At 44.8% G+C, this 72,089-nt stretch overlaps 1 protein-coding gene across 1 annotated transcript; it reads left to right on the forward strand.

Moving 5' to 3' along the window:
• The first annotated feature begins 25,150 nt into the window (after window positions 1-25,150).
• SLC10A2 (solute carrier family 10 member 2) lies at window positions 25,151-49,030 on the forward strand. Its single transcript, XM_069205188.1, has 6 exons — window positions 25,151-25,655; window positions 29,565-29,683; window positions 34,336-34,424; window positions 37,974-38,149; window positions 43,428-43,585; window positions 46,088-49,030. Exons 1-6 carry the CDS (start codon window positions 25,282-25,284, stop codon window positions 46,258-46,260), a joined length of 1,089 nt encoding a protein of 362 aa, XP_069061289.1. The 5' UTR covers window positions 25,151-25,281; the 3' UTR covers window positions 46,261-49,030.
• Window positions 49,031-72,089: the final 23,059 nt, after the last annotated feature.

Raw genomic sequence — 72,089 nt, forward strand, 5'->3', positions numbered from 1 at the left:
AGAGTGGGTGCATGAGTGTCTGAGTGGGTCTGTGAGTGGGTCCGTGAAGGTCTGAGTGGGGCTGTGAGTGGGTGCTCGAGGGTCTGAGTCGGTCTGTGAGTGGGAAAAAGGGATTGAAAAAGAGAAATTGAGAGAAAGAAAGAGTGCGAGGGAGAGAGATAGAGAGTTTTTTAGACTTTAATTAATGATATACTTAGAATGAGATATTTCTGGAAAAATTTAACAGAAAAATGTATTTGTCAGTTAAAAAGAGTGAGATCACATTTCGGTATGAACCTTAAGCTTTTGAAGTTCAAAAGGAATGAAAGAAGGAAAATTACCACAGACACACTTGGATTAGAACCCTCAACTTTCAGTGTAAGGGTCTGTGACCTTAACCTTTTGGCCAGAGGTCACTCCTTAGGGTGATTATTCCAGCCATACATATGACAATCAACCCACACATGTGATTTTAAAGAAACGTGAATGTTCCATCACTAGGAAGGTTTAACTGTCAAAACACTAGTAAATAAAGAAACACACTGCCAAGCCATAGTAAGATTTGAACCTCAAGCCTACTGAGTGACAGTACAAGACCTAGACCATTAGGCCAGAAGTGACTAAGTTCCACTCTACATCCAAACATAACTTCACAGTCGTACGAAACATCTTGCTAGTCTTACTATGAAGTCATTGCATGGATTGACCATTACAATGATAATCTCTCTCTCTCTCTTCTATTCCTTTGTGGGATGGAAAAGAGAGAGAGTGACAGGACCGCAGGGGGGCCTCAAGGCCCCACAGTCCTAACCGGATCCCCAAGACCTATGGAACCGGCATTGCGGAAGCAACCTTTCATCTGTTTCCCTGCACACGTTTGCGTGCAGGGAAACAGATGAAAACTCTGCCTTCTGCCAACGGGAGCTGTTTGACAGCTCCCACTGGCAGAAAGCAGACTTTGGCCCTCATTACAACCCTGGCGGTTGATGTTAAAGTGGCGGTAATACTGCCAACAGGCTGGTGTCAATTACCGCCAAATTATGACCATGCGGAAAGATCTCTAATAGATAGCCAATGTACCACACCGACCGCCAGGGTGGAAACAACAGTCACCACAGTGGTAGCCACCTGCAGCCAGGCGGAAGTCAATGTTCCGCCCACCGTATTAAGACACAGCAAAATGCCACCTTTTTCGGGGCAGTACCAACGACATCAAAAGCCTGGCGGAAAAACTGCACAGAAGTGAAAAGACTCACCATTGGAGACACAGGGAACCACCACACTGCCATGGAGCCTGAGCTGCATGTCTTCCCATGAACTTCTACGTGCTGCTCCACCACGAACATCAACGCTGGCGAAGACGACAACAGTGAGTGCAGCCGCCTAGCACACAAGGGAGGGAGGGAGGAAAATGACAGTGACCTACACACGCACCACACCCCCTCCTCAACACCATACACACAATCAGCTGCATCACAAACATTTTTTACCCCGTAACTGGGATGAATAATGCAAGGACAATACGATTTTGAAAAAATTTATGTAATGAGAGCAACACATAAAGAAAAATAAGTTAGGCAAGATAATAGATATATACATATGTACACAAAAAGGGGCACATCCCAGTCCACAATGTTCGCAGGCCAAATGGCCACAGGCCAAAGTCCAAGACCACACATGTCACCTGCATCAACAAGGAGAAAACACTGCAGGGGCATCAGTTGGTAAATTATCAGGCACCTCAGGGGGATGGGAGCACCAAAGCTGGGAGATGGAACAAGGCCACAGTCTCTTGAGTGGGTGACTTGTCTACTTCCTCTGGAGGGGACAACATGCCCTGTGCTTGATCCTGGGGAGTGCAAGGCCACAGTCTCTTGAGTGGGCGACTTGCCCACTTGCTCTGGAGGGGGCAACATGCCCTTTGCTTGATCCTGGGGAGTGCAAGGTCACAGTCTCTTGAGTGGGTGACTTGCCCACTTGCTCTGGAGGGGGCAACATGCCCTGTGTTGATCCTGGGGAGTGTAAGGCCATAGTCTCTTGAATGGGTGAGTTGATCACTGGTTCTGGAGGGGGCCTTGTGCCCTGTGCTTTTGATCCTGGGGAGCCTTGGCTATGTGGGTGTCTTACCTACTGGTTCTGGAGGGGGCCTTGTGCCCTGTGCTCTTGATCCTGGGGAGTGCAAGGTCACAGTCCCTTATGTGGGTATCATACCCACTGGATTTGCTGGGGGCAGGCTGCACAGCAGCCCGCAGAGGCAGGTTTACATACATCCGCCGGCGATGACGTTTGCTCAGTGGTGATGCTGCTGCTGGTGGGGGGAGGCTCCTGCCCATCCCCTGCAACCTCAGATGGCTGCTCAGTGGAGGTGGTGGTGCTGCTGGGGGTGCCCATCCCCTGCAACCTTGGAAGGCTGCCCACTGGAGGTGGTGGTGCTGCTGGGGGGAGGCTCCTGCTTATCCCCTGCAACCTCGGATGGCTGCCCACTAGAGTGGGTGGTGCTGTTGGAGGGGGAGGCTCCTGCCTATCCTCTGCAACCTCGGACGGCTGCACAACCATGGTTGGTGGTGGGGGCTCAGTCACAGTTCCTGCCCCAGGTGCCTTGCTCCTCCTGCCTGCTAGTGCAAGCTCCTTGCTCTTCCTGGAAGCTGGGGCAGGCTCCTTGCTCTTTCTTTCAGCTGGGGCAGGCTCCTTTACCTTCTTAGCAGCTGCTGGTGCCATCTCCTTGCTCTTTCTGGCAGCTGGGGCAGGCTCCTTTCGCTTGAGGGGGGGAAGAGGTCAATGGTGGATCGGAACAGTTTTTTAGGGACATTGGGGCGGGAAGAGGTAGAAGGAATGGGAGTGGAGGAAGAGGGAATGGTTGTTGGAGGTGTCTGTCTGCTTATTTGGGGTGCAAGTCCATGGGCTGTATGCTGTTGTCAGGTGGATGGCTGTTGGGTGTCGGGGTGCTTGCGTTTGTGTACCTGGGGGGGGGGGACAGACACAGTGAGAGAGGACACAGGGGACGTGTGCATGGCTGTTGTTGAGGTGTCTGCCAGTGAGGTGTGTTCTCTGTTTGGTGTGGTGATGATGCTGGTAGTGGATAATGATGACCTTTATTGCAGGAATGGTACCCCACGCACAACATTGTCTGGAGTAAACCCAAATGTACACCATATATGTTTCCATGGCACCTGCCACCTAATTCTTCAGGTCACAGTATCAATGACTACAGACCTCACATCCCCAAAAACATAGGTCAGACAGACATGATGCAGTGCAGACCACATCAGTGAACAGTGCCCCATCGTCACTGGAAGTATAGTTGGATAAGCTGGTTCCTGGAGTGGACATCTTCCCCCTCTTCATCCTCACCATCACTCTCATCCACTCTCAGAGGTAGCAGGTGTGGTTGTACAGCACCCTCCTCCTCTAGTAGGGGAATAGTTCTCCTCACAGCCACGTTGTGCAGCATGCAGTAGGCCACCTCTATTCTACACACCTTCTCAAGGCCATAGCGCAGGGAACTCCCAGTGAGCCAGAGGCAACGGAATCTAGCCTTCAGGAGACCTATAGTGCGCTTAATCACTCTCCTAGTACGTCCATGGGCCTCATTATTATTATTATTTTTAACATCTTTTTATTTGTATTTATTGAACATTACACACAGATATAAGCAAATAGCGAAATTAGAAATTAGAAACAATCTCCATACGCAGTATTAGTACCTTTGGAGTAATACACTTGTGCATAGCACCGATATTACAGTTACACTTTGCGGTCTGTTTTCTTGCATTAATGGCTAGTTTGGTGTTTTTTGCTAGTATTTACAGAGATCTTTGGATAAGAGAAGAGGGATAGGAACTGAAGAAAAAAGGTAAGTGTAATAGTGATAAAGAGCGAGGAAAGGGGCAGAAATAGGGAGCCAGGAGGGTCGGCTTATTTGTTGTAGCGGTATTCTTCAGCAGCTTCTTTCGGTTAGTGGGTGTTCGGGGTGTATTTAGTGTTGTTATTTAGGTTCTGTACTGTTTACTGTCACTCCTATTGTTTGCTGTTCATTTGCATGTTTGTGTTTCTGTGGTCAAGGGGGGTGCTCATCGTCCTTGCTTTCGAGTGTTGTGACAAAGGAGTTCCAGGTTGTGAGGCCCTTCACTTTAATCCCTCTATCTTGTAGCGATTGCAATGTGTATGTCTCTGCTTTTGCCCAGCGCAATAGTTCTGTGTGCCATAGTGTCTGTTCTGGTGCGTTGGGAGCTTTCCAGTGCATAGCTATTAATCGTCTGTATAAGACTAACGCTAAGTCTATACATTTGTGTATTTGCTTTTTGCCTTTAGGTCTTTCTCTTATTCCCAGTAAACATAGCGCTGGGCTGAGGGCCAATGGAACTTCGAGCCATGCAGTTATTTGAGTTATTATGTTGCTCCAAGCATTCAGGATCGGGGGACATTCCCATGTCATGTGAAAGAAAGTAGCGTCGATGGTGCCGCATCTTGGGCATTTCTGAGTTGATTGAGGAAACATTCGTGCGAGTCGGTGTGGTGATAAGTATGTCTGATGGAAGTAGTTAAACTGTGTGAATCTTAGCCTGGGGTTACGTGATACTATGTGTGTCGCTGTTATGGACTGGTTCCACTCGTGTTGTGATAGAGTGTAATTGAGGGTCTGGTCCCATCTACTTTTAGCTTGTTCTTGGCCTTGTGTGAATTGTGTGGTCAGGGTTCTGTATATTCCCGAGATATTCGTTAGGTTTTGCGGGTTGTTTAACAATTCATGTAGGATTGGGGCTACAGTAGGTTCTTTGTTCCCACATTTCCATGTAGCGCGTATTAATTGTCGCACCGCTCCGTATGTGATGAAGTCACCTCGTCCTAGGTTGTGAGCGGCATCTAGTGCCTCATATGTGCTTAGTTGCCCGTCTATGAATAAGTCGCCCACTGTTTGTATGCCTTTCTCTGGCCAGGTTGATAAATCAAGTTTTGCAGCTATTATTTCAATTTTGGGTATGTCTAATAAGGATATCTTGGGGGAGTATTGTGGTGTCTTATCACCACACAGCACATATTTGTGCCATATACATTGTGCATTATACAGTAGTATATTTTGCGTACGCCATGTGTCCTCCCTATCTGATAGGTGGCGTATTATGCTGGTATGTCCTAATTCGTTGTATACACTTTGTGCTTCTGTGTTTGCAGGGTCGCGTATCCATTTAAGCACCCACTGCAACTGGGCGGATGCATAGTATAGTTCTAGTCGGGGTACCCCCAACCCGCCCTATGCCAGTGGGTAGTGTATTTTGTTTTGGGCCACTCTACGACGGCCGTTACCCCAAGTTAGGTCTGATAATATGCTGGATAGGGATTTAAAGAAGGAGGCAGGAAGTGTCAGTGGTAGCGCAGAGAAAAAGTATAGCAGACGCGGTAGGACCACCATCTTTGCAATGGCCACTCTGCCCTGAGGGGAGAGTGGAAGCGAGCACCAGAAGGGTAACGATCCGCGAAGGGCTCTGATCGCACGACCTAGATTACCCTCCTTTAAATCCTGGGGGTCGTGGTAAATATTTATGCCCAAGTACTTAAATGTAGCTCAGTTGGAGAGTGGACTATGCGGTATGAGTCTGGAATCGCACGCATTGGGAATAGACAGGATTTCGACCAATTGACCTTAAGCCCGGATATAGTTCCGAATTGATCTAGTAGCTCGAGTATACCAGGAAGGGAGATGGCATAGTCATGCAAAAACACTAATGCGTCGTCTGCGTACAGAGAAACTATACGGTGCTGTGGGCCATCTGGAATGCCCCAGTCGATCGCATATGTGCGAAGTCGGGCGGCCAGGGGCTCAATGGCAAGAGCAAACAGCAGTGGAGATAATGGGCATCCCTGCCTTGTGCCTCTTTCCACCCTGAACCTCTCAGATATAGTTTACCCTGTTTTAACTCTAGCTGTCGGTTCAGAGTATAACATGGGCCTCATTATAATTCCTCTCTGCATCTGTCCTGGGATTTCTCACAGGTGTCAGGAGCCATTGCATGTTGGAGTAGCCAGAATCACCTCCAAAAGTGTTTGAAACCGTACTGTAACAAACTGCCATTACTTGCAGACAGCCTGGCTGTCAGCTATGTATTGATTCAGTGTCATACACACCCAACTATGACCCATCCTCTGTCCCCTTGTAGTTGTTCCATCATGTGTGGCACACTGCTGTTCCTCAGGACAAAGGAATCATGAACTGATCATGGAAACATGGCATTCACATGTGAAATGTACTGGTCAGCAGAACACACCAATTGCATGTTCATTGAGTGGAAGTTCTTCCTGTTCCTGTACACCTGTTCATTCAGTCTTGGGGGGATGAGGGCTATGTGGGTGCCATCAATGGCACCTATCACATGGGTAATGTTAGCAAAGGCTTAAAAGTCAGACTTGATGGCAGGGAGTTCAGCACTTTGGGGAAACTTTATATATGAATGCAGGTGTTGCACAAATGCATCCAGGAATTTGGACATAATGAGGCTAAACATTGGCTGTGAGAACCCTGCTCCCACGCCCACGGTTACCTGAAATGAGCCCGTAGCCAAAAAATGGATTACAGAGAGCACTTGCACTTCAGTAGGGATGGCATGCTGATTCCGATTAGCTGCTCTTAATACAGGATCCAGTAATTCACATAAGTCATGGATTGCTGTACGATTGAGTCTGTAGGTGACAATGATGTGACATTCCATCATGGTATCCAAATCAACAAGAGGTCTGTACACAGATGGGGCCCTCCCTTGCCACATGGGTCTGTACCTATGGGGAGGAGAGAACACATATGAGGGACCTACATACACATGCAAAACATGTTGTGTAAGAATAACTGCTGCACAAAATGTAGGTTACAAACACAAGCAATGTGTGATGTACTACATTAGGGACATGTATGTAGTGACATCTCCAGACTGATGTGAGGAACAGACACTCATGTGGGCATGCGACTAAGGGCTGGGATTCATAGGGCCTGAATGGGGCCCCTCACCATGAAATATTTACGTGGTGCTAGCAAAATGTCAGCCTCCTGCCGTCCAGGTATGTAGGAGTGGAAGTGACCTCATTCCACTGGAAGTTGTTGTCATTGCGTAAGGCGGTGTTCACCACCGTGCACACATGCATTGGTTAACATGGTTGTCAATGGGGAACCTGGGCCTATCATGATCGCCGCCGGCGGTGACGGTGCACACTGCTGCGGAGCGTACGCCATGTCGTCACCATGATTTCACTTGACTCCCGGATCCCGTGCATGGAAGTACTCCACTGAGTGTGCTACTGTGTCCTGACTCTGGTTACTCAAATGGCAGGAGTCACAGGGGAAAGGGCCTTGGCCTTCACCACAGAGCAGCTAGAAACACTGGTGGATGGGGTCCTACCCCTGTATGCCAAGTTATATGGGCGACCAGAGGAGCAGGTGAGTAGGTGGTTGCCTTGCATGGATGTGTGTGATGGTGGCGGATGCCTGTATGCTTGTGTGGTCGATATGAAACTGCACAGGCGTAGAATGTGGGGCAAATACTGTGAGTGAGGTGGTGAAATTATGTTGTGAAGTGTCCGTCCCATAGGGGACGTATAGTCAGCTGTATCATATGGACGTATCCTGAACTCTGTTTTTCTTTTCTGTGTGTCCCATACAGGTCAGCACCCATCAGAAGAGTGCACTCCGGCAGGCCATCGCCAGGGAGGTGCGGACCCTGGGGGTCTACAACCGGCGGAGCACCCACTGCAGAAAGCGCTGGGCCAGGAAGACCTGCGAGGCCAAGCTGGGGAAGGGCTCCCAACGAGGAAGGGGTGCCCGTTGGACCCTGACCACCCTAATGTGCCGCATTCTGGTGGTAGCATATCCAGATATGGATGGGCGCTTGAAGGCTGCACAGCAGCCACAAGGGGGTGAGTACCAACACCGTCTCATGCCTCTTTGATGGATGTCTGGGGTGCTGTTGTATGTATGTTGTCTGGTGCCAGGAACTCTGACAGGTGTTTACAGCAGTCCTGCCCTCCATGAGCACGGAGATGATTTGGGCAGGTCTAACAGTTCCTCAGGTCCTTGTGTCATGTGGGAAATTAGTTGAATGCTGAGGTATTGGCCACTAGTCAGGGGCATAGTCATGACATTAGTTGTAGGTGCTGCGTGTAGGTGTGTAAGCTGGGTGGGAGTGTGTGTGCACCAAGTATGTACATCCATTCAGGTATTTACAGATTTCTCTCATGTTTTGTCTCCCCACCCCTGTGCTCTTGTGCTCTTTGTGTACATCAGTATTATCTGGTGAGGGAGCAGTGGCACCGGTGAGTGGGAATGCAGCGACCCACGGTTCCAAGGAGGCAGAGTCGACCGACGCCAAGGGGACCAGTGGGTTGGAGGGCAAGGGGAGTACCACAGGGGAGACAACTACCACTGGCGGTAGTGACTCTGATACCTCCTCCGATGGGAGCTCCCTGATGGTGGTGGCCCTAGTGGGCCCACCCATTCTGTGTCATCTTCCGCCACCCCCATATCATCACCGCCCTCCCAGTTGCTCCCCACCCAATTGATGTCTCACCCAGAAGGGTGGACGTCTTCTTCGCCCCAGGCACCTCACCTCCTGCCGCAGTCAGCCCTGCTGCCCTCACGGAGGAGGCTATTGACCTCCTGAGGACCATCTCTGTAGGGCAGACAACCATCATGAATGCCATTCACGGGCTAGCATCCCAGATGCAACAATGCAATGCCTACCTGGAAGACATTCATGGTGCCGTGTCTGGCCTACAGAGATCTTTTCAGGCTCTGGTCTCCTCTTTGACAGCAGCCAGTGTCCTTGGTCTTTCCGTTCCCCCTCCAACCATCTCTAGCCCTTCGAGCACCCCACTCCCTTCACCTATTCCAAGCACACGTTCAGACAGCCATGCACACACCTCCACACACAAGAAGCACACACAGAAGCACAAGCACTACACTTCCCACCACAAGCATACACACAGCCAACATACAAAGGCACACACAACAACATCCACTTCCCCCAGTGTGTCCACCTCTCCCGCCTCCCTCTCTGTCACCTCAACACGCACACCTACACACACTGCACCCTCAAGCACTGTTGCTGGCCCCATTCTTGCAGTCACCACAACATCAGACATCCAGTCATGCACCCCAGACACCGCACCTGCACTCACCACAACAACATTGACTGTCACATGCAGCACACTCACCAGACCTGCAGACACACAGACAACATCCATTTACACTGGCAGCCTGTCTTGTCCCACTGTGTCCACCTCCCCTCCTCCCAAAACACTCAAATGTTCCCAGACACCCTCCCAACACGCATCCATCACACCTCAGCATACTGTACAGGCACCTGCATCCACGTCCAGCACACCTACACAAGTTAGAAGAACTCCCTCTACCTCCACTCCCACACCTTCCTCCATGTCCATCCCAACTGCCCCTAAAAAACATTTCCTGTCCTGTGTTGACCTGTTCAAACCCACTGGCCCACCCCGTCTCGTCCCTAAACGTGCCCACCTCTTTGCCCTGTACACTCCTTTCACGTCAAAGTCTGCCCCAGTCCACCCTTCCCATTCCCGTGCCCCTTTCCCAGAGATGAAGAAGCCCCGTGCTGGCCCAGGTCCATCTGCCAACCCCCAGTCCAAGCCAACTCCACCACCTTCCAAGGGCAATCCCAAACCCTCTCCACCTCCCAAACGTAAGCCCAAGCCCCCCTCCCAATACGTAAGTCCCCACCCCATCACCCCCTGCCCCTGAGGTGTCTGGCTGCCCCATTGATGTCCCTTTATGGTGGAGTACCATGTGCACATGTGGGAGTCAAGTTCGGGCCATGTGGGCCCTTCAGCCTGTTACACATGGACATTGCAGTTTTCTTTATTTATTAAAATATGTGTGCCCAGTGTTGCTGTTGGCACAATCTGGAGATGTGGTTCATCGTTTCATTTTGGGGGGTGTGGTGTGCACATATGTGTACTTTGGCCTGGTTTTATTGGCCTTATGTTGGGTAAGTACTTCTTGTCCTGGTGTGTATGGCTTGTGATGGTGTGAGGGGTTGGGAGTGCGTTGCAGGGCCTGTGTAACTGTGCCCTTTCTTCCCATGTTTACTAGGTTGCAGTACATAGCGTCTTCGTCGGTGGTCACGGTCGTGGAGGTATATTGTAAGGAGCAGGACTGGCATTATTTGCAACTCTCTCTCCATGTCTGCTTTGGCGTGTTATGTGTGTGTACGGTGAGTGTTTCCTTTTATTTGGTTCGTTTCCACCACGCTTTGCGTGGTGTTGGTTCCCACCCTGGAACTGACAGCATTCTTGAGCTTCATTATTTGTTGGGCGGGTGGGGCCTTTCCGTCGGCCTGTGGGCGGCCTCTTCCGTCTCTGTCGACACTACACTGGTGGGGGGTGGATTTCACACTGGCTTTTTCTCATGTGCCTCATTATTTGGCGGTCCGGACTGCCAACCTGTTTGCGGTGGTTATTGCCACCACCAGCGGTGCGGTGTTTCCCGCCATGTTCATAATGACTATCTAAGTCAAACAGTCCTGCCTGTTACACTCATGGCCCACCATACACCTTCCCATCACCATTTACACACACATGGCCCAGCACACAACCAATACGTCGTCCAGAGGACATCCACTCATCCCCCTTACACAAGTCCTTGACATACACCACTCCATGCATTCATGCCACATGCATTGTTCCCACAGTGAACTCACCTGTTGGTCTGGAGGCCCATACAGCAGTCCGTACTGGGGTAGGACCCCATCCACCAGTCACTCAAACTCCTCCGAAGTGTAGACTGTGGCCCTTTCCCCAGTCACATTGTTTCCTGACCAAGTGAGGAATGATTGAGAAAATGGCAGTCACGTCCACGGTGGTGTACACTGTCACCGCCTGCGTACATCCCCATTGGCCACTGTACCCCATAAGGGCCAATATTATCCAATGAGGAATTGCACAGCAGTTCACGACCGCCAACTGCCACAATGCACAACATCGGCCGAATTACCTCACTTCCACCTGTTCCTCCACACAGGACAGGCGGTCGCCATTTTTGAGGGGGGGTGAACAGGCCTATCGATAATGGCTGCCTCACAGGACAAATAGGCACATACTTTGAAAATTACACTGTCCCAATACATGATTGCACGATGTAGACTGCTGTTGTGGTATAGTTGTTCAAATTGTTCCAGCCTATTCACTCTTGTGCCCCTCAGATACCTACCGCTGCGGATGAATCGGAGATGGAGACATACCCCGTGTACAGACCCCTGGTGGACCTAGCTACACTGGAGAGCAGGCACATAACACTCACCTAAAGACTGGAGAGGCCACAATCACAGAGCTGTGTGCCCAGTTGGAGCCTGACCTGATCTCATCTATCCGTCATCCGACTGGGATCCCCCCTCTTGTGCAGGTTCTATCAGTACACCATTTCCTGGCAACAGGTTCTTTCCAAGTGACAGTGGGCTTGGCAGCAGGAATGTCACAGCCAATTTCTCAATCGTGCTGGCAAGAGTGTTGTCTGCCCTTGTAAAACACATGTGCAGCTACATTGCTTTCCCCCAGATGGAAGATTTGGCCACAGTGAAGGCCTTATTCTATGGAATGGGACATATCCCCAATATTATTGGTGTGATTGACGAAACACATATTGCATTTGTCCCTTCCACAGCAGAATAAACAGGTGTACAGGAATCGTAAGAGTTTCCACTCCATGAATGTGCAGATGGTGTGGCTGGCGGAACAGTACATTTCCCACGTCAATGCTAAATATCCTGGGTCAATGCATGATGCCTTTGTCCTGAGGAATAGCAGCATCCCAAATGTGATCTGCCAACTACAGAGGCACAGGGTGTGGCTTATAGGTGAGCCTTAGTCCCCACCCAGTGTATGTTAGTGTATGTCTCTGATTTTAGCCAAATAGGATAGTGTGTGGCTAAATGTTGTACCTCAATACTTGCAGGTGACTCTGGATACCCAAGCCTATTGTGGCTGCTGACCGCTGTGAGGAATGCCAGGACAAGGGCTGAAGAATGTTATAATGAGGCACATGGGTGAGCCAGAAGGATCATTGAGAGGGTCTTTGGCCTCCTGAAGGCCAAGTTCAGGTGCCTCCATCTGACAAGTGGATCCCTGTGCTATTCACACGAGATGGTCTACAAGATAGTAGTGGCATGCTGCATATTGCACAACCTGGCCCTCAGACGCCAAGTACCTTTTCTGCAGGAGAAGGAGACTGAAGATGCCCCTGTGGCAGCAGTAGACCCTGAGGACAGTGAGGATGAGGAGGCAGAGGATAAGGATGTATACAACAGAACATTAGTGATCCATCAGTACTTCAAATGACACACAGGTGAGACAGTGCAACTTCACATTTCTATGACTATTGTTGTATTCTGTGTGGCAGTGGTATGCTGGCATTTCTCACTTGTTACCTCTACTTACTGTCACCTATGGATTATCATTTTACAGATGTTGGTGATATGACAACAATGTCCTGATGTGATCACTACAGCCAGCAACAGGTCATTCATTCTATGCTCTCACTATGCACAGTTAATTTGCAATGGATGTAATTGTTTCAAACAATGCAAATTTGCAATACGTGAAATACTAGTAGTCGAGTTTTATCCGAGGGTGTTTATTGCAGTGCTAAGAAATTAAGGGGAAAGTGCAATGGAATGGGATGATGATAGAGGAAGGTCCAGGGTATTGTTCCAATCTGTTTGTAGCACAGGTGCAGTGTCCAAGGGGACATAGGAAGGGGAGCAATGGCAGTTCATGGTGGACAAGGTGACTGAGTGGGACACCAGGGGGACAAACAGGAGAGTCTTATTTCCTGGCAGTGGTCTCAGCAAGTGTCTCTGGCTTCTGTCTGGGTCGCAGGGAATGTTTGTTGTGGGGTGGTTCACCTTCTGCAGGGGGAGATATGCTGGTGGCCTGTAGGTCCTGTGGCGGGGCCTCCTGGCCACTTACGGCAGTGGAAGTGGAGGGCTATTCAGTTGTCTGACTAGTGGTAGGGGCACGCTGGTGTGCTGTTGCCTCCCTCATGGTGTTGGCCATGTCTACCAGCACCCCTGCTATGGAGATCAAGGTGTTGTTAATGGCCTGCAAGTCCTCCCTGATCCCATGATACAGTCCCTCCTGCAGCCGTCTGTTCTCCTGCACGCTTTCTAGGATCTGGCCCATTGTATCCTGGGAATGTTGGTAGGCTCCCAGGATCTCGGAGAGTGCCTCTTGGAGAGTCTGTTCCCTGGTCCTGTCCTCCCCTTGGCGCACAGCAGTCCTCACAGTGTCCCTGTTGGCCTGTGCCTCTGTCCCCTGAACAGTGTGCCCACTAGCACTTACCCCAGGTCCCTGATTGTCTTGGAGGTGAGGTTTGGGCTGGGGTCCCTGTATAGATGGGAACACTGCTGGGGACAGAGGTCTGGGTATGCTGAGTGGGCGCTGTGGTGTTGGTTCCTGATGGAGGAGGCTCTGTGGTTGTCTGTGAGTGGACTTGGGTGACCGGCTATCCAGTGGTCCCTAATGGGCCATGTAGGTCCTCCAGATCCAGGGATCCAGACTTACTGTCATCACTGGGGGCCTCTTCTGTTGGGGGACTGGATAGTGGTGGCACCTCCTCTCCACTGACATTGGCTGGGGTACCTGTGGGGATGTAAATGATGTATTATGCTTCAAGCGTATGACATTTGTATTCCCTAGCTTCCCCTCTATGGTTGTTGTTGCCCTGCCACCTTTGTTTGTGTATGGTGATGTATTGTGGGATTGTTAGTTCCCCTATGCTGTGCATGCTTTAGTTATGGGTGTCCATGCAGGGCTGGGAGGGGTGTCAATGCATTTGTATGGCATTCAGGGCTTGGCATTGGGATTAATGAGATGTGTAGGTGTAGTGTGTGGGATGGAGTGGAGTGATGGGGGTGAGGGTGTGGGTGTGAGATAGCATGCAGGTATTAGGGGGAGGGTGATAGGTAGTAAATATTGACTTACCAGTGTCCAGTCCTCTGGGAACTCCAGCGAGTCCCTCAGGATGCAGTATTGCCAGTACCTGCTCCTCCCATGCTATGAGTTGTGAGGGAGGAGGTGTGGGTCCACCACCAGTCCTCTGTATGGCGAGCTGGTGCCTTGCTGCTATGGAAATACCTTCCACCTCTTCCTGATGTCGTCCCTTGTTCTTGGGTGCTGTCCCACGGCGTTGACCCTGTCCACGATTCTCTGCCATAGCTCCATCTTCCTTGCTATAGAAATCTGCTGTACCTGTGCTGCAAACAGCTGTGGCTCTACCCTGACAATTTCCTCCACCATGACCCTTAACTCCTCCTCAGTGAAACGGGGTGCCTTTGTGGTGCCATGGGTGTTGCGTGATGTGTGTTGGTGAGGGTGTGTTGGGTGATGTGGTGGGGTTCGTGATGTGGAGTGCATGAGGGGTGTATGGGTGTAAGTGGTGTGTGTTTCTAGTTGTCTCTGTGCTCTTCATCTCAGTCTCCTGGTGGCAATTGTTGTTCGTAAGGGGTTGTGGGTAATGTGGGTGGGTGTTTTATAGTGGTGTGGGTGTGTAGGTGTGGTGTGTGTATGGATGTCAGGTGTGTGTTTTTGGTATTGGTCAATGTAGTGTTGTTTTGTATTTGAGTGTCCATTCTGAGCACAGTGGTATGTACCGCCAATAGTTTAACGTGGTTGAATGTCCTCCCTGGGATGCGTGAGTCATAAAGAAATGGGTGTTGTTTTGTTGGTGTAACGGTATGGGTTTTGGTACCGCCACTTTATCACTGACCTTTGGTCTGGCACATTTGTGTATGTGGCTGTGTTCTGTCGGATTGGTGTGTGTGTGCCATAACATGGTGAACAGATATCCCCCACTGCGGCGGTATGTTGGAAGCCGTCAGCGTGGCGGTAAGTGGGATTTACCACCAGTGTCATAATGAGGGCCGTAATGCACTTTACTAGGGACTTAACAGTAAATCAAATATGCCAATCATGGATAAACCATTCACCAATACAATTTAGACAGACAGCATATGCACTTTAGCACTGGGTACCAGTGGTAAAGTGCCCAGAGCCGTAAAGCCAACAAAAACGTGTCAGAAAAAATAGGAGGAAGAAGGCAAAATGTTTGGGGATAACCCTGCAAAAGGGCCAGGTTCACACAACTCCCTTCCAGCCGAAAGCCATGTGACTGGCAAGCCAGGACTTCCAGGGGAGTACGTCTATCCCCCATGGAGAACACATTCTGTATGTGTTGTGCGACAGTCTGCCTGGTGCAGATCTCCCATCCCATGTCGATCTGGAAGAGCATCAAGCCCTCCCAAGCCACAAGTGGCATCACCAGGTTCATTCCTGAGGTGCTCTGGCCTCAGAGCCAGCAACCCCTGGCCCACTGGCCCTCTAACCCTGGGACTGACTCCCCCTCTCACCATTCCATCTGGGCTCCTGCACCCTCTTTCCGGAGTGGTGCTACCAGACACAAGAACTGGTGGGATGCTTGTGACAGTCGCACCACCTCCCCAAGTCCTCCTGACTCTATGTAACTCCCATCAGTGGATGGTCTCATGGGACAGACCAGGTCTCCCTGCCTGTCCCCCTCTGAGAGCAATCCAAACACTGGGGCTGAAGGTGGGGCACCCTGGGCCTCTGCCCACTCCCACCCCTTGTCCTACTCTGGGACGAAATGACATGGGACTCTTCTCCTCCCCCCCACTACAGTTACACCTGTCTGGGTCACTACAACACTCCCCTTTTCTGATGGGGAAAATGTAAGTCATCCTCCTTGGGATCACTCCCCAATGCCATCCCAGACACTCTGTCCCCAGTGCAAGCTCCCTGGGGTCAGAGAACTCACACTCTACCAGGTGTTGGCATAGCTCTGGAAAACTATGTGTTAACCATCCTACCGCTCACCCAACCATTCACTGCCTTGAAAAAGTACCCCACATCTTCTCCCGTCTGGTGAGACTGTATCTGACTGCACTTCAAACGCAACCTACCCTCCTAGGGGGTGACTCCATACTCCCTTCCTCCATGGGGGTACACTTCTCCCTGTCACTCCCTTCTAGAGGCAGTAGAATGTCCCTCCCACCACCTTGAATATGACTCCCTGTGCCAGTCCCCCAACCCACCTCACGGACCCTGCGCACCTCTGGAGCTCCCTCTTATCCCTGAGACCACTGGTGTGTGTCACCCCCCACTTAGAAACCAAGTCTCTGGGCATGTGGACCTTTTCTTCAGTACTGAACATGGTACTTTTGCTGCCACTATCTGAGCTGAACTGAGACCTCCTGGCTTTCAAGTTCAGCTCCTTCAGACTGAGCTCATAAGCTAAAAGAACTTTCTCCTCCTCAAGGGCCAGTCTCATTTCACCCAAAGCTTTTTCAACCTGAGTTTTACCAGCTCCAACTCAAGCTTCCTGGATCTCTGCCTATTCACCAGCTCCTCTGGAGACAGGCCTAGAAAGAAAACACTGCTGCCAGCTTTGGAGCTTCCTACATGCAGGCTGCACCCCCACCCCACAGGAAGCTAGTTCTGTTGGGAGCCACTCACCTGAGCTCCTGCTGGTTCCGTTAGGGTGACAAAAATCCCCGAATCCCAATGAGAACTGACCGGGCAGCAATGAAGGACACACTGCAACCTTAGGAGTTTCCAAGGGGAAGGGGGGTTGTGATGAGAGAGAAAGAGAGAAATACCAGGACATCTCCATATGGGGATTTCTCTGCTCCGGGCACTGCTGGGCTCAAGGATATCTAGATTCTGGTTCTGGATTCAGAATACTGGCACTCAGGATTATTCAGATACAAGAGTCTGGACTCGGATTTCCCTGTAATTAAATGACACTTTAAAACAGGAAAAACTATAAAGATCAACATACCAATAATTCACACTAGAAACATTCCCCAGTGTGATTCAAGAATTATCCAGGAATTATCAGGAACTAGAATTATCATGTACAAGGATTTCACTGAGAGACCATAACGGGTTAATCACAACAAACCTACTTCAAATTCTTCAGTAGTTTCAAGAGTTCAAGGTTCATATACAAATACGCAATGACAATCAAATTTTAGTTCTCAGTTGTCCCAAAAGTCTTTAGAACACCAACATCAGATTCTGATTGAGAAATCACGGACTGAAAAACCAACTCCAAGCACAAGATCCAGGCACGTGCAGCTATTACAAGAAATACAGCTTTTCTCTAATGTCTTTTCAGTCACAAGATTGATCTGAATATTATTGCTTGCTTTAAATAAGTTTGATTAATCAGCACTGATTCCAAATTAAACAGAAATACATGTCAGTGCAAGAAAGCCCAATACGAGAGATCATTTGCAAGCTGGCCCCTTTTTACAGGTACTGTGGTAACTGCAGAGAAGAACAGAAATAATAGGTCAGAACTCAGGAAGCTTGTCGATGCGAGGAGTAGCCTGTCACTGTGAAGGGATGGATGCCGCTCCGAAGAGAGGACTGCCACTGGAAGGCTGCCGAAGACTGGCAACAGGTAAGTGTTGCTTCCAATTTAAAAGAGGCTAAGCAGGATTTAGTCTGAAATGCTGGCTTTTATAGCCGGCCCAAACCAGGTGCAAGGAAACACATGGGGGAAACAAAGGAACCCGTTAGTCACCAATACAATTTAGACAGAGAGCATATGCACTTTAGCACTGGTAAAGTGGTAAAGTGCCCAAAGTCCTAAAGCCAACAAAACCAGGTCAGAACAAATAGGTGGAAGAAGGCAACATTTTGGGGATAACCCTGCAAAAAGAGCCAGGTCCAACAGTGAGCTCATAATGATCTCTGCAGCAAGCACCATGTAGATCTTTTAAATCCAGTCTGTTTGTAACAAATTAAGCATACAATAACAGGTTTACTATCGCAATTTACCCCACCACCCAGTTTATGGGATCCCAAATTATTTTCATTTTCAGCACTGCTGGTTGGAAAATACTGCGTTAAACAGCTTATTGTGCAGCTTTACTGGTTGGTTAGACTGTAGCCTCACTTTACTCCTGGTTTTAATGTCAAATCCACCACAAAAAAAGCCCAGAATAATTTTTATCCAACATACTTGAGCTTGCTTCAAGGGGCAATGTGCCACCACACTTCAGCCAATGGCTGACTTTACTATGAGTTACGCCATCTTTAGAATAAATGCCAACCTTCCTGATTCAGGCAGGCAACTACTTATTTAAAAGCTAGACTCCAGCCTCTCAATTCCTGCATGCAGAAACCTGATTCGGATTGTCAAATCTGCCAACCTGCACAAAACACTCACCGTGTGAGGAGCGGGCAGGGCCGAGTAGGGTGCGGGTCCTCATGCTAACAAGAGGCACTTTTGCCCCCATCCCGTTCCAAAAAACAAAAAAACACTTTTTGAGGCTGGGTCCGATGTCCTGGTTTTTTTTCACACCCCTTAATGAATGTTTGCAGTCCAAATCTGGGGAAATGGGCAGGAAATCCACTATTTACATTGGTTTTCAGCTTGTTTTCCATGCCACAGTGTGATATTGGCTCCTCCGGGTGATCATGTGATATGAGCCGACATGGTGTGTCACAAGGTGGCACCATGTGAGTTGGCAGATCTGATAGCTCATACAAAAACAGAGTTTAGAACTCTGTTTTTATTTGTGTTATGTTATTAAACTGCCCAAAATTAATTTCAATAGGCACGAGTCAGGCAAATTGCCTTCTATTTCACTTACATTGACAAACTCCCAGCTGTTTCCCAAACAATAAACTTTTGCAAACGCCATGACAAAACAAGAATTATCAAAAGGCTGGCCGATGACTCAATACCTATTGGCTTTACCATTGCTTGTTTCTTTATTAGTTTTATGTATCGCAAACTCGACCACAAGATATTAAAGTGCTTTAGATTAGTATGATCATGAGACTTGAATCTAATTTGCCGTAACGTTACATCCTCTTTATGACAAAGCATACTGAGGGCCTCATTTACGTGGCCCTTGCACCCCAGGAGCATCACTTTTAGCGACAATGCGGCGGTGCAATGCCTTGCACCTTATTTACAAGTCAGGGTTAAGCCATTTTTTGTGGATTAACGCTGCCTTGTAAATACGATGCCTTTACCTGCATCACTCAGGGTGAAAGGGGCCTACAATGGGTGTTGCTGTGAGTGTTCCACTGCAACACCCATTGCTTTTGACGCTGCACCAGATTTACAAGAATTTGTAAATCTGAGGCAGCGTCAAAAAGTAACGCCACACCAGGGGTGGCATTAGCATGGCACAACGAGGAGAAATACTTTTATTTCTCCTTGTTTTTGCTTTTTCCATGTGTGCTGCATTCTGGTACCAAAACGTCAGTAGACTAACTGGTAAAGCATGAAATGTCAAAGTGACAGATCACCATGAGAATCAGAAGTGATGTCTCTGGGAACCAGGAAACAATGAGTGATGAACAAAGACCCAAATGGCAATGCCCCAAATTCTCAGTGAACAGATAATTAAATTAAAGTTCACACACGTTTGCTATAGGTCAGAAACATCAGGCAAAGAAAGAACATCCAAATTAGATATCAGCAATGCATTAGAAGAGATACAATAAGAATTGGCAGAGTATCGATTTGTTCTTCACCATTTACATAACTCCAAACTATACTAAATGTATAATCTCGCTCTACCTTCTGACGGCCATCAGTAGGCCCTTTTGTTCAGCACATTCCAAATATGCTGCTTGACAGTGGTTACAAAGGATACAGGATTTACGTCATCCTCAGAAGAAAAACATGAGTTAGAAACATAACTTCAGACAAATATACAATTCGATCAATGGAACCTGTTATACAGCGGACATGAGAACACTTGAATGTTTCTTTTACTAAAGCATTTGTAGTTAGATAACTTCTCGCTGTGGCCTTGTCTGCTTGAGTCCCAGCACAAGAAAAACTCATATTATTTCAGCTATTAATTTTGAAATTTTAAAGAGATAGAATTCTAAAACAACGTTAGTACATTATTTTCAAAGTGCATGTGCAGGTTTTGCACTCGATGGTGGCCAATAAGAAAAGTACATTTTATGAGACTAGTAAATTTCAAAGTTAATACATCTTACATATTCAAAACAAATGTTAAATAATTATTAGTGTTAATTTCAGCACTCACATCTGTTATCAGGCATTATAAACAAGCTGCAACCGGGAGTTTTTAATGCGCACTAACCCCTTCGCTGCCAGGCCTTTTCCCCCTCAGGTGCCACGCCTTTTTCTGGCTATTTGGGGCAGTTCACGTTTATACCCTCATAACTTTTTGTCCACGTAAGCTACCCACGCCAAATGTGCGTCCTTTTTTTCCAACATTTTAGGGATTCTAGAGGTACCCAGAGTTTGTGGGTTCCCCTGGAGGAGACCAAGAAATTAGCCAAAATACAGCAAAAAATTTGTTTTTTTTTAAATGGGGGAAAAGGGCTGCAGAAGGCGGCTTGTGTTTTTTTCCCTGAAAATGGCATCAAGAAAGGGTTTGCGGTGCTAAAATAACCATCTTCCCAGCTTTTAGGAACAGGCCGACTTCAATCAGAAAACCACATTTTTCAACACAATTTTGGCATTTTACTGGGTCATATCCCATTTTTACTATATTTTGTGCTTTTAGTCTCCTTCCAGTTAGTGACAGACATGGGTGTGAAACCAATGCTGGATTCTGGAAAGCGAAACATTTCTGAAAAGTAGACAACATTCTGAATTCAGCAAGGGGTCATTTGTGTAGATCCTACAATGTTTTCCTATAGAAAATAACAGCTGAAATAAAAAAGAATTGATGTGAAAAAAAACAGCAAATTTTTCTCCACGTTTTACTCTGTAAATTTTTCCTGCAATGTTAGATTTTCAAAAGCAATATACCGTTAAGTCTGCTGACTCTTCTGGTTGCGGGGATATATTGGGCTTGTAGGTTCATCAAGAACCCTAGGTACCCAGAGCCAATAAATTAACTGCAGCTTGCAATGGGTTTTCAAAGTATACCTGGTTTACAGCAATTTATTTGCTGAAATATAAAGTGTGAAAAATAGATATCAAGGAAAGCTTTGTATTTCCAAAATGGGCACAAGATAAGGTGTTAAGAAGCAGTGGTTATTTGCACATCTCTGAATTCCGGGGTCCCCATATTAGCATGTGAATTACAGGGCATTTCTCAAATAGACTTATTTTTACACACTGTCTTACATTTGGAAGGTAAAAAATCAGAGAAAGACAAGGGACAATAACACTTGTTCTTCTATTCTGTGTTTCCCCATGTCTCCCGCTAAAAATGGTACCTCACTGTGTGGGTAGGCTTAGTGCCCACAACAGGAAATGCCCCAAAACACTATGTGGACACATCAAAATTATCGAATTGCATGAAATTGGTGCAAAAAAATAAAAAATAAAAAATAAAAATCCCTGGTGCCTAGTGGTTTCTACCCCCCTTGGGGGCAGATCGGCCTAATAAGTGTAGGCCGATCTGCCCCCACAGGGGCAGAAATGGCCTAAAATAAATTCCTGCCCCCCCCCCCCCCAGGGGAGCGACCCTTGCCTAAGGGGTCGCTCCACTTGCGTGAAATTGACGCTAAAAAATAAAAGTCCCTGGTGTCTAGTGGTTTGGCTTAATAAAAATAGGCCGATCTGCCCCTGGGGGGGCAGAAATGGCCTAATGTAAAAAAAAATGCCTCCCAGAGGAGCAAACCTTGCCTAAAAGGTCACTCCCCATCTGTAAAAAAAAAAAACCTGGTGCCTAGTGGTTTCTGCTCCCCAAGGGGGCAGAAATGGTCTAAAATAAATTTGCTCCCCCCAGGGGAGCAACCCTCGCCTAAGGGGTCGCTCCCCTTACCTGAAACTGACGTAAAAAAAAAAAAATCCCTGGTGCCTAGTGGTTTCTGCTCCCCGTGGGGGCAGAGCGGCCTAGTCAAAATAGGCTGATCTGCCCCCAAGGGGGCAGAAATGGCCTAAAATAAATTTGCTCCCCCCAGGGGAGCAACCCTCGCCTAAGGTGTCGCTCCCCTTACCTGAAACTGACGTAAAAAAATAATCCCTGGTGCCTAGTTGTTTCTGTCCCTCTTGGGGGCAGATTGGCCAAAATAAAATAGGCCGATCTGCCCCCAAGGGGGGCAGAAATAGCCAGAAGATAATTTCACCCCAAAGAGAGCGACCCTTACCTAAGAGGTCGCTCCCCACGTGTAAAGACATTTTAAAAAAAACAATGGTCCCTGGTGTCTAGTGGTTTCTGCCCTCCCCCCGGGGGCAGATCGGCCTAATAGAAATAGGCTGACAATGGCCTAAAATAAATCCCCCCCCCCCAGGGGTGCGACCCTTGCCTAGGAGGTCACTCCCGATCTGTAAAAAGACAAAATCCCTGGTGCCTGTGGTTTTTGCTCCCCGTGGGGGCAGATCGGCCTCATCAAAATAGGCCGATCTGCCCCCAAGGGGGGCAGAAATGGCATAAAATAAATCCTCCCCCCCCAGGGGTCGCTCCCCTTGCCTGAAACTGACCTAAAAAAATATTCCTGGTGTCTAGTGGTTTCTGTTCCCCTTGGGGGCAGATTGGCCTAATAAAAATAGGCCTGAAGATGATTTTGCCACCAAAGGAGTGAACCTTGCCTAAGGGGTCGCTCCACAGGTGTAAAGAAATAAAAAAATACGAAAACAAATTATCCCTAGTGTCTAGTGGTTTCTGCATCCCCCGGGGGCAGATCCGCCTAATAGAAATACTCTGATCTGCCCCCAGAGGGGGCAGTAATGGTCTAAAATAAATTTGCCTCCGCAGGGGAACGACCCTTGCCTAAGGGCTTGCACCCCTTGCGTGAAATTGGTGCAAAAAAATAAAAATCCCTGGTGCCTAGTGGTTTCTACTCCCCTTGGGGGAAGATCGGCCTAATAAGCATAGGCAGGGGCAGAAATGGCCTAAAATAAATTTGACCCCCAGGGGAATGACCCTTGCCTAAGGGGTCACTCTCCTTGCGTGAAATTAACACAAAAAAATTAAAATCCCTGGTGTCTACTGGTTTCTGTCCCTCTTGGGGGCAGATTGGCTTGCAGGAATGGCCTAAAATAAAAGAATTGCCTCCTAGAGGAGCGGATCTTGCCTAAGGGGTCGCGCCGCAGTCTGTGAATAATAAAAAAAAAACTGTGCCTAGTGGTTTCTGCTCCCCGTGGGGGCAGATCGGCCTCATCAAAATAGGTCGATCTGCCCCCAAGGGGGGCAGAAATGGCCTTAAATAAATTCCCCCCCACCCGCAGGGGAGTGACCCTTGCCTAAGAGGTCGCTCCCCATCTATAAAAAAAACAACAACAAAAATGGTGCCTAGTGGTTTCTGCTCCCCGTGGGGGCAGATCGGCCTCGGAAAAATAGGCTGATATGCCCCGAAGGGGGGCAGAAATGGCCTAAAATAAATTTGCCCCGCCCCGCAGGGGAGCGACCCCTGCCTAAGGGGTCACTCCCCTTACCTGACACTGACCTAAAAAAAAATCCCTGGTGTCTAGTGGTTTCTGTTCCCATTGGGGGCAGATAGGCCTAATAAAAATAGGCTGATCTGCTCCCAGAGGGGGCAAAAATGGCCTGAAGATAATTTTGCCCCCAGGGGAGCGGACCTTGCCTAAGGAGTCACTCCTCACGTGTAAAGAAATAAAAAAAAAAAAAAAAAAAAAAAGGTCCCTAGTGTCTAGTGGTTTCTGCCCCCCCCACCCCCCCCGGGGGGCAGATCAGCCTAATAGAAATAGCCTGATCCGCCCACAAAGGAGGAAGAAATGGCCTAAAATAAATGTGCCCCCCTCCCAAGGGAGCGACCCTTGCCTAAGGGGTCGCTCCCCTTGCTTGAAATTGGTGCAAAAAAATTAAAATCCCTTGTGCCTAGTGGTTTCTACCTCCCTTGGGGACTGATCAGCCTAATAGACATGCCGATCTGCCCCCAAGGGGGGCAGAAATGGTCTAAAACAAATTTGTCCCCGAGGGGAACGACCCTTGCCTAAGGGGTCGCTCCCCTTACCTGACACTGACCTAAAAAAAAATCCCTGGTGTCTAGTGGTTTCTGTTCCCCTTGGGGGCAGATAGGCCTAATAAAAATAGGCTGATCTGCTCCCAAGGAAGGCAGAAATGGCCTGCAGATAATTTTGCCCCCAGGGGAGCGGACCTTGCCTAAGGTGTCACTCCTCACATGTAAAGAAATAAAAAAAAATAATAATAATGATCCCTAGTGTCTAGTGGTTTCTAATCCCCCTCAACCGCCTCCCCCCCCGCCCCCGGGGGGCAGATCCGCCTAATAGACATGCCGATCTGCCCCCAAGGAGGGCAGAAATGACCTAAAATAAATTTGTCCCCGAAGGCAACGACCCTTGCCTAAGGGGTTGATCCCCTTGCGTGAAATTGACTCAACAAAAAAAAAATCCCTGCTGTTTAGTAGGGCTGATCAGCCCCCAAGGTGGGCAGAAATGGTCTAAAATAAAAAAAACATGGTGCCTAGTGGTTTCTGCTCCCCATGATGGCAGATCGGCTTCATCAAAATAGGCCGATCTGCCCCCAAGGGAGGTAAAAATGGCATAAAATAAATTTGTCCCCCCCCAGGGGAGCGACCCTTGCCTAAGGGGACGCTCCCCTTGCATGAAATTAACACAAAAAAATAAAAATCCCTGGTGTCTAGTATTTTCTACTCCCCTTGAGGGCAGATTGGCTTGCAGAAATGGCCTAAAATAAAAAAAAATGCCTCCCAGAGGAGAAAACCTTGCCTAAGGGGTCGCGCCCCATCTGTTAAAAAAAAAAAAAAAAAAAAAAAGGGGTGGGCTCAATTGGTGTTCTTTTGTCCTAAACGCAGAATTTAACTCCAGACTACCCACAAGATTTTGGTTATATGGCGCCATCTGGCGGAGTGAAAATTGCGCACGAACGTTGGTACTCCATATTTTTCTCTCTCCGGTGACCACTTCTGACACTTCGAGCTTCGAGTACAAGCCCGGCCCTGGAGGTACGCGTTGACTCATAACAGTCCTCTACCCCAGTGTCTCTCTTGGTTAATGAAGGCCGCGCTAACAGCTGTAATAAGCTGTGTTTACTTTGCAAATCATCTCTCTCTGGAGCAGGAATGCATAACCAAAATATACGTCTGACGTCTGAACTCATAAAAAACCTTCACTAATGATTACTTTTTATTGTCTCTGTACGTTTTAAAAGGAGAGATGTGAAAACAGGTCTTTCTCTGGGAATGTGAATCTTCCTCCGAACGTCCGTCTCTTTTTTTGATTTTTGCCAAAACACTCAAAAGGTGGTCAACACATTTCCCGTTAGAAAAAAAAGCGTTTTGATCTTCTGCATCCCAAAAATCAAGAAGTTTGCAGCAAGAATGGACTCTCCAAACTGCTCGTCCAACGCTACAATTTGCGAGGGCACCTCCTGCCTGCTGCCACCTAACAATTTTAACCTAATTTTGAACACAGTTCTGAGCGCCGTGCTCACGGTCATGCTGGCCCTGGTTATGTTTTCCATGGGCTGCACTGTGAATGCCAAGAAGTTTTGGGGGCACATCAAACGCCCCTGGGGTATCATTGTGGGCTTCCTCTGCCAGTTTGGAATAATGCCCCTGACTGGCTTTGTGCTCTCGTTCATCTTCAACATTCACCCCATCCAAGCTGTTGTCGTGCTGATCATGGGGTGCTGCCCGGGAGGAACCGGCTCTAACATCCTGGCGTACTGGGTAGACGGAGACATGGACCTAAGGTGAGACAGTCTACAAACTTACAGATTTACTTTACTTTTAATGTACGTATTGACAGCGCACACGGACTACAGAATACAAAATACCTTTACTTGGCCTTATGTTGCCATAACAGCAACTTTATATTAGCGCAAACATAATCCATTGTATTTGTAGCACACTGTGCCCAGTGCAAGAGTTCGATGACATTTTAAACTAATCATAACATGCATAGGAGGCAGGAGCAATCGCCCCTGCACATGCTTACCTGCTCAAATGAGATGTATTCTTACTACAAATGTATGTCACTACATCAAGCTGCACTATTTTCACTCAGTTGCGTCAGCTTGACCACTACTTTCTACTGGTCTTTGCCTGTTCACTATTTAAAGCTGATCATTACTTGTATCTGACCATTACTTCATATTGACCTTTTAGTTTATCTATGCATTACTTCTCCCTAGACATTATTTCAACTTGACCATTACTTCTTGTGATTATTACTACATGGCCACTACTTCACTCTGACCATTGCTTTGACTAACCCTTACTTCAACCTAAACAATGCTTCAAATAACTATTACTTCTGCCTAATCATTACTCCTTCACCTTGATTGAGCAATCCTTTGACCTAACCATTACATCAACTTGAACATTATTCCCACCTGACCTTTACTTCAAATGATCACCATCTCACAATGTATATTTATTAATCTAACTCCAGTGCTAACCTATAAAATGAAAGGTCTATGCAGATGTAATGAGAAATTGAATCCATATATAATGGTCATCAAAGTTGTGGGGGGTCAGCGCAATAAGGGTGCACCTCATAAATACATGTGTTTCCTAGTAGCTGAAGTAGTGCATTTTCTTTGCATACAGCACTTATGTCATAAAGTCCTCATCTTATTTACTAACAGTTATTAGCCAATAATTGCTACTCAGTCCATAAACCAAGACATGATCCAACTCTCTTAAAGTCAGAACTCTAACATTTGTGTCCAAACTCAGTTTCCATTGTTTCTCTCAGATTGGAGTGGTTTGTTAGGCGCATGTATATTTTCTGCAAAGCAAAGGGGTTATTCCTTAAAGACTAGAAATGACTTAAAGTTCATCCCTTCAAGAAATAGGGATGAAAAACCTATCAAACTCAAATTAGTTTTTATAAAATTGTCTTTAATTCTTCTGCATATCATATGAGAGGAATTAAAACAAATTTGAGTATAATGAAAAGACAACTTGGAGGTAAACTCCGAGCACGTGGGTAATTAATACATCCTCCAATTTTCCTCTGGCAAATTGTTGCAGGAACAAAATGGCGACATTTGCTATACATTGTGATACATGTGCAACCCAGAAAACAGGAGTCCATGTGCAATTCACTTTTTCCAGATGAACCCTCAGAGTATGAGGAAATTACCACACCAGGCTCAGTAACTATCTCATTCTTTAATCCTGGCCTTTTAGCAGGACGTTTGTCATGCTATCCAAAGCATTTAACTGCAATTATCTTAAAAAACGTTAACAGTAAATATGTGTAATAAAAGCTATCATGTAAGGAGGACAGTGAGCCTTGCATTGCTTAAATGCAAGTCTTTATATGTCGAGAGATGCAGGTTTTTCAAAGTCACAACTCAAATAAATAATCTTCATTCACCAACAATAGAGGTTCCAGAATAAAGCTTTGTTGTTTGGTGTGTGTTTATGGTCTTGGAAAACCTACTGTGACATCATTCACTAGATGACCCCTTTACAGTTTGGTAGCATGGTAACACGGCCACCTAAACAACCTTACCTTAAAGGATTTGCCTCCAACATGCTAGCAGCAGCCAGATTGGCAATGTAAAAGTGTCTGTGATTATGGCAGACAGATATTTTCACCTGAAAAGGCGGCTTCTATCTACAGGCTGGAGCTGGTTAAGAGGTAAAAAATGTGGCCACTAGTTTGCTATGCCACGTCTGCGTGCTGGAACTGTCATCACTTCTAGGCTTCTAGAAGATCACTGTGAAAGTGGTGGGCCATTTCCATGGATCACATACCATGTGCCCCCCTCGGAGCTGAGAGTTTTCTTTCTTTGCATGTGGAAGACATTGAAGAGAGTTTCTGTCTGGGATTGCTATGGTTTCAGTGGTGGATGCAGACAGGAGGAGTGCCATCGAGAATTGCGTCAAACATGCCACCCTTGAATGGGAGGCCCTCCAACTCAGGACTCTGCTCGGACTCCCAAAAGTGTTTTTCTGATGGCAGTAGCAGACCTGCTTTTTGCAATAGTGCTCTATATATACCCCCTAAACGTGGCAACAGTTCAGGCAGGGGTGGACACGACATCTACGTGTTTGTTTGTTTTTTTGGTGACTTCCCAGTTACCACACACCTCCAAAGCAGACCCTTTAGTACTGAGATCCTGTAATTGCCTTTTTGTGTACATTTCTATATTTTATAATCACAATTCATTTTAAAGATTAGCTGTCTACCTTCTGATCCTCAGTAGTAGAAGAAGTGAAGGCAACAAGGAAAATGACAAAATCTATGGCAGCACTATCATTTGGTTTCTAAACCCCAACTTCATTACCCTACAATTATGCGAGAACAGTCTCAAGATGACAGCAAATACATCCTGAAGCTAAGCCTATGTAAAATAAATGACACACAAGCATGTCTATGTGTTGTAAAAAGTTGGCAGTACTTTGACACACATATAGGGCCTTATTACGTACTTGGCAGAGGGGATTCTCCGTCACAAGTGTGACAGATATCCCGCCCGCCATTTTAGAAGTTCCATAGGATTTAGGGCCGTATTTATACTCTGGTTGCGCCGAATTTGCGTCGTTTTTTTCGACGCAAATTCGTCGCTAAACTAACGCCAACTAACGCCATATTTATACTATGGCGTTAGAGGCGTCTAGCGCCAAAGTTCCCGGAATGTGCGTCATTTTTTAGCGTGAACCCCTTCCTTGCGTTAATGATATGCAAGGGAGGCGTTCCCGTCTTAAAAAATGACTCCCAGGCCTTTACGTGGTATTTATACTCCCGGGCAAAAGAGACGCCCGGGAGTGGGCGTGGCTAAAAACGGCGCATTTGCGCCGCTTTTTAACGCCTGGGTCAGGCATGGCGCTAAGGGACAAGTGGGCTCAAAATGAGCCCAGAGTGCCCTCCCCTGCCCCCAGGGACCCCCCCTGCCACCCTTGCCCACCCCAGGAGGACACCCAAGGCTGGAGGGACCCACCCCAGGGACATTCAGGTAAGTTCAGGTAAGTATTATTTTTTTTTTTTTTTAATAATTTTTTTTGGCATAGGGGGGCCTGATTTGTGCCCCCCTACATGCCACTATGCCCAATGACCATGCCCAGGGGACAGAAGTCCCCTGGGCATGGCCATTGGGCAAGGGGGCATGACTCCTATCTTTACAATGATAGGAGTCATGTTGATGGGGGATGGGCGTCGTTAAAAAATGGCGCAAGTCGGGTTAAGACGATTTTTTTGCCTCAACCTGACTTGCCCCATTTTAAGACGCCCTAACGTCATTTTTGCCCAACGCCGGCGCTGCCTGGTCTACGTGGTTTTTTGCCACGCACACCAGGCAGCGCCGGTCTGCTTGCGCCGGCTAACGCCATTCCATAAATAGGGCGCCCGCATGGCGCTTCAGAATGGCGTTAGACGGTGCAAAATTTTTTGACGCAAAACTGCGTTAGCGCAGTTTAGCGTGAAAAAGTATAAATATGGGCCTTAATCTGTCACATTTGTGACGGAATATCCCATCTGCCAAGGTCGTAGTCAGTCTGGCCCATAGTGTTTATTTACAATGAGAAAATCATGGAAAATAATTCATCACCACTGCGGTTAAGTTCTGTACCTAAATTTTTACCTTGTTGTGATAAAAAAATCAGGGATTCTGAAATCTAACTTGGAAAACATTAATTTTTATTTGCAGCATAAGTATGACAACGTGCTCCACACTGCTTGCGTTGGGAATGATGCCTCTGTGCCTGTTCATTTACACGAAGATATGGGTAGATTCTAACTCTATCGTGATTCCCTATGACAGCATCGGTGAGTACAGTAACAACATGATGAATATGTGTCTTCATCCGATCTCTTTGTATCAGTGTTGTCTTAAAACTATTTTTAGTCACCTTTGTAGGTATGACACACAGTTCAGATGCACATTTGATTCAAGTGAGTTAAGTTCCCATTATGGCACATAAACCAGTAAATAAAAATGTGGCCCAGGCGAAACTTTTCATTCTGCCTGTGTAATTTCAGGACTTTCTCGTTTGACTTCTTACGTGAAATTCCCAAAATGTCGCCATTATGCCTGGTCACGTAATTAAAGACAGTTTGAGGGAAAATTCTATAGCTGGAGCACAGGTACAATGCGTAAAACCGTCAGTGTAGCCAGATGAGAGGAAGGGTTTTTAGGGAGGGTACGGCGGGAAGGGGGACCTGTGGAGGGAAGAGGTTAACACATACACTACCTTTGTGATGTCTAGAATACACTTGAATACAGGTGTCTTTGGTTTACTTATGGATTCTTTACTTCTTGCACCTCAGATGTTCCAACAGATACCTTGGCAATTCCTTCACTGCGTGAGTCTACTTGATGCTAGCACCACAACTTTGGTTCCCTTAGGTTCCTCAAGATGCTACAATTCGGACACTCTTATTGGCAGAGTGTCCCTATATAAATATAGATACCTATTATGAAATACCCCTCCATATGAGGTTGGCAAAGTCCCTCTAATAGTCATACCTTCCTTCATTGGCAGAGTAATAACAAGTACCAATTTGTTCTTGGTTACAAGTCTTAGAGACAGAATAACAATATGGCCTTTGTATTAAATTCAGTGACAGAGTAACAAAATGTTCTTTATAGCAAATATTAGAGACCGAATAACAATGTGTACCAATATCTTCTTGGCAACGGTGGTTTTAAATACCAGAGCGATCCCACACTTTTCCAGATGAAAACGGTACCCCCTCATGTGTGCCTAGGCCTATCGCCAATGGAAGGAACAGATAAAAACAGTGGTCCCTGGTTTGGTCTGTTTCAGAGAGGGGGCATAATCCAATGCCAGGATCGTCAGCTCCACCCCTTTCTTTTTTCTAAAAAATGTTTTCCCTAGTAAGCTTTCTATCCCCCCGCCTCCAAAAAGGAGGGGGACAGAAAGAGAGTTCAATTTTTAGGGTGAGCGTGCAAAGTGCTCTGTCTCTATCTCTCTATGGGGTTTTAACCACGCCCATCAGTTTGGTTGGTTTGTGGGCTTGCCTTTTGAAATTCACTTGATTTCATTAGTGAAAGGCATGCACATGTCATACCTTTTCCGGTGTTTAGCCCTCATTGAGCGCACCGGCCAACTACTGAAAACATACAAGACTCAATGTTTTCCATATGGTTTCTGTACTACTTTTTATTTTTACTTCGTAGGCAGCGTGATCTCGCTGGGCAGTAATCGAGCACTTTGATGACATCGACCCTGTCACATGGATAATTGCACTTTTGCCGGTTAGATGGATAATTGCACTTTTGTCAGTTACATGGATAATTGCACTTTTGCCGATACGTTTCACTGCAAGCAAACTTCTGTTTCCTTTTGTGTGTCTGCTTCGTGCTCATGGTGGCCGTCGGCTCGCTTACGTGAAACTGTTTTACTTTTCAGTTGATGGCAAGAAAAGTCCAGTTAGGAGTTTAAAATGCTAATAGCTCTAACTCGAGCAAATGCAAGACCCATTGCATTGCAAATGCTCCTTTTGAATGGGGGGAGAGGCACATGTCTGAAGGGCCCTCTCTCCTCCCTGGTGTCTAGTGGGTGAATCCCTGCTTTACAATTGTAATCCTGGGGTGATCCCAAAGCAGGGATCAACTTGGGAGAGGTACTGCAGAAAGAAGACATTATCATCTTTTCCCTGGTACCTATACTACACAAATCAATGCACGGGGGCCAATTAATGCCGACTGAGCACCGATCACATTGAAATCAGACTGTGTTCAATGGAATAGTCTACTTTCAGTTTTCTTACTGTCACACCAGCGCAAACAGAAAGAAATTGGGAGGTGAAGTCTCGACTTTGCTTTCAAAAGAGAAAATCCTTCTGATGTAAAAAGCAGAAGACGTTCAGATTCACAATGGATGATGACCGTGAACATCCACCGTACTACGGAACCATTTTGGGGGACTTCAACCGGGCACCCACCTCACTCAAAAGGTTAACTTCTGCAAAGGCGATCACATTAACCCAACCTTTAAATCACTTCACTGGTTTCTGTCTGACTCTATGATTAAAATGTAAGGCCCCTTTGTAGGATTCATAAAGCATACTGGGATACATGCCCAGAATACCTGAGAAACTGTAACCACAGCTCAACCAGAAACTTCTGATTAGCATTCATCAACCTGATCAACCAACGATCCTTCAAGAGAATGAAACAGAGTTCAGGCAGGGAAGGTGGAAGGAGCACTGTTCAAGTAGCAGGAAGCTGGAAGTAAGCCCAAACCTCATACAATGGAGTTTGGAGACTGCAGAGGAGATCATTATGATAGCAGCTGCTAGATGACTTGAGAAAACTGATGTTTTCTGCTCCCTAATGAAAGAACAACACAGTACCACCAAGAAAGTGGAAAGTGGGCATTGTAAAGCAGGACCATGGCTTGATATTGCTTGGAGTGCACCTTTTCTACACCAACAGATCAGGACATTAAGTTTTGAACAACATTCTGATGCAACCTGAGTACCTTGAACGCTGATTGCTAAGGACACAGACCTGCCTCTCATTAAAAAAAGGGGGCTGGTAATTACCCTCCTGGGGAACATAAACTGACAGAAATTAAATGAAAAGAAATTAAATGACCACCAAAATAGTTCAGTGCATACTGATACACAGGTACACAGAAATCACACGCCAGTGCCACGCCCACATGTTTAATAAATTAAACTCCTACCACTATCTGTGTTTCTGTTGAGTCTGATGTTACCAATATGCAGTCAACGTTTGCCATGTTAGATCCCACTAAGCCAAACCACTTCTGTAAAAAGCATTAGGCTGTTTTTTCTTCAAACAGAGACTCATGTCTGATGTCTTTTTGTGCTATGAATTTGCATGATCAGATCTGTGTTCTGCTTAGGAAAGGATTGATTATTGCAGGTACCAACAGACCTTTTTTAGGGGCGAGCGCAAAATGCTCCGTCTCTCTTCTAATCTCTCTTTAGGGGGATTTTAACCACGCTCATGTTACATCAGTCACTTTCATTGGTTCGTGGGCTTGCCTTTTAAAATCCGCTTGTTTTCATTTGTGAAAGGCATGCATACGTCATGCCTTTTCTGGTGTTGAGCCCTCCTCTAGAGCACCAGTAAACTACTGGAAACATACCAGGCTGCATGTTTTCCATATGGTTTCTGGACTACTTTTTCTATTTATTTCGCAGGGCTCGTTTTATTTATTTTTCGGGGCAAGAAAAGTCCGGTTAGGAGTTTACAACGCTAATAGCTCTAAATTGACGTAATGCGTGACCCGTTGCATTGCAAATGCTTGTTTCTTTTACTAATCGCTTCTTTCTGATACTAGAAAGCGGTTATTGCTAGTAAGGCACTCATATGTGATTTGCTTGTGGTTAGCAAGAGTTTACTGGTTGAGCTAATCACTTTTTTCCATGTAGGAATTTTGGGCCAGATGTAGCAAATATTGAATTTGCGATTCGGAAATTGCGAGTCAGTGCGACTCGCAATTTCTGAATCGCAAATTCGGATGCAGAACGGTGTCTCAGACACCGTCTGCGAATCGCAATGGGGTCGCAAAGACCCACCTCATTAATATTAATGAGGTGGGTCGCATTTTGCGACCCCATTGCGATTCCCTGCACTCACAGGGATGGTGGCCTGCTGGAGACAGCAGACCTCCATGTCTGTGAGTGCTTTTTAAATAAAGCATTTTTTTTTGTATTGCAGCCCGTTTTCCTTAAAGGAAAACGAGTTGCAATACAAAAAAAATAACAAAACCATTTTGTTTCGTTTTTTCAGAGTAGGCAGTGGTCGATTGGACCACTGCCTGCTCTGAAAAAACATTTTTGTCAACATTCACAAAGGGGAAGGTGTCCCCTGGGGACCCCTTCCCTTTTGCGAATGGGTTACCACCAGTGTGACACTGGTGGTAACTGTGAATTGCTTTGCGACCGCGTTCCCGGTCACAAAGCAATTCTGCATCGCGGTGCGAGTCACAAATAGGAAGGGAACACCCCTTCCTATTTGCGAGCTGCATTCCCATTTTGCGAGTCGGAACCGACTCGCAAAATGGGAATGAGCATCGCGATGCGCATTTTGCATGGCGCAAACTGCGATTTTCGCAGTTTGCGCCATGCAAAACGCTTGCTACATCTGGCCCTTTATTTCAGTGCCACAAATCACAACTGAGTTGATGACAGTTACTTGTTCTTTTAGACCTTTGTGATTCACTTGAAAAAGTGACTTGAACATGCAGCTAAAATAGAGATTACAACCATTAGTAACGCATCTGTTAAAGGGGAGCCTGGACCCCTCTTCAGTTATTATTTATTTATGTCAGTATACATAGATGTAAAACTAGCTAAACCACACCTCTATCCCTATATAATATATAGCATTTCAATTGACTTAAATGTTTGCTTTGTATTTGTTTTACCTAAATATTTCCAATAACAATCATTCTTTTTTTTTTTTTTTTTTTAATAAGGTATCTCCTTGGCAACTCTTGTAATCCCTGTTGGATTTGGAATGCTTGTTAATCATAAATGGCCGAAGGCGGCTAAAATAATACTCAAAGTAAGTTTTAAATTTACTTTTTCAATTTGTCTTCCATTTCCCTTGCTTGAGTAACAACACATTAGGCTCAAGGGTATACGATGATATTAAAATCAGGTTTGCTATCTTGTGCAAAATCTATTTTTTTATTTTTATTTAGGGAACCGAATCTTGTATAATTAACATATCATTAGGAGAAAAACATTCCTTTTTAAAGGAAAAAGGCGGAAAAGATTATTTTCCGGCAAATTTGATCAGTTAGCTAACGGTTCATAGTCAGCTTCTGAGCCATTCCTTAGACTGCCCCCATCGCTTATTAAATCTCATTTGTAGTCTGTTCCTTTTATGATATGTTTCTTCTAGTGCTAAAGTAGTTCTCAATTTCAGATCCATTCTTCAAATGTAGAACTGTCTGAGAACCTCCATTTCTATGCTTTTAAAGAGCTACCCTCTGATGCACCAACAAACAATGTCATAACCATTGTATTTATTGCTCACTTATTAAATATATCTGTTGTCTGCTCACCATTGCAATGCAGTGGTCTAGACCTAATACCAATCCTGACTCTCCCCGCAACAAGCAACTAAAACCAATGCAGCAGAAGTTGCTAATTTTGTTGCAGTCCCATGACATTTGTTTCTACTTACAAGTTTACACCCCTTTGGATGCCTCAAAAGAGGATGTGAAATGCCTCACAACAAAATACCTCCTACCACCATATTTCACCAAATGAAAAATCCTGAATGCCATCCCCTTCATACAGCCAGCATATGCTGCCACACCCTGATAGATGATCTAAAACATTCCATCTCTCAACTGGAGTTATCCTTCCCCCACCACCAATAGTATCATCATTACCCACATCTTTGATTTTTTGCTGGTCCTCTCGCTAGAAGAAAGGCCGATGAGCCATGGGGGTGACTGATGAGTCCAGGGTCTGGCTCATTCCTTGAAATGGGACACCATTTGTCTGTCCTTTGTTTGCTGATTGTTAAGTCACCGAAGGACACTGCATAGGCCAGAAGCACAGTTGTGATGTCTACAGGCCAACCCAATTACACCACCACCTGCGCAAACATCGCACATTCACCATTATCAATAAGTTCAGGTTAACACCTAGTTCCTGATTGTCTTCAGTGAGAAAACCAGCTTTTTGCAGGGTCCCCTAACGTTTTGCCCCACTTTGGACTATTAGCTGCTGGTTTTCGACTCTGAGAGTGCACTGAGGTCTGCTGTACATACCTCAGTGACAGTGTTCTTTCCTTTTCAAAATAGTATGTTTAATCGGGTATCCCCGATTGGTCTGTGCTGACTTACTTGTAAGTCCCCAGTAAATGGTACCCAGGGTAGGAAAGACTGTCTGTCCACACAAAAACTGCAGCACTGGTTGTGTCACTCTGTGTGTGACAAAGTGAAAACACAATGTACAGGTGCCATTGCATACTGAGGAGACTGTGCATACACAGCACACACAACTTTGCCATTACCAATAATGCCAAAGTGCACCAGTCCCTTAACCATATATAGATATATGTCTCCTCTAAGGCAGGCCTATGAAGCCCTATGACAAGGAGCTGTATATTGTTAAAATAGACATATGTTTTTGTAATGTCTATATTGCAAAGTCCTAAAGTGCTGGTGTTTGCTGTGGACAGTCAAGTAGCCTTAGAAGGTAATTGCAGGGTAAATGGTTGGCACTCTAATGCGACTAACTCGTGACAGCGGATACCTATTTGTGCCAAGGAAGGTATCAAATTAAATGGGAAATTAAATGCGGCTCAATAGTGCAGTCCACATTTATGTCAAATTTAATGCTGGCATCTTTTACAAATGTTGTCATTGTTTGACCCAGCTGGTCCAGCGGCTTTCCAGAAGCACTGAGACTAAGACATGTGTCTGTCTGCCTAGGGAAATGTGTGTACAATTCCCAGGCCAGGAACAAAGGCTGCTGGTGCACTGTAGGTGTGACCCCCTCCCCCAGTATGGGCTGCAAGGGTGTTAGCCCAAAAGGCAGCCATCAAAGGTGATACTGCCTTTGAAGGTTTGCTGTGACAACATTCCTGCACAGGAAGCCTTTTGTTTCCCCTAGCCAGGTTAGAGCCAGGGCCAGGGAAGGGAAAACAGTTTCAGAACAAGTTTTCCTTGGGCATGCAGGCCCTGGTAGACCCCCCCTTCCCGCCAGAAGTGGGCTACCAAGGTCCTCACACTCAAGGAAGACTTCAGCCATGTTGTTTGTGGCATGCAAGATGCACTTTGGGATAGCCAGCTGCCACACATCACTGAAACGGTGTCACCAGATAGCAGGGGACATGCTAGTTAGTTAGGTTAGTGACAGCATTATCCACTTAGGGCACTTTACTGGAATATAATGGGCACCCTATTACCTGAGATTTCAGTACTCGCTGGATTTTGACCAAGGACAAGAAGAAGACCACTTTGTACCCGTTGGAAGCGCACAAAGAGAGGCTGTGGCGCTGGAACGACTGCACCTGCTGCACTTTGGGCTAACAGAATTTAGATCCTATTCTACTTGCCTGGCTTGTAGCAAAGTTCATCCCCAGCCCCAATCTGAATCAAAGAGTCCAAGAGTCAGTTGGCTGCCACCCCAGAATGGCACTGGAGACATTAAAGTTAGAAGATCCCAAACTGAATCTCTGGTTATCATCACAACTGTTTTGCTGCTACTGGGCCCAAGGCACTTCAACTGACAATTTGGAAATAGCCAGATTTTGCACCCAAATCTGCTGGACCTGTGGTTGTTGGTTTTGACCAGATTTGTCCACCCCAAGAGACACTAGCCCCCACCAACTATTTGCACCATGACCGCTGTGTTGTATGAACAAAAGAAAAAGGTCTGCATCATCAGCCCTTTGACTCCTGCATAGAGGACTTCCTGGTACCCCCAGATCCATCCCCGAGTTGCCCTCACTCACATGTGGACTGAGGACCGAACTGGACTTCACCCTGTGGACGGCACAGCATCTGGCACATCCATGGACCAGTTTTAAGCCTGCGTCCCTCACATCAGGACCACTGTATAGAAGTCAATGCCCTGTAAAGTTTGAAACTCGCTAGAAAAACACACTGGTGGGCTTGTAACTGTTGAAAGATTTATTTTAAGACTCCTAGACTTCCATCCTGTCCGATTTGGTCACCCAACCCGGGTCGGAGTTGCCAAACTCAGTGTTGCAAACCCTTACAGCCTTTTCAAAAGTTTTCAAAGTTATGACTTGCCAATGCTTGTTTGTGGTTGATGTCAACATTTTAAAACTCTTTTACAAATTCATATCTCAGGAACCCTTCTGTTGATTTTGGTCATCAAGGACTATGAAAATTCACAAGAATATGCTCTATTTTTATAAATTGTTGGTTGTGTATCTTTCTTGTTTGGTAATTTTCTTATTCTGTTGTTTGGTGCTGTCAAATGCTTTAACATTTTTCTATTGCTAAGCCTTGGTGCTCTATGCCATCACTACCAAAGGGTTGAGCTAAAAGTTCAGTAAACAACTCTGAGAGATGAAGTAGATAGGGTATGTCTGAGCAAATCTTTATTTTTCTTTGTTTCATAGGTGGGTTCAATTTCTGGAGCAATACTGATAGTGCTGATTGCCACTGTTGGTGGAATACTCTATCAGGGATCATGGTTGATTGCCCCCGAGCTCTGGATTATTGGGACAATATTTCCTGCTGCCGGTTACACATTTGGATTCTTCTTGGCATATGTTGCTGGGCAGTCATGGCGCAGGTAAAGATTCATTGACTCTTGCTTTACCTTCCAAGTTATCAGAAAACAACATTGAAGCTAGAACATTTAAATACAAAACACCTGCAATGGTTACAAAAGAATTAAACAATTGGTGTGGACCCATAGAAATGTGTGACAGTGGATCTATTGTAGTCCAATCACACAAGATGTACATTTGCATTAGTAATTATTTTCCTTATAAAATCATTTGAATCGGGGTGTGGGTAAACTATGTGTGATCTCAACCAAAGTGAATTTCAAAGTGCAAATGCCAGTCATTGTCAGGTCCCTAAAGAAAACAATAGTGTGTTCTCCAAACACAGCACACAACAGCATTACAAAGCCATATGTTTTTTGTGAATCCTACATATGACTGGTTGTAGATTTTGAGCTTGAAAAACATTGGTTCTATAAAAACATCAGTGTACACCTACTCAATATGTAGGTGTCTTACGTTCACCTGATTCACAGAAGTGTCTAGAATACATTTCTTAAATGTATTTGGTTATTATGAAAAAATTATCTTATGTGGGAATCCTAAAAATATTTCACAGATCCAGATATTCCCTTAACCCAAGGGGTGGATCACCTGATTAACAAGCTGACAAGAATAGATATATGAAATGTGTTATTTTCATAACTTGGTACTTATGAAAAACATGACCTATATGGATATCCTACAAATCTGTCACAGATCAAGCCATTCCCTTAATTCTAGGGTGCCCTGCGTAGGTAAAGGAGGGCCAAATCAATACAATATTTCAGGATATTCATATAAGTTCTTTGTTAACTCTAAGGCTATAAATGGAACCCATTTATGTAGTCAGTGGTTATCGTGAACGTCTGACATGGATCCAGCCCTCATCTAACAGTTTCACTCAGGTCCCCCAGTATATATAAAAAAAAAACAGGACTCTTTGATGGGACTCAACACTCTTACTCAGAATATATGAGTATTAGGGCAGCTCCTAATCTGATGTAAAAAAGTTGTTCTTGGAATGACAGCTCAAGCATAAGGGGAGAGAGTATCCACAGATATTCCAAAGCCTTTCCCCGGTATACACTGTATAAAAAATACTGCGTGGAGATGGTAACTTCCCATGGAAACATGAGTGCATCCATCCAATCCTCTTTGGTTAAGTTCTCTACATCCATCTTCCATGCCTCACGAAGACAGAAAAGGTATTGCAGAATTTACTGACTACTAAGAGCTGGGAGATCTATTTGTCACAAAGGGCTCACATGGTAAGTTCAGACTCCAATGGATTAAAGTCTGAAATGTCGCTGTACTCTTTCAAGTAAAGGGAGTGATCATGCAGCATTTATAGATATAAAAGGGGACCATCAAGGGCAAAATCTTGTAGTTCTGAGAAGACTCAGAGTTGGGATTCTGAAAGGACATTGTTTATCTGGAAAATACCTTTCTCGTCCCAATTAGAAAAGACACAAAGGAGAGATACTTGAGATGGAGTCTCCATCAAAAGAAGTATTTATTCAGTCAGCTTTTGTCCATCCTGATAGCACAGAGAGAAGTCCACCAGATGTCAAGGACCACATTGGTGCCAGGTACCCCTCCCCATCCCCATGTGGGACTCATCCTCTGTACAGGTAACACAGAGAAGAAAATTCACCCAAAGCCCATCTTTCAGTTGCATTAGCCGGGTCCCTTCCTGGTCCATAGAACCAGTTCTTTATTACTAATTGGTAAGGGGCATGGTAATAAGAGAGGCTATCCATCAGGCCAAGGCTACTGAAAGGAGAATACTGTTAGCAGAAATACACTTACTCCAGTGACTGACTTTGGCAGCAAGTACAAGTTAACTCCTACGTGGTCACATGTCTTACGTTTTACTCCTAATAAGCCACTGTAGTCCTTGTTGCTAGAGCAGACCTCTGAAAAAGAATATCTGGTCTCAGCATACATGATCCTCCGATACCTTCAATACTTTGGGGCCTCATTACAAGGTACCAGAATATAGGGATATTAATGCCCCCTCCCCCTAAAGTAAACAATACACTTTAACTCCTTTTGTGCAATCATTAATGGGGTTCCAAGTTGAACTCTTGGAATCTAGTGAGCAATGCTAAATTACTGAAGGGAATCAAGAAATCTGATCCTCCCAGGAATTCTTTATTTTCCCCTTTGGAGATTTCAGCTGCTTTTGTCTTCAGTGGAAATAAGAAAAGTGACTGGTAATTTCACAGACCTCATTATGCCCATTTCTGGAGGTAACATGGTTACCAGCCTCATCTGAAATTATGGACCGTAATAATAAGGGCCTAAGTTAGAAACAATGGCCCTCTCCTTGTGATTAGACTAAGGCAATTCTTACAGGTTGGAGGTGCAGCATTACTCTGAGGGCTACAGTTATCTACAAGCTATCACTAGACATTATTAATGCACTCTCCCTGAAAGTTGTTAGAAAAAAGATGCAGCAATAACCTCAAAATTAGTAGCCCCCCCATGCAAATGGCAGAAAAACAAATAAAGCTCCCCTGGAAAACTCTAGAAAACACATAACTGGAAGACACAACCGAGAGGTAATTTAAGTTGCACAAGCAAACACAAAAACACTGTATGGCACTGCACGGGCATACTCCCTAATCCCACCACTGCCACCAATAGTAGAACCAGAGATATGCAATTTTAAAGATATAAGTAAAAATAGCACCAAAAAGCCCCACTCACTGGTATTTGGTCTTGCGAGAGCAGGAGAAAGTCATAAGTTCAGGCAGACCGTGATGGAGCAGAGGTTGGCTGCCGGAACCAGGGTTGTCCTATTGAAAAGATACCATCTCAGTCCAGCTCAAATAGTCTTATTCGCAGTAGAGGGGGCCATGAGCAAGGAAGCATCGTAGGTGGTCATCGGTGCACTGCAAAGAGCAGATTGCACTGTGGATGGTAGCTGCTGTAGTGCAAATATCCTGTTGTTGTCACAGTCAGACTGGAGCTTCACAATGGCACTTCCCATGAATGGTCAAGGCTGTAGTGCAAAAGGTCGTGTTGACTGAACTTTGCATTGGCGGACAGTGCGAGCAATAAGGTTGCGAAGATCCCAAAAACTTAAATTCAGCTCCACTGAGGCCACACCAGTGGTCCACGACCTGAAAGGCATTACCTGGGGGTCTGGGGCTTACTCCAGATGGATCTAGGTCCTGGTTCAGATAGGTGAGAGCCTGTTATGTCCCTGTGTCTCTGAAAGAAGACCTACTGATTAGCCCTTGGAGTCAGTGTGGGTCCTGGGTTCAAGTGCAGGTCCAATCCCTCTAACATACACAGCAGGCCAGCAATCCAACAAGGCAACAGTCCGGCAAGACAGTAGTCCAGCAGAGTGGCAGTGCTTTCAGCAGCACAGCTGTCCTTCTTCCTGATAGAATCTCCACATGTCCAGAAGTGTACTGAAGAGTTGGTGTCTGAAGTCCAGTAGTTATACCTGTTGCCACCTTTGAAGTGGGAGAAGCTTCTAAAGGTTTCCCTTCCAAGTGCACAGGTTTCCTGCTTCCCCTTCCCTGGCTCCAGACTAACCACAGGAGTTATGCAGCCCTTTGTGTGGTGGCAGACACAACCTGTTCAAGTGTAAGTGGGGCCCTGTCAAGCTCAGTCCTCCCACCCTGCCAATGAAAGCCCATCCAGGCACATCTAAGCTCTCTATTGTGTGTGGCTGACTAGGAGAAATACACAAAGGCCGAATGTCAGCTACACCCAGTCATGTGACCCAGAGACAGGCTGTAGGCACTAAATGGCTAAGGTAGGAAAACCAACAGTACAAACAGCGTCTACCCGAATATGGAAACATACCACTAGTGCACTCTGTGAAGAGGTTGTGAACTCTTAATCAGTTTTGATGCTTAACCATCCAAACAACGATTGTGCATGCTAGTCCATCATCTATTTATTTAAGTGTGCATCAAGTCAATCAAAAGAATTTGTAAGAATTTTTTATTTGTACTTTTGTTTTTGTAGGAACTTTTCCCCTGATGAATGGTCCTTGCCCGAAATGCATTGGGTTGCACATTGACTCGTGCTGTTAAATATTCAAGATTATATTCCTTGGATTTGTTCAGAAGTTTTAGGATTTCTTATAAAAAATTTTAATTGACTTGATGCACACTTGAATAAATAGATGATCGACTAACATTTGAAGTTGGATGATTAAGCATCAAAACTAATTAAGAGTTCACAACCTCTTCAAAGAGTGCACTAGGGTGACATTTCCCTATTCAGGGAGATGATGTTTGTACTGTTGATTTTCCAGGCCCACGGATCAGAAGGCGATACCCCTTCTGCACCAGATTACCATTTATTTTGTGCTTACTGGAATTAATTTTGATACAATTCAAGTGTAGATTTCACCTCTTTTACAATTTTAAGGTAGGAAAATGCCAGCTTTCTAAAAGATTTATAAGCACAAGTGAAACCCAAGGATATATAGAGACCAAGGGTTGAATTTTGTTATAAGGAACAGAGGCCCCTAATGAATGGTAAAGTGAATTATACACTGAGGACACAAATAATACCTAGGTTGTGTCCAATCAACTGTTAAAAAAGGATATGTTTCTTAGTACAATCAAAATAGTCTTGTAGGGTTAGTTACCCCCACAGTATACACTGCACACGTTTGAAACTAACACAAAGGCAAAATTAAGTGATGCAAAAATCCAAAAGGTCAAAGTCACAAATCTGTAGGGCACATCACTACTGCACCCATAATCAATTACATATAGTCAACAGGGTCAGAGTGTTGAAGTCAACAATGTTTCAATCCATTCAACATTGTGGGATCATCATCAGGACAAAACAATGCATGCCTGGGAAGGATGTACATAAACCAATATGGGAACCTGCTAAATAAAGGAACAAAAAAGTAGAGGGAAGGGGAAAACAAAAGGAAAAGGAAAAGAAAAAAGGAGAAACATAATTAAGAAAAGAAAATAATATAATCAAGATCTCTGATAGGTGAAAAAGCAATGCACAAAAATCTCCATTGTGTAACCACTGTCACATAACAGAACATTGTGGGATCTTGAATATAGTCCCTATTGTAGTAGTAGTAGTTAGCTTTTTTGAGTCTTGATTATATTGTAATTCTGAGAAATTCTGTATCACAAACATGTAGTTTGACACCAGTTTTTAGATATAGGCATTATATCCAGGATATGCTACATTGCACTTTAACCTTCGTCATGGAAGGTGCATATGTTGTCCAAAATATAGCTCAACAAATAAAAGTGTAACAAAACATAGACAATGTCTCATTCCTCCTTTTATTTCTTTAAGGTGCCGCACAGTGGCTCTGGAAACCGGGCTGCAGAACACTCAGCTGTGTACAACAATAGTCCAGTTGTCGTTCACTCCCGAGCAGCTCAGTCTGATGTTTACATTTCCACTCATCTACAGCATTTTTCAGATCGTATTTGCAGCCATAATTCTAGGAGGTAAGCCGAGGCCTGGTGTCGAAGGCATATCATTGAGCTTTGTCTAGCTCTTGCCTTCAGTGCCTTAAATTCAAATACATATTAATGAGATTGATTTACATGCACTTAGAACCAGCGCGCCTACACATATATCATAAATTCGCATAAGTCATATCGTTAAAACCTGAACAAACCTTAGCAGTTGAAAACCCGGGTAACAACATGTTCAGCAGCTGAATGACAGAGATCTGTATTGAAACGCCATGGGTAAAATTCACTGGTGCAAAAGATGTGATTTTCTTACAATAGAGTTCATAACTATAGAACTAGAGTTTAGATAACACAAGAATCATGACAGCTACTTTAAAGGAAGTGCCCCACCTGCCTATGGCAATATTCGGGTGTCCCTCCCATGCCGTGCCCACTGAACCAACATTCCAGTCACCCATTGGTGCCAGAACAATTTTCAGAGTGGGAGTACTGCCATCAGTCTTACCTCACTGAAGTCATAAGGTTTGAGAAAAGTTCAAGTATCACACAAAGAGCAAATGTAGCAAATTAGCCGCTCCCATTCAGCAGGAGAGTGAAAAGGGTGTGGTATGTAGCTGGTGGTGCATTTTGGAGCACTCTGTTGCAAATATATTAGTAAAGCATGATGTGGTAGTGCACTGTCATATACACTGAAATGACCATTAAATGTGCACAAATGTAGTGTCACTGATAAAACTATACAGCACAAAAATATGTTTGGGAAATTGGGTTTCAGTGAATATTTATCATTTGCGCATTACCAAGGAAAGTGTTGCGATTTGTTTTCATACTATTAAAATATTTGTTTTCATCACACTTCAAAATTACAGAAGATAACGGTTCAGTGGTGGCCTGCCCTTTAGGGCGGCGGGGCCACGCCCCCCCCCACCTTTTGCCCCCCATGAAGAGTGTCTGTCAGGCTGAACAAAGGTCAGCCTGACAGACACTCTTCATGTTCAGGTCAGGCAGCCAGGAGCAGACATGCGCGATTTGCGCAGACTCCTGGCTGCCTGAGCTGAACTTTGCTGGGCTGAGGAGATCACAGCTCCTATGGGCGTGACCTCCTCAGCCCAGCAAAGATGCCTCAAGGCCCTCCCCTGGATGACGAGGAAAGCATCACCAATTGACACTCTCCCTGGACCTGGAGGCCGAAGGTAAGTGTGTGTGTGTATGTGTGTGATGTTTCAAATTAAATGTTTGGTGTGTGCATGCATGTTTGAATGGTATGAATGTTGTTAATGGATGTGCGTGCGTGTGTGAAAGAATGAGTGTCTGTGATGTTTTAAAATGAATGTTTGGTGCGTGCGTGCATGTTTGAATGGTATGAGTGTTGTTAATGGATGTGCGTGCGTGTGTGTCTGTGTGTGAAAGAATGAGTGTGTGTGTGTGTGTGTGTGTGTGTGCCCCACCCGCCCCCCTCCCTCCTAAAGCTGCCGGACGCCACTGAAATGGTTTATTTGTTCTTTACTATCTGCTGATATATTTGGAACTATTTGTCCAGTTCAAGTATTGTTGTGTGTTAGAAAAAAAAATAACTTATGGCCTTTTTTTTTCACACTCAGCAAGATTGTCACATAGTTCCCATTATAAAATCTCTCACTTTGCCGTCAGAGAAAGAAAAGTAAATACCAATTACCGTGTCAAAAGAATAAGCAGCAATTTATGAGCAAACAGCTTAACATTTGACTGCTGTGGCAATAGAAAAACAAAATTTAAAGGCATCCTTATTGCTCATTCACATTCTGAAGTCCAGCATAGTTATTTTAGGGGTCCTACAGCGCCTCTACTGCTTCCTACAGCCCAAGTGTGCACTTCTGACTATGTTACTACTGGCCCGCACTAGGCATGGGTTGTAGCAGCCATGTAATAGCAGTCTGTTAGTTACAAGTGGCCACAGGAAGAGGCAGTGAGAGGTTCTCATGGGTGATTGGAGTGTAGTAATTCTCTAGAAGCATTACAAACCTTTAACTTCAGGCTGTGCTAAATAAGCTCCCAATCCCTCGTTGTTAAAGGTACTGCCCATCTCTCTGGCCCCTTGAGGCAGTTAAACTGGACACATTTGGTCTGTGGCATGTATTTATTATTTATGGAATATTCCCTTGATAGCTCCGACAACTTGGGTTAGTAGATCCGACGACGTAAAAAAACCCTGATTTTCATGTGTTTAAATATTTGTTTGTTGTGATAACTTTTATGTCTGTTTGAAAATGCAATTGGTGATCACATAAAAATGAAATGCATTTCTATGGAAATGGTTTTATAATGAAAACAGTCGAAATAAATAGTTTCATGCTTATTAAATTGTCAATGTGTTGGTATTTCACACTCATAAAATATTACTTGCCTGATGATTTTCCGAGGTATTCCTATCTTTACTTGCAGTGATGCATACTAAAACGCTGATTTTAGTGATCTAATGTTAATTACAAATGTTGTTTCAAGTGTTTATCATAATAATGTCTACCTCCCTAATATACGCCTCATTTCTTCTAGGATATCGACTATATCTGAGGCTACCCGGTAAAGGGAAAAAAGACCTGGTAGAGGAGGGGAGCACAGATTACAGCAATGAAGTGCATTCTGTAGGCTGGCACGAGACAAAAAACCCTGGATTTCAGTCCGAAGAGAATCCGAACGGCAAAGTGAGCAATGGCATGATATCCTAAGGACTATACCTAATTCTGAACAATTTAACAAGAAAAGCTTGAGAAACATCTACAGAAGGCTGATCTGAGGAAATGCGTTAATGTCCTAGCAAGATGTCTGCTCATGGTGGAGTCACTGGGAGAAGTCCTATTTCTTTTCTTTGCAGAAGTATACCCATGGCTCATCTGAAAGTATGTCACTGCTGTGTCTGTACCACTGGACTTAGCCTAGACCAAGGAATCTTTTATTCATCATGGATATTATTAGCAGATGCCGCAAACACACAGGAAATACAAGATAATGTGAAGTAGTCAGAATAAACATTCCACTGGCTGATGATTGTGTACCTGGGTATTCATAGGTTACCTAATATGAATTAAGCAATTTCATTGGACATAGCAAAGAAAACTCAATATAAGGTCAGAACCATGGGGTTTTATTTAAACAAGTAAGATCATGCATAATCGTCAATTTACAAGTCACTAAAAACATGCGTGCTTGTCACTACTCAGAGAAAACTCACTATTTGACACAATAGATTTGGATGTCAATTTTGCAACTTCTGACAAAGGCCTTATTTACACTTTGTGCACTTGTTTTATTTCTCACAGTTTCGGGTTCGGCCCTGTTACTCATTCAAGGTCAGGTGTAGTCTCTTCCGGTCACAGTTAAGGCCTACCTCGGGTAATGCAGTTAGAGGCAATCCGGATAAGTGACATCAGTTCTTCACATCGACACCTCACTCTACAGCGGGAAGGGTAATTCCTTGCTCAAGCTATCACTTCATGTCCACACAATGGCAAAAAATGTGTTGCTTATTTTCTGTATTTTGTCAAGGTGCAATTGTTCAAAGTATAAGGAACATATGATTTGATTTGGTCATTCAGATATTAAAGCCTATGTATTTCTTACTAGTAATCAAGAAAATATTCAACAACATCTGCTAAGGGTAAGGAATCATTTCGGCAGCTATTTCACTCTTGAATAACAATTACCCTGAAAATATTTAAAGACATTCACTTCATAAGTTTATTCAATTTCTCATTGTCCATTCATTCTTTCGTATAGTCAATACCAGCAGCAACAAGCAATGCATCTCTTTCAGGATCATTGAAATAAGGCTTGGAGCACACTATGTAGTGTGGATGGACACATATATATATATTTCTAAACACATATGAATGCCAGACTGAAAATTGTGTTTTCACAGTTGCATCGGTAATACAAAAAAAAAACAAAAAAAAAACCTTCCCCTCATCCCCGTAGGAGACACAGACAAGAGCTGAGTGAGCTTTGACCAACTCCAGAATCGGCAAAAAAAGTCGACTCCCCTGCTCTCCAAATAAGCAATTTCTCCACCCCAACAAGAGTGGAATGTGGCTGTGAAGGTGGGTAGGAGGCATTTGGAGGTCAAATAAATTTGAAGTACAGTTATCTCTGTACAGATTTTCGTTAGTTGACCAAATTAAAGCCAAGCTGTCTGTTCTGTTGTTCAGTTGTGTGTCGGGAGATGGGTCTAAGTGTTTGATCACCAAGCTTGTAAATACTCTTTCCCTGGAACTGCTTTCTGGTTCGCATGCGTCTTGCTGTCCCTCCATTCAGGTTGGCTAAGGTAGGGGACCACTCTCAGGTTAGAGGACCGCACAGGGATTGATGTACTGGGACCTATAAACTTTCTTTTATCTTTTTCTGTAATTCTGAATTTTCATTGGATACATTATATACGTGTTTTCTGTTTCAGCATAGCCCTGGCACTTGTTTACTTTTGTACCTATGACATTCTTTCTCCCTTTTGTTCACTAGCCCCCCTTTACCACCAACCATCCATAGATGGCACCCCTTTTCAGTGTCATTGGTCACCGATTTGTAAATTATGGTATACTTTTGGACACTTTCGTCAAAAACGACTTAAATGCAAATAATTTGAATTTGCTATTGAATTGAGCACACAATTCCAATTCCGTGAAGTAGACGGGTGATCACCCACTGTATCACCCTTATGCTGTAGACAAATCATGGACGGTTTATCTCCTGGTTTCACTTTTCAAGTACACTAAGGTCACTTGTGGTTTAACTAATAACACTAAATGGAGCAGATCTAGTTGATCCACTCCTGGAGTGAAGTGGAGCAGATTGCGGTTTTCACTAATATTAAATGTGTTGTTCTATGTTACGGCATTGTGGCACAATTCAAAAGCAGGTGCATAAATTATGCTTTCTATTTGTTCAACCATCATGCTGCTTCAATAAATGAACTGAGATATGCAGTTCCTCTCCTATTTTCACGTTTGTTAAGTCATCCTCCATGTCGCCCTTAAAATGTGTATAAGCAGTACGTACACTTCTTATACGAAGACAGACAGGATTTAGCAAAGGTTTTTGGGGTTATTTTGTCTTCAGTTAAAGCCATTAACGTCTGTACCAAATTTATGTAAACAGTATAAGAAATATCTACCCTAGAAATCTTTGTATGGTGAAATAAAAAATCAGAACAGGTACTAAATGGCACCCATGCCTGCCAATCTGCTGGATTGTATGATATGTAAGGTTCTTTGCGTATTTATTCCTGTATTTTATCTGCTGTACTTATGTTTGACTGTTCGTGTACCGGTTGGGGTATTGTCCTTTCTCTTTAGCTTCATTTGTTGTTTCCTTTGAAAATGTCATAGCTGTAAAATTGTAGAATTCCTCATTTATACTGATGATATCATTGAAGAATAAAATGTAATAAAACTGTTTAAAACTGTTGTAAAATAGATTGTAAAATAAATAAAACATGTATAAACACAATCTTTTTCCTAAATGTTTTGAAAGTTTGAGGGGGGAGAAACTGCATTTATTTGAATTGTATCTAAAAATCACTTGAAAACATCACAACTGCAGACATTTTAAAATTGCATATTGCTACAGATTGTAGGTATTCTTATCACTGACTGTGCTTTACTGCTCATCAGCTGTAACTTCTTAAGTAGACCATTTTGGAGGTCTTTTTTAGAGTATTTTAATGTACATAGGCAGTGTCTGAAGGTTCTTCCATGAGTTGCCTACATAAGTTTAACCCAAAGACAAAAATATAACAGAAAATCCTTGCAATTGTCTTGTGTTGTTATCTGTTGCAATTGTCTTGTGTTGTTATCTGTCTCAGCATGTCACAACAGAATGCTGCATTTTGATTGATTACTGAGCTAGCACATATAATTCAAGCAATGGATGGGGATGCATTCTATACGATAGCTTAGCAATGGCTATGGTATAGAATCCTTCTCTGCCTCACAACACTGTTTTTAAAGAAAGGTACCTTCTAGCAAAGGGGAAAGCCTTTCCCACAGCTTGAAGTAAAAACCGCAGTTTATGTCCAGAGTGGCTTAAATTGCCCATTTAAGCTGCACAGATAGGTGGAGATGGGGCACTAAGAGCATGACCTCCCTCCAGCACTGGATGAAACATTTCTGTTTTACTGTTATAAATTTACTTCTCGCTCTCCAGTGAATGTTTGTCACTCTGTGCATGTTTGTGTGATGGTGGGTTTGTGCGGATGATTCGAGGTGGCATGATATGGATATGTGCAGTAAAAATAATGTGACTGTGTGAGAATTTGGGTGGCTGATTGAATGGGGCATGAGCCAGGGTCAATCAACAGTCACAATCCCTTGCAGGGTGAACCACAAAAAGTCACTTAATTAACCTGTGCTTAACCCTGGGTAACTTGGCACAAAAAGCAGTCAGGCTAAACTTAGAGGCAATATGTTAAGAATCTATGCACTCCACAAACAGCAATTCAGTGAAAACACAACACATTAAAAAATCCAAACCAATTTAGAAACATAGAGTACATGTTAATAAATTATTTGACACCTAAACCATCAAAACCCAATTAGTAGAATCGAAGTTATGAAATTTTAAAGCTTGAGGTTCAAATTAGCAAGTCCTCCATTTTCGAAAATGGCCACCTGGGCAACGTTAGCACCACAATCAAGGGTCTAGTAGTGGATGGAGACATCTTGGGATTTCAAAACTCACTCAGGGAGGGTCCCAGTGTGGGTACAAGACAGTTGTTAAGCCTATTGTGTGGTGGCAGAACCCATCCTATTTAGATGGAAGTGGGGGTGTGCTTAGTTCCGCCCTATCAAGTAATTTAATGGCCCATTTAGGCTCTGCTAGTCCCACTATTGTGTGACTGGGGTGAATTCACAAAGTCTTAACTCTCAGTTACACCCGGTCATGGGACCTAAGGTAGGCTGCAGGCAGAGAGGGCTAAGGGCAGGAAAATGCCATCTTTCTAAATTTAGCATTTTTAAACTTGGTAATGCTATATCTGACTTTACCATTAAAGAGGGCTTATCATTACAAGTTCATAGATACCATAAATGAAATATTTGCCACCTCTGGTTTAGGAATTACAGCTTATTAAGTATAATAAGGAATCCCCAATGTTATCCTACGGGAGGGGTAGTCCTCAAAGTAGTAAAAAACAAATGTGGGCGTTTCTCACTACTAGGACAGGTATCACTTAAAGGTACATGGCCTACTTTTTAATTACACCACATCCTGCCTTATGGGTTGCCTAGGGTCTACCTTAGGGGTGAAATATGTAATAAGAGGGGAGTTTAAGTCTTGACAAGGGGTTTTAAATGCTTAGTGGACATGGCAGTAGGACACTGCCTTCAGGCTATAATGGAAGGCATTTGACAAGTTTTAAAGTGCTTATTAAGTGGATGGCACAATAAGTGCTGCAGACCCCCTGGTAGCATATAATTTACAGTTTCTGGGTATCTACAAGGGATTTACAGGTAAATTAAATATGCAGGTCAGGTGTATGCCAATCAAACCATGTTTTCAGGGAGAGAGCAAAAGCACTTTAGCACTGGTTAGCAGTGGTAAAGTTCACAGTCCTTAGGCCAACAAGCAAACATTCAGCAAAATGTAGGAAGAGGAAGACAATAAGTTTGTTGGTGACCCTGTAGATAGGGCCATTTCCAACAGATTGGAATACTGAAGTCTTGTGTGTGGTAATAGTCTGAAGGATTTGAGTTATGTTGTTATTAGTGAAGGATTCGTTTTGTGTTTTATAGTATGCTGTGCTACTAAATATGTTACTTGTGGAAAAGTTAAAAATTCATTACTTTAGAGTAACTGTAACCGCTACAGCAATCTTCTGCTCATGTTAACTGTGAAGTGTCAGTAAGCATTAAAACCCTTCGGCTAAAGGACGGACTCAAGGAAGGGGATTATGCAATCAATCTGGGAGGTGTTAAGGTGTGGTCTTCAACAGTTACGGGATATTGAGAAGTTAGTTGAATGTTGTACACTGAAGAATAAAGACATTAGATATAAGCTTTATGTGTGGCATGTTCTTGGCCATGCTGCTAGGCTGGGAGGACGCAGCCTGCAGTTGGCGTATGAGAAGTGCAAACTCCAATCCAGCTCATACCAGGCCTCATGCAGAAGTTAAAGGCCTAGCAGAGAAGCGCTATTGGAAAAGCCAGCCAAGACTTGCCAGCCAGGCTAAGAAACAAAAAGAAGGAGCAGCGTCACAACTGCAAGCTATTCATCATACAAAGAAAATGCTAAAGGCAGCAACAACAGTCACAGTTGAGACCTGTTGGAGAGGCCGATTCGTCCAAAGTAGCAAGTGGCATCCACTACATTCTGAATCTCGCCTCGAGTAAGGTGGCTCAAACACATGGCCCACCATTATTGAAGTCACAAATTGGAGCTGAAGTAGTAAAAGCTCCTGAAAAAGCACAAAGAAATTACTTGAATTAAATAGAAATATGAAATCAGATATCAGAACAAGCAAGAAACAGAAAACATACGCACAGTTAACAATGAAGAAGGCACCACAAAACCGCGAAGCAGTCCGACGATCTAAGCTCAGATATGAAGCTTGTACTTCCAGAAGGCACGGATGCAGGTGCACACGAGCGCTGCCTGAACAGTACATACTCTCAAAGTAAGGAGAAAGAGAGGTGAAGTGTACAGCAGACACATTTCTAAAACCTTTGCCCTCATTCAATGCCGCCAAAAACCAGAATACTGGCACCAGCTGGACCACATGGATCGAGACCTCTGATGATTTCATAAATGCCCTGGATGAAGCTAATTATGAGAAAATCATTGAATACTTAAAGACCCTCACTGGTGATGGAGTGAAGGAAGTAATAAAGAAGATCCCACAAACTGATACAATGTCATACTATCAAATCAAAGAAGCTTTAGGAGTCAAGTTTAATCCGATGCCTAGCATCGACTAGGAAAGGTAAATTTTCAATCAAGCGAGACAACAAGTTTATGGGACGATGGATTAATTTGTTGAGAGACTTGATGTACTTGTCAAGCATTTTAAATTGAATGAGTTTAGTGAGGAGGAAGCCATGCACCTCAGAGTCATTGATTATTTGTCAGACTCATTTCGAAGATGCATATTGTGGGAGACACTCAGCTTGGAGAAAGTAATGTTGGCTATCGGAGCCGAAGAGCGAGCAGATCAACAAGCTGCCATCATGGATGCGAAAACAACAAGAGGCAAATAGGCATTGGCCCAAGCACCAAGCACCAAGCAGATGCTCATAAGTCGACATCTCCGAAGAAAGAAAGACTGTGTTTCAGATGTGGATTTTCATTTCCACATGAGGATAAATGTCCAGCCATTGGACAAACGTACAAGGGGTGTGGGAAGGAGAATCATTCCATAATGGTTTGCAAAGAAAAGTAAAAACCACATGGGTCATGGCAAGAAGAGAAAATGGATACCAGAAGGTTGCAGAAGCATTCTCGCCATGCCCACAAAGACAAAAAACAGCCTCAACTACGACAGGTGGAAACCAAACAAAGAGTCACCCTGCACAAGTTCCTCAATGTCACCACAGTGAAGAGGACGAATGTGAAATGATCATAAATAAAAAGGAGCAACTTGCACTTGTGGGCCTTGCGCCCTGCAAAAAAGACAAACATATATCAAACTCAAGCAAGTTATCAAAACAAAAAAAATCACATGGATGTTGAAGTAGATATGCTAATTAAGAAAAATTATTAATGATATATATGTAATTATTAATGAGAAAATGTGTAGAGAAATTAATCATAGAGGAAATAATGTGCACGTTTGAAAATGTACCCTCAGGGTGTGATCACCATGTGTACTAAAATGACTGAAATTGTATGAAATAATGAAAATATATGAGAAAAATGTAATAATATGTCATAATGAGATGTATAACCTATGTGTTCCATTAATTTGTAGTGTTAAGTTAGCTGAACTAAAGGCCTAGTCTCCCTAGGCCTTGCACGTTGAGAGCAGAAAACAATAACCACATTTGCTCGGAAGCTGCTATGGACTAGCCTTGACCCGCGTGATGATGAAGTTACTTAGCTAGAATTTTCTGCAACGTACCGGCGGACAGTAGATGTTGAAGACAATTTGATACAATTATGTGTAGAGTAGGCTAAATGTACTTTCCCAGGACTTGATCAATAGAGGCACTGACTGAAGAGGAATATGCAAGAATTTCGAAACCTGATGAGCCGGGTGATGAGGGCATCACATGAAGGACCAATCCACATCTTGTGAATAAAGAAATATGAAAATTAGTAGATTTGGTGAACAAAAACTATAGGTTAAAGTCATATCTGCAGACTGACTGACCAGTTAGCAATTAGGGGAATGGACTGGGAGACCCTAATAAAAACTCATGACAAAGGGTGAGAATTTTGAGTTGCAGGAGGAGAATTGATGACGTCAGGAGACACTGTCCTAGGTGCTGATATTTGGCTCATAATCTGTGAGCCTGATCCGTAGCTGACCAATTGATGACCTGAAGATGAAGACTGACTTGTTGCTGATCCATCCTGGATAGGTAGCTATGAAAATGCGACTGACAATTTTATGCCTCTTCTGCTAGGTACCAACTGCGCTGATTATAGAAATTCTCACTTAGGTAGATTTTTCCAAATTTATGTTTTCTCCAAATTATTTTCGCATGAAGACCCACATGCTGATGCTAATCTTGGTTAGGTAGGCTGTTAAGGGTGACGTTGACAGTGACAATGACTTACGAACTTAATTGCTGAACTTTATTATTAATGCTGGTATTCTTAGCTTATGAAAATTACATTGTCGCATATGTTTTACCCGAGAGTTGTAACCTATAATTAAGTTGATTGAATAAAGATTGATCTAACAGATGATTTAGAGTTGTAATCAATAGGGAAATAAAAATTGTTAACTCCTTTTCGAGTTGTGGTTACACATGAATAGATTGTTTTCAAGATGTTTTTCTATAAAATGTTACCTTGATTATTGATTTAATTATTGGTCCAATGGTCACTGCATGTCTAGAATACTCCATGCAATCCAAAAGATTCATTGACTTATATGCGTCCCATTGTAAGTTTACTTACTAAGGACCAGGCGCACTAGCATGGACATTGCCCCAAGATCAAACTCAAAGTCAACGGTTGTCCCTTAACCTTTTTAATTGATAGCAGTGCATCGATCAACATCATGCTAGTTGAACAATTTCACAGTTTGACATCTGTACCACGTTTAAAAGCATCAATTACTAAGGTGTATACATGGGCTGCTTCCAAACTATTACGAACTCAAGGGTCATTCACAGTGCCCTTGCAGCACAAGAAGACTTCTGTGCAGGCCCCTATTAAGTTCTTCAAGGTACTCCATCTGTTGCATGCTTAATTAGTTTTGCAACTGCAGCTGACATTGGACTGATATCTATCAATTACAACCTAAACATGCAAGCTTACATTGGGCATCAGTTCCCGTCCCTCTTCCATATCCTAGGAAGGCTTAAGACGATGAAGATGCAACTCCACCTCAATGAAGACATTCGACCTGTTGCACAGGAACACTGCAGGAAAGCATTTCATTAAGAAGCAGTCGAGAAGGAACTAGAAGCTCTGCTGAAACATTACATTGTTGAGTCCTGTACTGGTCTCATATCGTGGGTGTAGCCCATAGTGGTAGTGCCAAAGAAGGACAGTAGAGTGCAGTACGAATGTGCCAGGGCAACAAGGCAATCAAGAGGGAAAGGCATCCTGGTCCACATATCGCAGATATGATCATGCAGCTGAATGGAGCCCAAGTCTTCTCCTGTCATGACTTGAATTAAAGTTATCATCAGCTCGAAACTGGAAGAAAACTGCACGCACACTGCCACTTTTTCAACTCATGTTTGTTTGTTCAGATACAAAAGATTGACTATGAAGTGTCATCTTCTGCAGAAATATTTAAAGATGTGACACATAGGATTATTCAGCCTTTTACACATGCCTTCAGTTACAGTGATGACATACTGGTATTTGGTGCGATGAAAAAAGAACATGCTAAAGCTCTCAAACAGGCAGGTCAGTTACTTACAGATGCACTAAATGCTGAAATATATAAATTTCATAAAACAAAACTCAATTTCTTGGGGTATGTGTTTTCTGTTGGAGGGATAATTCCTGATTCTAATAAAGTGCAAGCATTATCTGCCACTAGTCCTCCACAAGATGTTTCCATGGTACAGTCCTTTTGGGCATTCCCAGCTATTGCTCACAGTACAGTCAAGATCTTTTCTCCATAGTGAGTGCCCCATTGCCGCACCCGACAAAACAAAATATTCAGTACCCATGGTCACATAAATGTGACCACAGTTTCAAGAGTATAAAACATGCAATTGAAAATGTGACTAAAATGGCTTACTTTGATCCTAAACTGAACACTGAGATTATTGCTGATGCAAGCCCGGTGGGGTTGGGAGTGATCCTTGCTCAGTATAGTGGAAACCCGAGTGCTCGGAGATGCATTGTGACGTGCACCCATCAAAGCTTGTCCGACAGGAAAGGTGCCTATTTCCAGCCTCTAAAAGAAAATTTAGCTGCAGTATGGGCCTGGGAAAATTTTCATGCGTTTCTATATATAGAGCCTTTCACAATCATCATAGACCACTGTGCACTACTCACCATTTTCGGAAATCTGAAGGCCAAGATGCCCCCTCGCATTGAGAGTTGGGGGTTGCATCCACAAGAGAACAACTGTACAAGTCAAGCAAGAATCAAAACCCTGCAAAATTTTTCTTGCAAGAACCCTTGCAGTGGCACAACTCAATGTCGAAAACTGCAGAGGAATACATCAACTTCATTGTAAAGTCTAGCACGCCTGTGGCTCTGTCCATTGAGTAGATTATCCCACCACAAATGCTGATGAGGACATGCTGGCCCTTAAAAGCATTATTTCAGCACAATCATGGAGACAGTGTTCAACCTCTAAGTGACGATGTTGAATTTCAAAAATACCGAAATGCCCAAGATGAACTATCTGTCACCAAAGAAGGCATTGTGCTAAGAAGATCCTGGATTGTCATACCTGCAAGTTTGAGACAACAAGTCATAGTAACCACCAAGAGGGCATTGAGAAATTGACTATGGTTTCCTCGACCGGATGGAAAATTCAAAAAGGAGTTAAAGGAGTATCACTTATGCAATTGCCTGTCTCCCACTGTGACCCAACATCTGCTCCTATGTCGGATCTGCACGTGCATGTGTGGGAGAGAATAGCAGTCGACTCCTTTGTGTCCCAGGCAAATGGAGACCATCTCATGGTGGCCATCGATGAATATTCACGGTTTTCCCCGGACGGAGGATATTTCATCGACATCTCACTACAACATTATTGAGAGGCTAGATTACATATTTGTAGTGTTGGGCATACTGAACACTCTCTAATCTGACAACGGTCTGTCATTCAACAGCATGCAGTTTAAGAAGTTTCTGACGAGTCTCAATGTTAAGCATCAGAAGAGCAAGGAGGAGGAGCCAAAATGGCGGCCGGGACGGTCGCTTGATACGAGCGCTCTGTCCCCGGCTCGGCCAAAGACATCCTGAAGGGCGCCCCCTGCAATCCTGGTGAAGCAGCCGGGGCGGTGGCCCGACCGGGAGGGACCAGGACATCTGCCGCTGACAGAGCACGCTCCCCGGTGTGCTGGTGGGCCAGGGCCGGGCCCCGAGGGCTCGCGCCGGGCGCGGCGGCGGGCAGGTGGGGCTGCCTCTGCGGCTCCAGACGTGCTCTCGCACCATGCGGCCGGCCTCCGCTCTCTCCATACGCAACCGGAGGGGCCGAGGCGCCGCAGCCGAACGAGCCAAAAAGAGACTTCCGCACATTTCCCCCGAGGCGCGCGGAGCTGGAGCCGGCCCGGGGGGCCGGGGTGCCATTTTGGGCATCATGGCATTGGAGCCGCGCGGACAGGCTCCAGAACAAACTGGAGTTGCTGGTGTGCGACGGGTGCAGTGGCACCCGTTGCAATTTTCAGTGTCTGCTTTGCAGACACTGAAAATCTTAGTGGGGCCCTGTTAGGGGGCCCACGACACCCGTTCCCGCCAGCCTCTTCCTGGCGGTGTAAACCGGCAGGAACAGGCTGGCGGGAAGGGGGTCGGAATCCCCATGGCGGCGCTGCTTGCAGAGCCGCCGTGGAGGATTCCCTGGGGCAGGGGAAAACCGGCGGGAAACCACCGGTTTCCCTTTTCTGACCGCGGCTTTACCGCATGGTATGGGACTGCCCTAATATACAAACTGCCTGGGCGGAGGTGGTAGGGGAGATATCCGAGTTAACGGGGCTCGCGCTGACAGCAGACCCCGGGTCCTGTCTACTGGGACTGAGGAAGAGACCAAAAAAACAAAGATGCCTACATAAGTTTGTAGACCTAGCCTATTTAATGTACAAAAAATTAATAGCGATACACTGGAATGCCCCCAAAGCTCCTGATCGGAAATCTTGGCATCCTTTAATACTATGTTGGGCTCGCACTGAATATCAGGTACTAAAAAGAATGGTGCGTGAGGGACGACAACACACAGGGTGCACTACCTGGGACAATCTGGTAACCAAATTAGAGGCCAAAAATGATGAGATGCCCCCATGAACCGGGGAACACATACCCGCAATAACTGCGATATAACTCTCTCTACTTCCCCCACCACAGAGATATACTTCACAGTGTGCCCAGGCACCACAGCACATGCACCTCACCCCCTACCCCCCTTTTGTAGTAACAACCTGCCAGCTCTCCAACACAACACTACCAACGACGTACGGGGCACAGCAACACCCGGGTAATCGCCTGCGTTCACCAATCTGAATGGAGCCCCCATTAGTCGACCAGGGAACTCACACACGCAAAACAGGATCCACACTGGTCACGAGCTAACACCTTTTAAAGATAAATAACAAATGATAAACTCATGGCAAGTGCAGCTAGAAACGATACTGGAAAATTGGAAGTGTTCCGTGCAGTGTTTATTGGGGGGGTTTGTGATTGGTAAATGGTTTTGATACTAGATATTGCACCGGGTGATCCTGTTGATGCAGATAGAACAGTCTGTATTGCATATCTGAAACATAAAATCAATAAAAGTTGTAAAACGATTTATGGAGACCCTGAAAGGAGTGATCCAACCTTCCTCGATGGAAGTCATTGAACTGAGTCAACCATTGTACCAAGTCCTCTGTGCATATCGGTCGACTCCTCACTCTACCACTGGTGAGAGTCCTGCCACCCTGACATTCGGGAGGGCTCTAAGAACCAAAATACCCCAATAGACCTCTGAGCGAACTCTGAAAGATGACTATGTTCATGCTACTTACACTGCTGAGAAACATCAGATGAAGTCATATGCTGATAAACGTCATCAGACTCGGGAGGTCATGTTCGATGAGGGTGACTGGGTTCTCATAAAAAAAAAATGTTTTGATGTTGAACCTCTGAAAGTTGGACAGAGCAAGGAACATTTGGTAACAGCGCACTGACCTGGCAAATTCCTTACTAGGGACTCATCCCACTTCAGATATCTGTCGAGGCACAGTCCCTGCAAGTCCAGAGGAAACTGTGACACCTGAAAGCCATGAACAGACGTCAGACCATGTACCTTTGGGGTCCACCCCGGGTGCAGGTTAACTACCTCATGTCACTCGGTGTGGCTCAACTGTGCAACCACCCAGGTGGCTGGTTACAACTGTAATACTGCTATTTGTTCATGTTTCTTTGTGTGTCTTTTGTTTAACAAGTGGAGAGATGTAGTGTCTTGGGACTGTGAGCATTAAGACCCCACGGCCAAGGGCGGACTCAAGGAAATGGATTCATCAATCAAAAGAGGAGGTGTTAAGGTATGTTTTTTAACACTTACGGGATATTGAGAAGTTAGTTGAATGTTGTACGCTGAGGAATAGAGACATTAGATATGAGCTGCAGGTGTGGCATGTTCTTGTGCATGCTCCAGGGTTGGGGAGGATATGACAAACTGTTAATTCAACTTCTTCGTCTCTATCACGGTTAATACCTTGTTTCTGTGCCTGGCTCAAAGAATTAGAAGGTCCGGATTAGCTTGCAATTTTGTATTTATGGAAGTTTGCTGTGCACTTTCTCATGACATCAGAACCCTACACCTGTAAAGAGCTGTTGTTTTAGTTTCCATCACATGACCTACATTGGAGCACTGTGTGTAAAATACTATCACATTTGTTTCTTGTTAGTGCATATACAGCTTGTGCTCACTTGGGTTTCCTGGGAATTCCCTACTTTCTCAGATATTATTTCTCTTATGTTCATACGATATGCTGTGTTGCCCAAGGGGGAAAACAGCATGAGCCATATCTATTAAGCATGGCCAACTGCTGTCTTCGCAAATGGTGGTGCACTTAAAGGCTGCCTTGCCCAGTGCATGGACTTACAGGGTTATGGAAGCATCCCCTTTCAATACAACATTTATGCTTATGTACCAAGTGCAGCAAGGTTGCTTAGTGCAGGGGCACATGCTTGTTTCTCCAAGCAAGGGCCATTCCTTCAGTCTTCAGATTCATTCTGATGGAGAGTAGGGGTTAATTGGCTCCAATGCTGCCACCCCTCAGACAGGTTTCTGCCCTCCTGCTGCTTGAACTGATCTAGCCCAGGAAGGCAGAACAAAGGATTTCCTTTGGGAGAGGGAGAAAACACCCTCTTCCTTTGGAAATAGGTGTAACTGGCTTGGGAAGGGTAGCCTCCTCAAGCCCCTGGTTTTCTTTGAAGGGCACATTTGTTGCCCTCTATGCAAAAACCAGTCCACACCAGTTCAGGGACCCCCATTCCCTGCTCTGGCGTGAAACTGGACAATGGAAAGGGGAGTGACCACTCCCCTGTCCATCACCACCCCAGCGCTCCTCCGAAGGGTCCCTGGGTTCTGCCATCTTGATTCCAAGCTTGGCAGGGAACTCTGGGAGCATCTGAGTGGCCAGTCCAGGCAGGTGACGTCAGATGCATGCTCTCATAGGTAGTTACCTGGCTAGGTGACCAAGCCCTCTCTATGTAGGGTTTTTCTCTAGGGTGGGTCCTCAGATTCGGCTGGCAAGATTCCAGTAGGACTCTGCAACCTCTTCTTTGACTTCTGGCCTCTGGAACCGCGACTGGACCCTCCAGGAACCTACAAGCTGCAGATCCACAAGGAACACTCTTCTGCAACATTGTTTCCAGAATTCCTGCCAACTTTGCAACATTTCCCCAGCCATGCATCCTCAGAAGACTGCAACTCTTCAGCCCGAAGAAGAAGAATTCTCCCTTGTGGTGAAGGCATCACTCCCCTGCATCCTCAGGTACCTGGCTGCATTGACGACCGGCTGTTTGGCTCTCCCCTCATCCTGAGTGGTGTGGGGGTCGTGCATCAGGCATGGTGGTTCAGAGAGTCTCCCCCCTTGGTCCTCTCTACCACCTGTCAAACTTTGGTGGTGGTAAGTCCTTTCCACTCCACGCAAGACAGCACCCCCATGCAGTGTGTCCATTGCAGCTGCCAAGGCTTGTTTGCTTCACCTCCAAACGGAACTTCAGGCAACATGTAGCCACAGCCCTCAGTACTCCCTCTTGCAACTCCTGGGCCTCTGCGTGGTCCTCCGGCGACGTGGGAGCAACTTCTGTGGTGCTGCGTGGGCTGCTTCAGCGACTTCTGTGTCCCTGTCCTGTGGGACATCTGTGGGTGCTGCCTCTGCTCCTGTGGGTTTTCTGTGACATGGGGGGTCCCCTGTGACTCCCCCTCCTGGGTGGAATCCTCCTGTACCTTTCTGGCCCCCAGCAGCACCTCTTTTCCTCCAAAAGTGAATTTGCCTTTGCCAAGGCTTGTTGGTGGAAATCTTTCACCAACACCCATCTGCAATCCAGCTTCCAGCGTGGGACACCTTTTGCATGCATCAGAAACTCTTCTCCAGCTTCTGTGCTGCAGTGAGGACCTTTCCTCCTTCTTCGTCGACCAACTCCAAAAGGTACCTCTGGGTGGGTAGTATCTCCTACTCCCCCTGGACTACACAGACACTTCTGGACTTGGCCCTCTCTCCACAGGTCTCCATCTTCGGTAATCCATTGCTGATTTCTTGTAGGCTGTTCTGGGTGTCTTCTTTTTCTTCTTTTCAACCTTTGGGGTGGTTTTGGGTGTTTTACTCCTGCATCCCTGGTCGCTCTGGGGTACTGCATTACTTACCTGTGTAGTTTCCCAGTACTCCCTCTATACGATTTACTTACCTAGGTGGGGGGGCCTGTGTTCGCATTCCACTTTCTTAGTATATGGTTTGGGCTCCCCAAAGGGCTACTATTGCTTATTGCTATTTTACACTGTTTTCTGACCTTTTTATCCCTCTTTCTGTTTATTAATGTATAGATATAGTGTATTTACATACCTCGTATGAAGGGTTGCCTCTCTAGTATTTTCAGATACTGTGTTCCAAAAATAAAGTACATTTATTTTTTTTACAACCAAGTGTTTTCTTTCTTGTGTGTAAGTACTGTGTGACTGTAGTGGTATTGCATGAGCTTTGCATGTGTCCTAGATAAGCCTGGGCTGCTCCTCCACAGCTACCTCTAGGGAGCCTGGCTTCTAGACACTGCCTACACTTCTCTGAGAGGGGATACCTGGTATAAGGTCTAAGTACCATAGGCATCCACCACACACCAGGCCAGCTTCCTACAGGAGTGAACCTGTAGTCTTCACTTGAATGACAGGTCCTGTTCACTACTACTGATCACTACATATTATGCTGCCACCACTGTGCTGCTTAACTCCTGATGAAGGCGGTAGGCATCACCACTATGAGGGTTGTGCTTTGGGCTCCCCTCACAGTCCAGCAAAACTGCAATCTGTGAGACAGGCTTGTACCATGGCACACATGTGAGCCATGTTTGTCTATGACAATAAAATCAGCATTAAGTGTCCAAACTGCATAATAGCGGTGCAACCAGGGCAGGAATACCTGACTTTATCATGGAGTGGATTGTTCCATCCCAACAGGGTGGCAGACGGATTTAATGTATTCCCTCTGTTCATTTGCAGGCACAATTAGATACTGTGGGATTCCACTTCTGGTGTCAGCTCTAGAAAGACCAAGCAAAGCTCACTGAGCTTGCAGACTTCAGAATTTAAACTTTGCAGTAAAGCATTTTGTTTCCATCAGTGCTGCAGTATATTTACTGTGTGGATAGTTGGGAACACTGGTTAACTTAATGCTGACTAATTTGCCATACCCTGGCTCTCAAATTCACTCAATGGCTGACCAACATGCTCCTCATCCTTCCAGGGGTTTCCTAAGTGCAATGTTTTAAATCTGCAAACGTTGTACAAAAATACCTTAACTAAATTATTGACTAAGTTGTGAGGATGGCATTGAGAGCTTAATGTTCAATATGCTGTCATCTGCAATTCATGAATTCAAGTCCCGGCAAGGCCAACTCAGCAGTACATCCTTCCAAGGTTGGTGAATTGAATACCATTATTAGTAACACCTGTTATTTAAGGCACTTACAGACAGTGTGGTATGCAGGACTATATTAAAGCAAGCTATGGTTAATACATTATCATAATTAGTGTTCTTTTTGGTAATGCTGGCAATAATAATAATAACTACTAAAAGGTATGCACTCGAATCATCTACCAGGTCCACTGCCAAGAAGCCCTTTGACATAATAATCCACTGTAAAAGCAACCTTTCACATAACATGCCAGCAACCTCCGAGTAGAGGCGTAGAAAGAGAGGTTACCTTCTAAAGAGGAGCCAGAGAAATACATAAAACAGCATATCCAGTAGTCCCGAAGACGCACCCTCTGTGAAGCTAAACAGTGCCAGTAGCTGCCAGCAGTTAGCTAGGTGACCAGAACAAAAACGACATAATTAAGAACAGCAACCCTGGTAAACATAATTTCTCTTAACTGTGTACTTTCACCAAGATAATCAGGCATTGCTTGCACTGAGTGGATACCAACCAATAAAATATTTCTGTTATTAGGGAGGGTCGCCACTCTTGCTGCCACACCACAGGGGTAGTTGCTGGAGTGAGAGTTCCGATTTACTGTTTCCATTGACCACCACCCGCACTCTGAAGTATTCTTCTCTATTTGTGATTTATCCCCAGGCCATATCTGTGATGGCCATTTAGGGCAGTAGTAAATAGTCATCTGAAAAAAGTTTCTCAATCCCCAACCTTCTTGGTGGCCATCCTTAAAATGTAAAAAATGCAATATTGAATGCATCAACAAGAAATGCAAAAAGTCACGCTGGCATAGTGGCTGACTCACTATATCTTGTGAACGTGTGCAATTTAGACCTGCTCAAAGTATTTTTTTTAATCTAGCTAATAACCATAGTGGCTAAACATGGTCACTGTCATACACGATGAATGACAGGCATTTGCAGATTTTAATATAGAATATTATAGAGTTGCAACACCACATGAAATGCAAAACAATTCTTATTTGCTCTTAAAACAAACCTGAACACTGGGATTCCATTCTTACAAGATAGATGAAGGAAATTTGGATTATTGTTTGGGGTGGACAAGTGTCCATTTCAAACGATTAGGTCACCATCTGCTAGATGTCACCTAAATTAAAAAAAAAGCAACCTGTGCTCAGTAACTGGTAATGTGAGACAAAGTGGTCAGGCGTAAATCAAGGCAATATGTAAAGCAGTGCCCCATAGTAGAAAAAGTCACACAATACGACATGAAACTCTTCAACAACTTGTAAAATAAAGAGCAAAAGTGTATGAGCAAAATAAGACCAAAACAACAAAAACAAATAAGGGGAACTGGAGATGTGAATTTTTAAAGATTTTAGTCAAAATAGCAATGAAAAGCACAAAGCGGCAATAATAGTCTATGAAAGCAGTAGACTGGGGCCTAGGCGTGATGTGAGGCTGACCTCAATGGAGCCCTGATCGGATACAACAAGTGGATTTGTCCCTGTGAAAGTCTGCAAGTAAAAACACATTGAAAAGATTTTTAAGTCCCTCTTTAGGAAGGGACTTTGTCACTTTTTAGATGAAAAACGTTTGCTCTCTGAGTACCAATGCAAAAAGGGACCCTGTCCCTTTTTTAGAAGAAAAATCCTCTCTGGCAGGTCACCGCTCAAATTGTAGCCACCATCGAGGAACATACTTGAAGCAGTTGGATCCCATTAAGGCTCTGTTGTCTTGGAGATTTCTTGCTGAAAAGTGCTAGGTGCCTTATGCAAGACCAAGCCAAAAATTCAATCCGATGAAGGTAGAACCGCTGGTCAGATACTTTTTCCTGCTAGTTCCCTTCAAGCTCTGGAGCTTTGGAGGAAAAGGTTTCAAACAATTCCAAAATTGGTTCTGGTGCCCAAATAGACACCAGGACCTCAAAGAAGAGCACTTAAAGGCTCTATTGGTGTCAGGCAGAGGCCAACAACAAAGTCCAGTCCATCTGGCTACCTGTCAGGGGAAGAAAACACCTTTCCACTCCCAGGCCTTTATCTCTGCTCTGAGGACAGTTTTCACACCTCTTTCCAACCTAATTCAGGTCGAGTACAGGCTGGGCAATTGCTGGAGTACTAAAGCAAATTAGCGTTCAGCAGCTTCAGCCAGAGTGAAGGTAACTTCCTAAAGTTTATAAAAATCCAACTTCACCATTAGATTGGATTTTTATAAAATATAAACGTGTGTGTTTAAATAAAGTCTGTATCTGTTCCATGTCAAACATTTTAGATTTAAGTATATAGGGCCATATGTACGAACACATTTTCCCATAGACACAGAATGGGCAAAACTCCTTGCTACATCTGGCCCATAATCTTTAACTTTTCCTATGTACAAGTTATAGCCTGACCAGTATTTGGGGCCTAGTCACTGGGGAAACATGCTATTTGTTATGTCACACATGTTCCATTGTAAGAAAGGTGGTTGTTGGTTGACTGAGGAATGCGTCCTGGTCAAGCAGTAACCACAATCCTAGTGAGGATGAGGCACAAGCCAACCCTAAATTAACCTGTGCCCATTTTGTTGGTAGCTTGGCACAGAACAGTCAGGCTTAACTTAGAGGCAGTGTGTAAAGTATTTGTACAACACATCTAACAATAACAGAATGACAAAACACCACAAAACGATCCCACACTAGATTAGAGAGCTAGCATATTTTTTTGTAAATTAAACAAGACCAAAATGACAAAAATGCAATCAGTATAACTGGAGATATTCAAGTTGAAAGACTTAAGTGAAAATAGCACCAAAAAGCACAAAGTGCCAAATGTGGATACCTGATTGTGCCGTACCAGGACAAAGTCACAAGTTCAGGTCGATCACAATGGAGCGTGGGCCAGCTCCAGGGACCTTTTTAGGCCCGCTAAACAAAGGCGCATATTTTTACTTTTTGCCACAAAACTGCACTAACACAGTTTTGCGGCAAAAAGTTTAGCGCCGACTTGCGTCATTTCACAACGCCAGATGGGCACCGTATTTATCGACTGGCGCAAGCAGACGCTAAACTTGTGCTAGCATCTTTAAAAAAGATGCTAGCAGGGTGGGGGTGGCGGTAGGGAAGGAGGAGGTTGTGTGTCAGAAAATGACACTAGCCTGGTCAGAGGCAAAAAAAATGCCTCTAACCAGACTAGCACCATTTCCTGGCTCACAACCACCAAAAAAATGATGGTCTTAGGAATGACAGGAGTCATGCCCACCACCCTAATGGCCAGCACAGGGGACAAGTGTCCCATGGGCATGGCATTGCAACCTGTGCCATGTAGGGGGCCTCAAGTAAGGGCTCCTGATGGCAAAAAATATAGAAAAAAATACTTACCTGAACTTACCTGGGATGGGGTTCCCCATCCTCCGGTGTCCCTCTGGTGGGGGTGGGGTGGTACTGGCGCTTGGGGTGGGCATCTGTGGACCCATTCCATGGTGGTTTGACCCAGGCGTTACATAATGGCGCTAAGCAAGCTTAGCACCATTATTTAGCCCCTCCCCCCACCTGTGCATTATTTTAGTATGGGGCTATGGGGATAGCACCATTTTTTGGATAACAATGCCTACCTTGCATCTCATTGACGCAAGGTAGGTTCACTCATCCAAAAAATGGTGCAAACTACTATATTTTGATGTTAGACATGTCTAACGTCAAAATATAAATATGGAGTTAGGTTTGCGCCGAATTTGTGTAAAACAAAATGACGCAAATGCACCACAAAACAATTATAAATATTGGCCAAAGTACCTTAAATCCTGTTTTGCAGAGCGTTGAGAGGATCCATATTGAAGATGCATCACACAGCTGAAGCAATGTGGCAAAGCTATGGGGCAAGGTCCTGTGACGTTGCTGAGGATCCTGTTGATGAGGGCTTGTAATACGAAATCCATGTTGAGTCATGCAATTGGGGCAATGCATTGGTTCTGAGGAGTGGCAAAGCTACAATGCGGAGTCCGGCATCGTTGTCCAGGCTGCTGTCGCTGAGAATGTGTTGCCTAGTGGCGGTTTGGATGTGATGATGGGCTGTGATACAATACAGGTCTTTGCGGCTGTTCCAATGGAGTCAGTAGCTCCAATGCGGCGGTTCTGCTCAAGGTAGCACCGTGCAGCAAAAGAGATGTGTCAGTTCTGATGGATCCACAGAGGCTGGCAGAGCATCTTAGTCCCACTTCTATTGGTCCAGGACTGGGGGGGGGGGGGGGGCACCACTTCGCAGGATAGACTCACAGATGGCAGAGCCCAGGAGCAAGGTTGATGGAAGCCTGTTGTGTCCCTGAGGCTTCAGATCAAGATGGCCAACCAACTAGTCCTTGGAGTCCCTCTAGGGTTCTGGGTTCGAGTAATACTAGTCTAATCTTTCTCACCAGGCTAGAGAGCAAAAGGCAGCAGGTTATCAATCAATCAGGAATTTGTAAAGTGCACTACTCACCTATGAGGTTCTCAAGGCGCTGAGGAGGAGGGGTGAGGGGTGCTGCTACTGCTACCACTGCAGGGAGCAGTCCAGCATTGTTGCAGTCCTTTCAGCAGCCCTGCAGTTGTTCCTGGCACAGTATCCACAGGTCAAGAATTGTACTGAAGAGTAGGATTATGAGGTCTAGTATTTATTGCCAGTTGTGCCTTTGAAGTGAGGGAGAAGCTTGTAGAGGTTTCCCTTTTAAGTCTCTGGGCATCCTGCCTTCCCTGCCCTAGCTCCTGACTAATTACATGAGGGATTGAGCTCTTTGTGTGGAGGCAGGACAGAACTTTTTCAAGTGTAAGTAGGGCTGGGTCCAGCTCTTCTCTCCCATCCTGCCAATGATGGCCCATCCAGGCACATCTAGGCTCCCTATTGCATGTGGCTGTGTAAAAGGAATACACAATCCCCATCTGTCAGCTACACCCAGACAAGTGACCCAGGTAGAGACTACACTAAATGAAAGACAGGAAAATGGCAACTTTCTAAAAGTAGCATTTTCAAATTTGTAATTTAAAATCCGACTTCCTTGAATGTTAGAATTTTTCATTACAGTTCCAAAGACACCACACACAAAGGGGGTCACCTGCACCCATTTGGAAATTACAGCTTATGAAATATAATAAGGTAACCCCAATGTTAGTCTCTGGGAGAGGTGGAACTTGCAGTAGTGAAAAATGAATGTAAGAGTTTTTCACTATTAGGACATGTAAACCTAAAAAGAATATGTCTTACCTTTTAACTACATTGCACTTTGTCCTCTGGGCTGTCCACGGTCTACCCTACGGGATATATATGTAAAGGGAACATTTGGGTCTGGCAAAAGGTTTATTTTGCCATGTCAACACAGTAGTTTACAACTGCGCACACAGGCTGCAATGGCAGCCTTGAGACATGTTTAAAGGGCTACGTAAGTGAGTTGCACAATCAGTCCTGCAGGCCCACTTGTAGTATTTAACCTACAGCCCTTGGGCACATGTAGCACCACTTTACTATGGACCATGAGTAAAATTAATATGCCAATTGGGTGTAAGCCGTTTCTACCATGTTTTAAAGGGAGGGCAAAAGCACTTTAGCACTGGTTTACAGTGGTGATCTAAACAGAGTCCGCAAAAAGTGAAGGTTAAAGGCAAAATGGTTGGGGGTGACTCTGTTGAGAGGGCCAGGTCCAACATCCACTGTTAAAGGTTATGCACCCTACCTTGGGGCAGTAACCTGTGCTTAAGGATGATTTGTATAATATTTGATATCAGGATTTCTTACCTGCCAAAGGGGTGACTTCAATAGGTCTGTGCCTGTGCAGCAAGGTTTAAGCTGTTGCTGTCAGGCTACACAAAGTAGTCCAAAAGCCATGTGTTTACTACCATTGTAGTGGATGGCACAATAGGTGCTGCATTCCAGTAGTGGTATTTAACGTTCCATGCCGTGGGAGATTTCTATGCCAAATAGTTTGGATTTATAACAACAACTTAAATGTACCAACCAGGTATAAGCCAATTTAGACAAGTTTTAGGGGTCAAAGTACAGACACTGGGTACTGGATAGCAGTGTCCCAGTGTTAGGGTGAGTTGTCAGTATATAGTTTGAATTCAAATGTATCCTAACATAAATATTCATTTAAATATGTATGCTGTCTCTCAATATTTAATTTTTTATCTTTGGTGTTTGAGCCAACTTTAGCCATCTTTTTTAAATCATGCACAGAATATGTGTAGAAGGGCTTTGACATCTGAGCATTATTGATCTACTGTGCACAAACAAACCGATTGTACATTTTCAAGCAGCCCGGTGACAAAGCCTGCTTGGTTGTGCAGTACCAGCTCTTGCATAGATTGATAGAAGTGGTTTGCTGTGATTTTGGCCAAAATCATAGCATTGGTATTGAGGAGCAAGAGAGGCCCGTAAGGCCCTGTTTTAGGAGAGTGACAATAGTAGCTTCGAGCATCTCCTCAAGTGTCACAAGCACATGAAGGGCTAAAATGAGGCTATATTAATTGAAGAAAATTACTCTTACTCCTTCCTTCCCTCATGCCCAGCCATTAAGCATATCCTTAATAGCCATTTTTAGGGTCGAGCACCCCAATAGCTCTGTCCCTGTTGTAATCTCTCTGTGGGCTTTTAACCACGCCCATGTCACGCCCATCAGTTTGGTTGGTTTGTGGGCTTGCCTTTTAAAATTCGCTTGATTTCATTAGTGAAAGGCATGCATACGTCATGCCTTTTCCAGTGTTTAGCCCTTCTGGAGCGCACCAGCCAACTACTGAAGACATACGAGGCTCCATGGTTTCCATATGGTTTCTGCACTACTTCTTTTCTTCAGGCCGTGCAATCCCGCTGGGCAGTAGTCAAGCACTTTGCATGACATTGACCCTGTTACATGGATATTTTCACTTTTGCCGGATACATGGATAATTGTACTTTTGCTAATACGTTTCACTGTGAGCGAACTTCTGTTTCCTTTTGTGTGTCTGCTGCGCGCTCATGGCATCCGTCGGCTCACTTATGTGAAACTGTTTTACTTTTCAGTTTATGTGGCAAGAAAAGTCCGGCTAGGAGTTTAGAAAGCTAATAGCTTTAACTCAAGCAAACGGGAGACCGATTCCATTGCAAATGCTTGATTAACTATTGTTAGTGGTTGCTTTCTTTCTGTATTTTCTAGCCACTCCAAGTCAACCCGCTCAGCACCTTGACACCTCGCCCTCTGAATCAGTTACCGGAGGTGAATATGCAGATTGGAATGTATACATGTCACATTTTACAGCTGGAAAGTGGAAGCTTATTTCTTCCATTACAATAATATTGAAACAGTAAATTTTAGGCAAGAGGCAGCTAAAATAAAGCTTAAAAAATTGTGATTCTCCAACCTGAGTAGAATCTGTTGCCATGTATAGTAATGGTCTTGGAAGATGGTTAGGACATTCAGCGGTGGCAGGGAAACAGGGAGGACAACGGGGACAGGGGGAACAAATAATAAATAAAAAAACGTATCCTTCCTTCCTCCACTGTCGCTGGCTCCTACTGCCTCACTCCTCTGCTGTTCTGGTGTCCCAGCATTCACTGGGACACCAGCACAGGATGTCCAGCAACCCTGGAACTGCTCTCATGCTAAATCTAGCATGAGAGCAGTATCAGGATTGGTCTGAGCAGCTTGGACTGCCACTCAGACACCTCCATGGGGTCTGTGCAGTTTCTCCAGCCTGGCTGTTCAGCACAGCCAGGCTGGTGAAACCTAAAGGCACATGTGTGTTTGGCCGGCCTAAGATGGCCAGCCAAACACATATTGACACTTAGGCCCATAGTTATACTTTTTTAGTACCGCATTTGCGTAATTGTTTGATGCAAAAGCAGCGCAAACTTACAAAATACAACTGTATTTTGTAAGTTTGCACCAATTTTGCGTTAAAAAAACACGTAAATGCGTCGCTAAAAAAGTATAAATATGGGCCTTAGTGCACTCCATTCCTCTTTCCCCCATCCCCTCTCCCATGGCAGAGCGCCACCCCTCCCTTCACATGCTTGCTGAGCCAGCAGCAGAAAAATAAAACAATAATGAAGTATTGCTGCTGCTGGCTCTTAGCCAGGGGGAGTGACGCTCCTCTGCCATTGCGGAGGAGCCACCCCTGAGGACATTGGGTGTATCATATAGCTTACAACTGTCAACAGTATGAATACCAGTGATGTCATTTGCTGCCAATACTGGCTGAAAGAGTCTTGCCAGTACCCTGCCAGGACATTCACCCTACCCGTGTGCTTTAATTACTGCAAGATTCCCAAGGAACTTAAGCTCGCGATTTGCCAATTCTCTTAATTCTCCTAGTTTAGACTATTTTTAAGCAGGGGTTTCATAGTTATCAATGGACGCATGGAGCACTCCAGCTCTCTGGATCCAGCTTGTGTAGGCTGCCACAGAGTGCTCTGAGGACCCCTGGTGGTTTAACAATGCATATGCCTCGGACCTTTAATACAGCCCCTAAAACACTTTGGGCCTGATTATGTGTGGGTTGGGTAATTTCAACGAATCTGTAAAGCCCTGTTTACAAATGGGTCGGAATTACAAGTTTGAAGGTATTCACTGCTTCCTATAACTATATAAGGCATTAAATAACTCAACCTTCATGAACTTTTGGCAGATCAAACCTGATGAAATTTAACAGAGGGAAAAGCATACTGTGTTTACTGTATCGTGAATTTTGGTGCATTAGACACAAAATCCACATATTATTCCTCAATGATTCGTAACAGGTGTTATTTATTTCGCCCCGATAAATAACGTACTCCGTGGTATTGTCATTTATCAGGTGCAATAAATAGCACCTACACTCATAATCAGGCCCTTTAACCGGACACTGGCCTAGAGATGAGGCAAAACAAATCTGCAACTGTAATTGACAACCTTTTATCCCTGACAAATGGTATCAGCAGAAAATGCTTGGGGATAAGAATGCAAAGTACAACTCCCACCTTAGAGTAACAGTCGAAGCCATTCATGAGAAAGTGCCAGTGAGCTAACCATGAATTTCTCACAGACAAACTATTTTAATCTGCGTTCCCACCCAGTAAACAATCACTGAGCAAAGCTACAGAAACTCCAGACAGCTGTACATAATAAGGGTCACATTTACAAGAAGTGAGGCA

Source organism: Pleurodeles waltl, chromosome 8, assembly GCF_031143425.1.
Source record: "Pleurodeles waltl isolate 20211129_DDA chromosome 8, aPleWal1.hap1.20221129, whole genome shotgun sequence".
In the NCBI taxonomy this organism is placed as follows: domain Eukaryota; kingdom Metazoa; phylum Chordata; class Amphibia; order Caudata; family Salamandridae; genus Pleurodeles; species Pleurodeles waltl.

Bases quoted from the DNA above. Each gene is read 5' to 3' on its own strand.
- SLC10A2 (XM_069205188.1), top strand. From the start codon at position 25,282: ATGGACTCTCCAAACTGCTCGTCCAACGCTACAATTTGCGAGGGCACC. The intron at 38,150-43,427 runs GTAAAGATTCAT...TATTTCTTTAAG, and splicing joins GCTGGGCAGTCATGGCGCAG to GTGCCGCACAGTGGCTCTGG. The intron at 43,586-46,087 runs GTAAGCCGAGGC...CATTTCTTCTAG, and splicing joins TGCAGCCATAATTCTAGGAG to GATATCGACTATATCTGAGG.